We start from the raw sequence: 72,089 nt of genomic DNA, 5'->3' as shown, positions 1-72,089 counted from the left end.
TTAGTGGGTACTGGTAATGACCAAAGTGAAATATTACATTAGCACAGTATCTCAGCCTTTAATACATCCACAGTTCCCAAATTACACATTCTGACCCCAGGATGACTTGCCTGCTGTTGAGTATAAGAAGTGTAAGAAATTAGGAGAAATTCAAGAAAAAGTAACTGAAGCCCAAGAAAGTAAAAGGACAACTTCTAGCTGAGCTAAGAATAAATCCAGAACCAATCTTTCCACCTACACTTTAAATAAATGCTACATATGTTCCTCCAGAGAATGATTAATCAGTACTTAATGCACTGATGGTGTGGCTGATGTATTTAATCACTAAAGCAGAATAACAAAGTGTAATCAATATTGTAATTTTTTTTAGCCCTTTAAGTATGAGCTGCAAGCGAGTTTGGGAAGGGGTTGGGTGTTCTGCTTCAATGCACTGTTTGCTGTGTTTCTGAACAACATAATTTTTTTTTCCTGTATAGTGTATACACCAAAATCAAACTCACAGATCCCCTCAAATTAATTCTTTGAGGAAAAATGTTTTGATCAATAATTAGCTTTTGGTTTATTGGTTGTTCATGGGATAGCGTTGCTTCTCCAATATATCTGTTTTCCCTCATAACTGCATTTCTTTAAGGTCTCTGGATAGATTGAGATCAGGAATTCAGTTTTTAAGAGAGGATACAGCACCCTTTAAATCACTGATTTTTATTACTAGGAAAATTAAATGCAATCTCTTCTTTCTTTAAAAAAAAAAACGAAGTATTGAAGTATTGAAGAACTCCTGATTCTAAATTTCTCTTTTATGTAACACTTTTCAGTGACCTCCCTCAGTAGAAGATTACAGCTGTGTATAGCACTTAGTCAATATGTGTGATTCAAACACCCTTCACCAGAAATTATTATTTCTTTATTTTGTTAGAGATTTATAGATATTTTGTAGTTAGATACTTGTAAAGCTTGCAAACCAGCCCACATCCCTAGGTCAGACCATCATTTGGCCATCCCTCAGTGGAGCCAACAGAAATGAATTCCACATACTACCCAAATACAGATAGAAAAAAAGAGACCATCAAATTACTCTCATGTAGGTAAATATTTGGTAAAGATTTTGTAAAGATAACCGGTATTGTCATAGATTCAATGATACTTCCAGTGCACAAGTTTGGAGGAAAGCAGGGAGAAATTTCATGAGATCTTTATTACTATCTCAAACTAGAATATTAGATACAGTTCATTTTGGTCGGAGAGCAAGATCCCAGCAGCACAGTAGCGACTGAGATGATAAAAAGACTTATCAGTTCAAATAACTAAATATTTTCCCAATCAATAACAGAATGAAAATTGTTGTTATGTCTGTTGTTACATTCATTAAAGAACACTTCAACATAGGAGGGAATAACAACTTTAATAGTCCTAAATAAAACGACGACCTTTAAAAAACATGCTTTAAAGGTCTTTCATTTGAAGGACATAATTCTAGTAAGAAGTTTAAAACAGTTATGAATAGAGGAATTATAAGTTCTGATTCTTTTCAGTTTTCTTGTGTATGGGTTCTCCAGTGTCCATTCAAACAACTGGAGCTCACAGAATACCAAGGGTTATGTGGGTCTCACATCAACTTTGATAATCCATTCTCATTAAGCCTTTTGATATTGTTCATCTTTATGAGCTGTACCTTCCTGTTGAATTTAATTGAAATTGCTGAGTAAAACATTAAAAAATAATTAACATGGGCTGAAAGACAGCATAGCTGCATGTATATTCTTTCCTTTGTGGAAAAATATATTCTTGAAGGCTCAGTTTCCCTAATTGAGTGTAAAGTCACTAAGTGAAGAACAGATTTAAGGAAACAATCCTCTTTTGTATTGAAAACTGTAAGCCATTTGCAGGGTTTTTTTTTTTGTTTGTTTGTTTTTATTGTTTTGTTATGTTTTGTTTTGTTGTTTTTTTCTTTTTGCTAAGCGGGAAAAAGAAAGGCATGGTTGCAAAGAACAAAGACAGAAAGACTGGAAAAGTTTTCAGGAAGAAGTAAAGAACGTCCTGATGGACAAAGTGAGAAGGAATATGAGTTTCAGAATACTTTCTGAGGCATCTCTCTTCTCTCAAAAATGGAACAATACTATTAGATTTTAATAGCAAGGACTGTTGTTGCAACTAGTGAGCCTAATTTCATTCACAGCATAGGCCAAAAAGCAAGATCCTAGTGAATTAGGAACTAAAACATGCCTATCAGTTTGTGTTTGTAGCACTTTGGGAGACCAAGATGGCAATATTCAAAATACAGCACTGATACAAGTTCTGAAAGACTGTGTATTCATTTGTGGGGATTTGGAGGAATGTTATCTGCATGCAGAATTATTCCCATTATTATTATTTTCAAGAATTTGATGTATTTTTCTCAGTAATTAAGAGTGTTTAATTTAAGGAAAACGAAAGACACACACATATTTAAACTTACTATCTCTGTACATTCAAAAGGGATCTTTTCACTGTTTGGTGGGTATCTATATCCCATCCCCATCAATTAGGGACTTCACCAGAACCTGAAGGTCTCTTTATGATGCAAAAAAAAAAAAAAAGCAGTTTTAGGAAGCAATAGAATGGACATAGAATTAAACAATTACCAAAAATTATCATAGATTTCCCTAGTAAAACTACAGTAGAAGACATATGAACTAGTTGATGAGCTCAATTAAGGGACGGCTGAGGTCTCCTTTTGAAACAATAAAAAAGCAAATAAGCTGGCTTTTATTCATTTCCATGTTATTAGCCATATGAAAACAAATAACTCAAACTTGAAGGAAAGAAGAACATTTGTTTCCTCTATTTATGGGCTTTCGTGTTACAAGCACAAATAACCCTGAACTGAAAATATGACTTGTTCCTCTGAACACCTGAATTGGCTAACATGGGGAACAAACAGGGAATCTAACTTCAAAGTCACTTAAATATTGTGACTTATTTCCTTGGACTTGTGACTTATTCCCTTGGGAGGCAGAGCAGAGTTCAATTTTATTTTTTGTCTTAGGAACATTTACATGTGGAGATGTGAACTGGAGTATTTCAGAAATATTTCATCAAAAGCCACAGAGAGAAAGCTCGTTGTCACAAAACTATTTCAATATACAGGAGGAGGAAAAATACGTTATTAGAGGTCAGTGTCTCTGCATTTATGCTAGACCTGTCATATGACCTATTGTACAGAAATTGCCTACTTTGATTCAATCTGCTTTAGAAATATATAGCAATACACAGATAACATGAAAAAATATATAAATGCATTTTACTAGATGCTTAGGGAATGGCAATCTCAGAAAGGCCACACATTATTAATCAGCTTTTGCTGACAGGAAGATGAAAGTAGGCTATAAAAAGGATGAAAATTTGTAGAGAGATAAAGAAAGATACATCTACAAACAAACAGAATAAAGAAAGACTTATAGCAGAGTAATTAATGTAATTCAGAAGGTACAAAACATAGAAAAATGACAAGGGAAACAAAAGTACCCTAATTAAAAGTGTGTGTTAGATATAAGCCATTCCTAGAAACCAAAATAAATATGAGCAATAATAATGGATAGTTTATGAACAAAAAAGACAGAATTGACTGCAAGAATGAATACATACAGGGATATTTGGAAAATAAGTGAATAAAGTATTTATAGCAGGTAAAGATGACAAATGACTCCCCACTCTGTTGAAGCTGAAATGCTCAGTGGCTACTGTAGATGATGACAGATAATAAAAACATTCATTAGGCTGTTTTAAGAAAGGCATCTGAAAAGTTACTGCTTATTTTCAATAAGCCCTAAGGAAACATCCTGACAAACATTTTTATGGAGAATGGTCTTTGAGATCTAAGAGGATGCTTAGTCACTGTGTCCTCATGCATTCATAAAAAGAGTAATACTTACGTGTTGCTGAACAATAGACAAATCAGAAATTCTGACTTGAAAATATTTTGATGCTAGGACAGTATTGGGATAGTTCAAGATCTGGAAATCTCCAAAACACAAATTTTGATCATGGCATATAGATTTTATCCATGCACAATCTGCTGGAAAGGGAACACAGTGGGAAGTAAGCAATCAAGTGGATTTCTAGATGATGCTAGGGGCAACTTTGTTATACAAATGATGGATGCTTTGGAGTTAATCAGAATGCTTCTGGACATGGTTCTGGCCAACCTGCTCTAGGTGGCACATTTTGAGTAGAAGAGTATGACAAGATGTCCCTTCCAAATACAATTATTCTGCAATTTTATGATTCTGTGGGTATGACAATCACTAGTTGTGAATTTACTTCATCTATAGTTTATAAATAAAGAATTGTCAAGGAACCAATAATCCAAGTCAATCTTGACTGTACTGACCATGAGATTGTATAGTTAATGATTGTGAAAACAATGATGAGTAGAGGCAGAAGAGTTAAGACTGCAATTCACTATAGCAAACTTGCTTAGAAAGTTGGTAGGTATGATGCCATTAGTATGCTGCCCTGAAGCATAGCCCAGGAACAATAGTCATCTTCAAGGACAACCTCATTAAAGAACAGGAATATCCTTAAGTGAAAGAAAATGAATAGGAATGATCAGAGACCATCGTGGTTCAACAAGGAAAGACTAGGTTAGGATATTTATCAAAATAGAGTATGCAATTCCAGATGACCTCATAGCTCTCTGCAACTTCCTGAGGAGGGGAAAAGGAGAAGGAGGCACTGGTCTCATCTTTCTGGTAACCAATGACAAGATGTGAGAGAATGGCACAAAGCTGCACCAGGGAAGGTTCAGACTGGACATTAAGAAAAATTTCGTTGCTATGAGGGTGGTCAAAGACTAGAAGAGGCTTCCTAGAGGGATTGCTATTCCAAATGCCTGCCTGTGTTCAAGAGGCATTTGGGTAGTGCTCTCAATAATAAATTTAACTTCTGTTCAGCCCTGAAGTGGTCAGGTAATTGAGCTAGATCTTGGCCGATCCCTTTCAACTGTTCTGTTCTGTTCTGTTCTGTTCTGTTCTGTTCTGTTCTGTTCTATTCTATTGCATTCCATTTCACTCCACTCCAGTGTCATCTAACAATGCCATGATGGAATTAGGAAGGCCAAAACTCTGCACAAGTGATTTTGATAGGCTGTATAGATGGGCTGAAATCTCATACTCATCTGAATGGAGCAGGTTGAAAGAGAAAGGACAATATGCAAAATGTATAGCATGCAGTAATGAATTTTCTTATTGGATATAAGGATAAAAAAGCTGGCATGAAGAGATACAAGAGGTTTCCCTGATGTGCTGTGTATCCTCCATTCTGGGATGGAATACCTTGAGAACCTGATGTTGCTCTGATGTCAAACCTACTTTGTGTAGGGTTCTGGATCAGACATTTTCAGAGGCTCTTTCCAAAGTGAACTACTCCACTACTGTCTGACACATTGTTCTTATTCTTCCCTCCTTGTGTACCTATTTCCAAACTAGAAGATAGATTAGCTTATGGGAGGGAGCACTGACCTGAACCCGTATGGATCTCTTTAGATATAGCAAACATGAATCCATTAGTGTTTGCTCAAAAATTGGTAGTTGCTCAGTGAAGTGAGGAAACATGATAGTACTATTCGATCTGGGGATTTCTTGAATACGTTATTAGACTTTGGAAGAATGTTGCCCTATTCTTTGAAGGAAATGTAATACATCTCAGGAGTTAGATTCATTCTCAGATGTATCTCTCATGCAAGCTGCATCTTCTGTATCTTGGTTCCCCTCAAGTAAAAGGATTTACAATTATTTTTGTAAAACCTATTATTCTGTGAGGATGAAATTACAAAACGAGGAAGGATAATGTTAAGTTTTTACATATACAAAAGAAATCATGATAAACAACTCATGGTCACTGTCAGACACATGAGATGCCATTATCTGTCCCAGACTTTTTCTTATAATTACTTTTATCTGTTCTCCGTTGTGTTTAAAATCTGCACATGACTTGAAATATACAGAGATTTCAGGACTAGGTAGCAATTGTACTTGAAGTGTTCAGTTTAAGAGTAACTTAGAGGACTACGCTTAGTCTGCAATAATTTAAATGAAAAATGCCAGAGAAATAATAAAGATAGCATTTGATTAACATATGAACTTCTGCCCAGACCTGTCAGAGCTTCATATGCTGTCATCATAATGCAGATATAATGGATGTGTTCTAGAATGCCATCCATCTTCCATTTGTTGTGTACTGAATTTAAGCAAAGGTTTCTGTGTGCCATTTATTTATTTATTTATTTATCTCTTCCCTTTTATTCATTTCCCAGGCTTAATTTCCTTTGTGAGGATTTAAATGCAAGTGGAGATGCAGAAGAAAATCCTTTGAGACCGGGAATTACGGCTCATCCCTGTGAAAAATAACAGTGCACTGAAAACGTCAGGTAGAATAGTTGGCTTTGATTAAGCAAGAAAGCTCAGAGGAGGAGAGAAGTTCAGGAAGAGTGAGGTGGTCTTTGAAAGACAGAAGCAGGGAGAATGGTTCTCTGAAGTCTTGATGATAAGAATAAATTATGGACAGAAATTATTCTGTAAACACTGGAGCTAATGAAGGCTGCTTTAATGGGTTAGTGTATAAAGTCTGACTCATTCTGGTTTCCCAGAAAACTTATGTTCTAAGACTAGCCTTTAGCAAACATGAGGATCATGTATGTTTAAGCCCAACTTTATCTTTCTCTGTATTTTATATATTAGATTACTTTAATCTTTAAAATTATTATATAATCTTATATGAGTTTTCAGATATCTTAGGAAATGTGTACTTACATTGCTATTTTCCTCCCTTGAGGGTTCACTCTTCTCATAGCTACCTATTTTTGTGATATTTTAATTACAGATTTTAAATTATTCTGTCTCCCATTATTTATTTGTTTGTTTGTTTGTTTGTTTGTTTTTGAATTGGCTAATACACTGAAAAGTTATTGAGAGAGCTATGCAAACATATGCTCATGATCTTCCAAGTCTTCTTTCCAAAACATGTGAGGGGGAAAAAAAAAAGAAAGAAAGAAAGAAAAAGAAAAAGATATGTCTAATAGTCTCTTCATAACTTCTATATTTCTGCCAGTTTCACTGTCAGCCTTTGTATGTTTCTCATTACCACCCATCCAAATTTAAGCTCTGCTTCTTTAATTGTTGATATGCAGTCACAAGTTCCCATTTAGATTAATATCCATTCCTGTTGGTTTAATATTCAGATTTAATAATTCTCTGATTCTATGGTCCCTTTCACTTTTTTTTTTTAATCTTAAAGATGTGTCTATTTGATTCTTTTTTCCTTTTTTTTCCTCTTTTTTTTTTTTTTTTAAACTGATTGGGCAACATACAACTAAATGTATTTTCTTTAACTGATGTGATGTTCAAGATAAATGCAAAGATAAAGTAAAGGAAGTAAAGGAAGTAAACCTTCTGAATCACATTCTTGTTTGATGAATATGGCAGAACTCTCCTATGAAGAATGGTGCCCTCATGCAAATACATGCTTTACTTCCCAGAGAAAGGAGTTGTGGGAAGAGTGACTAATCATGTAGATAATTTGTGGGAACTCACTGAAAGACAACTCAAGCTTCATGATCTTCCACTCATTGTCTCTGTAGAAGATTCCACTCATTGTATCTTATAATGGAAATGAAAATTCTGGTCAGGACAAGAACTTATCAATCCTTCAGTTCTAATTTACTGACACTCAGGTGGTAGTGATGACTTCTTGCAACTGAGATGCAAAAGTTCCAGAGATATAACAATTTTTGTAAATGTTTCTTTAGTCTTTTAAAGTCACAGAATGAGAGAATGGGTAAGATCTTAAATGATCTCTGGAAGTCATCTGATCTAATCCCTACTCAAACAAGGATACCATGAGCAGGATGCCCAGGATCATGTCCAGGTGGCCCTTTTGAAGATCTTTTGAAGAAGGAGTCTTCACAACCTCACTGAGCAACCTGTGCCAGTGCTCTGTCACCCACACAATAGGGAAGTGTTTCTTCATATATAGACAGAACATCCTGTGTTCCATTTGTGCCAATTGACTCTTGGCCTTGCACTTGGCACCACTGAAACAAACCTAACTCCATTGCCTTTGCACCCTCTCATCAGGTATTTATGAACTTCGACAAGATCCTTCCAAGCCTCTTCTTCAGGTTGAACGGTCCCAGCTCTCTGCCTTTCTTCATAGGATTAGTGCTCCATTCCCTTCATCATTTGGTAACTCTGCATTGGGAACTTTTCAGTACGTGCATGTAATGGTGAGTCCAGAACTGGATCCAGTACTCCAGATGCAGTCTCCCCAGTACTGAGTAGATGGCTTCCAAAATCAACCACAGGAGTGTGCAGGAAGGCAAACATTTTATTATGCTTTGGCACACACTGAAGAATGCATTTGATGAGTTTTCATGTGTAGCTGATGGGCATTATCTGTTAATTTTATAAATAATTCAGCCTTATGCAGCTGCCTGGCCATGCTCATATCATATTTGTTTGCCACAGACATACACAGTGAGCATGGCAACGTAATGTCTTTTTGCTGGACATTTTCACGTTTTATTCCTAGATCAAGTTTTACCTCTTTAAATTCCTACTAAGATACTGCCTCTCAGGCATCTGTATTTTCCACAGGAATGGAGAAGATGTCATTTGTCATCGTTCATGACAGGCATGGTACTGATATCACTAAGCCTGAGGGGAATAAAAGAATAAACACTTGATAAAAGCATGATTTAAGATTAATAGTTGCCTGGTGAAGATCCATGATAAAACATCCCATAAAGACATTATTTGCCCACAGAGTAGCATTTCTTCAGCAGTAACAGATGGCTGAAACAGAGCTGAAAGAAGAAGTCTTATTTTAAAGAATGCTTATCTTGCAGCCCTAACTCTACTCCATGCTTCTGGTGGAAAATTAGAGTCTATCATGGTGCATTCTTCAGTTAAGATGAAGACAGGTCTTTTGTGAGCAGTGCTACATCTTCTCAAGGTGCTAACCATCCAAGCAGTGTAGAAATATCAACATTCTGAGCTTACATTCATAAACAGAAGCATCAAAATATTAAAAATATCTATCTTTATCTGCTGTCAGTTATAATTCTCAATGGCAGCTGCAGCAGATATTTCTGCTGGAAAAAAAAAAAATAAAATCTTAGCATTCTGGGCAAAAGAAAATGTCTTTAGTAACCATAGAGTGATTGCATTCACATGACTGTTTCTTGCTAGTAAATGACTGTGATTAACACTATACCAATATATATCACAATTTTGGAAATGCAAACCTCTTCTGGTTCATCTGTGTCTATGCAGCATTATTCTCAGCAGCAACTTAGTTTATTCAAAACTCAGGAAAGGAATCAAATGTAATTGCTTTCTGTAAGTATTAACACTCATTCACTCCCACATGGAACTGAGCTGCTGCCAGAAAGTCAAAGCAGAATACAATTTTGCAGATATTAGTCACAGCCTACTTTTGTTCCTCTCCAACTTCTGGTCCTTGGAGAAACTGAGGAGCTGTTGACTACAACATCTGATGCCCTTCAAAACCTTTGGTCATGATCCAATGTCTGAGATATATTGTCTTGAATAATATTCTGTAACACCAGAGATAGGAGGAAGAGAGTGAGGCAGTACAGCTGACATATTTTCATTTCAACCTGAAAAATGCCAATATAGGAATACTGTCATTTCTGTTTCTAAAAAAGGGTCCAGTTGAATTTCAACAAGCGGATCCGGAGCACCATCAAGAATTCTGAAACCATTTATCTCTTTCCTCCGATGACTCTTTGAAGATAACTTTGCAGATCAGTTTTGGACTAAGCAAGATGCAAAATGCTTCACTGTCTGTAGGACTACTCAATTCTTCCTAAAATTCAGTAAAAGATGCTCTTTGAGCTGGCATGTCAAGTTTTTATCCTACTCATTTCCCTGCACTGCATGCATCTGATCTCCTTGGGGCAGCCTCTTATCCCATGTAAAATCATAGAATTATAGAACGATTGGAGTTGGAGGGAACCTTTAAAGGTCATCTAGTTCAACCCCCTGCATTGGACAGGGAGACCTACAGCTAGATCAGTTTGCTCAGAGCCTCATCCAGCATAACTGTGAATTTCTCCAGGAATGGGATATTTACCACCTCTCTGGGCAATCTCCACAAAAGGATGTGACCACATTTTAGTGAGCACCAAGCCTCTTCACTACATTTGAAATTAAGCAAGAGTGCAAGAGTGATAATAGTTTGGCTATCACACAGATCCACTGACATTTCTAGGGTTTAAGAAGTGCTTAAGCACGATTTCATAGAATTATACAGATTGGAAAAGACCACTACATCATCTGGTCTAACCATCAACTCATCATTACCATGCCCTCTAAGCCATGCCCGTCATTTCCACCTTCTTGATAACTCCAGGGATGGTGACCTCACCACTTCTCTGGGCATCCTGTTTCAATGGGAAGTGGTGAAATCACCATTCCTGGAGGTTTTCAGAAAGGAGAAGGTGAGGCACTGGGACATGATTTCAGTCTAGAGACGGCATGAACTAAATATTTCTTGTTCTCTAAAAAAAAACTTCCACTAACTTCTACCTATACTGAGTTTTGAAGATTTATTTCTGACATGCCATAAGATGATCTGCTTCTGATTTTGTTTCTGTTCTGAGAAATATAAGTGCTGGATAAAGTAATCATTTCCATAAGCATCAACTTGGAAAAAAAGGCGATGGTGCTATCACCTTCTCTGAATTGGCTATTATCACAGAGAATTATGTGCAAATGATACATTTATATGCAGTTCACAAATGGCTCTGCTAATTCTAGCCACTCAATGTGTCCTACATATGTCCCGTATGGTGTCTGTGGGAGAAGAAGATAAACAGTTGAGCTTCTGCAAATATAGCACTAGGATCAGCATTTTGCTAAAAAATTGCTTTTTCAAGGGGTAGGAGTTCGCCTGACTATTTCAGCAAAAGCACAGAAACAGAAGAGCTGAAGATTTCACTTTATTTGGAAGGAATCATAAATACTGGTTTACACCTAATTTAAATGCTACTGGCAAGCACGTGGTTTTTGAGTAAAATCATTTTTTATGAAACATCAAAACGCTTCTTAGATGGTTAGATGCTAGTCAAAGAAATGATCTTTTAAAACTCTTCTTATGAAACGATGTTTAAAACAGTAAAAAAATGCTACTGAGATTTAAATCATACTCTTACTAGCACTTGAAAATAATTTCATTAGTCTCTATGTTAAACAAGTTTTAAAAAAATGAATTCTTGAAAGAGGAGGTTTTATTTATTTTTATTTATCTTTTGACCACTGGAGAAGTAAATGAAAATTTAAAAAATCTAAATCCAGTCTCATCTTATGCTTTTTATATACATGACTCATGCTCTCTTAAACTCTGCTTTATTACCAGTTGATTGGGAGTGGTATTATTTATTTTATCCAACTCTTGTTTTCCACAGCTTACACAGGATGTATTGCAGAGAGGCTCCATTTAATGGAATTTTCGTTCAGGTAAAGAGAAGGAAAAGACTGTGAAAAATAACTCAGTGAATGAATGAATAAATAAATCACTTGCCTATTTGGATTTGGATGTTGTAAATAGTTTTTGCAAAATGTTTTCACTTCTAGTAATACTTCCCATCAGAAGATATTTTGGTAATCAAAACAGAAAATCCATTTGGAAGACTCCTTCAGTGATCCTCTAGTCTATAACTGGAATTACTTCTTAGCATCACCCACCTTATGTATTTCAAAAGGCAATAAAACCAAATCAAAATCCATGAGAAATGCCCAGCAGATATTCTGATTGATACTGGAATGAAATCAAATTGAGAAAAAGCACTAATTTTCAAAAGAAGTTTGGTTTTTTTTTCCCAAAAATATAGAGGTTAAAAAAAAAAAAAAAAAAAATATCTTTCTTCAGCTTTGAAATACTTGTAAGTCAATACTTGTCTTCTCCATTAACTCATTTTTAGCCATAAATTTCATTTGGGACTCAGAGAACTGGAATTATTTTCCCTGTATTACTATAAAACTGCTTTGAGATATTTCTTCAAGAATGCCATGAGGCATTAAGTAGTAGCAGCACATCCCAATTTTTGATTTTTCTATTTAAGACTATGTTCACTTCAGAGAAAAACAGAATTTTTCTACATTTATGACACGTGTTCTTCACACTGTGAATTGTTTCACTTCAAATGAGTCAACAAGAAATTTGACTTAATAGTTCTTATTCTTCAGAAGCACAGCATATTCAACCTTGATTTTGAAATTGTCAAAATTCAATTACTCTCCCATGTAATTCGTAAGTAATGGACAAGAAATCTGAATAAAATTTATAAACAGAAACATTTAGATATATTTTATTCAGAAGAGTATTATGAAGATATCATATTTCTATGATAAAGAATCTTCTTGTATACATTACAAATTTGTTATTTTCTATCAATGCATGTAACAACTTGTTTGTAATTCAGTTATGAGAGTATGCTAAAACTACATAGCAAAACTATGACATCTTTTCTGTAAAAGCAGTGATTTCACAATCTGACTTAATTTTGATTTCCAAGAACAACCGCTTTCAAGTTCCTAACAGACATATTTCTGTAACTTGGAGTCTTTTGACCAAACTTGCCAATCAGGAAAGCAATAAGCAATACTACAGCATTGTTCAGTGGGCAGTGTTCAGTCCATAATAAAACATCTACTTTAGGAATTCTATCCTGCTTAGTGCTCAGGTCTATTGTAAGTCATGTGTTATTGGATGTGACCCTGTGCAGGAGTTTCTGATACAGTAATGCATCTCAGACAACATAAGTTTCTCTTATGTGGGCAATTGTATTAAATCCACTTTGTTACGAGATTAATGTAACCTAGCATTGTAGGCTTTGTGCGTATTTGTTAGCAACCATGTTGACCTCAAAATATTTAATATAAGGACACATTAAGTGTGCATGTTCTTGGATTTTTGCAGTTAAGCTTGCAAATTACAAGACCAACTAAGCTAAGAATTTCAGGAATTAACACAAAAATTGTGGCTGTACTTTGGAATGAAGGATATTGTGGCCTTTTCCTGCCTGTATTATTTTCTGATCCCATATACTGTGCTTCTTGGTCTTCCTAACGAACCCTCCCAAGAATAAGTCTTGTATTTCTTTATAGAGTCAGATTTTATTAGCAGTAACAGGCGGAAAATCAGGATGCTGGGATAATAGATTTTCTATGTGGGGATCTTTTTGCATATTAGGAAATCTCTAAAGACATTGAGGAGAGGCAAAGGTTAAGAGATAGGAAACATTTCACATACTCTACATCTACAGACATTTTATGTTCCTTCTGGGCAGCTAAAGAATTCAGGCTGCAATATTTGCAAGATATACAATAAATGTTTGGATATTCATTTAAATTTATCTTAAGTACCCAGTAGGACAGATGCTGTTGAATTGAAAATACACAAGTATTCATTTATATTTATTTAAAATGTATGTATTTTAAGTTTTTCTTTATAATTTCAGACATTTATTTTATTTCTCTGCTAAGCAGCACACAAGCAAACATGAGAGCACAGTCATATACCCCTGACAGCTGGCTTTTAAGATGTATTTTGAAGCCATTGAGTTGATGCTCACAGCTTGGTCCTTGAGGATCACTTTCTCATCCATATTCACCAGATGTAATTCAAAGAAACATATAAGGTTAAAGAGGAAAAACTATCTTTGCTGTTACAGAGAGAGGAAAATGCCTCTCACTCATTTCACTGACTAAAAGGCATTTGTTCCCTAATGCTATTTTCGTGTCTGGTAAAACACATATTTGTCAGAGTTTAAACCAATGTAAGTACAAGAAATCAGCAGGAATCCCATTTAACCTCATTTACTGGCACTCTCAATAGAGGTATTAGACATATCAAGTGCTAATGAATTATTTAAGATTGCACTAGATATTAAATGCTTTGAATTGTAGGCAAACAGCCAAATAAATGTATTTAAGAATTTTTATCTTCTAATAGGAGCCCCAGGACATTTTAGCTAACAAATGAGTGTGTCCCCACAGATCAACTGTTTATATAGCAGAATCCCTCTCTGAAGCTAAAATTGGGCTTCCCAGGAAAGAAATGGCATCCTGGAGAAAGAAGCAGTGCTATAAGATATCTGGAAACACAGATGCTTTCAGATATGTCTGAACCTGCTGTGTACTTTTGTCAGAGATTTAACCTCTCTGCTCCTGGAGACGATAAAAGAGCAGTGACAGAATGGCAGTTTGCATGAGCTGGAAGATAACAAGGTCTTAACAAACCATCAGGGACAGAAGAAACACATGTTAGAGCTGTCAGCTGGAATCCACGACTGCATCTTTTTGAAGCTCTCAATAACTAGCTCCAGGTCAAAGAGATGACCACTCAGCAGAAGTTTATATTCTGGATCTGACTGTACTGAAGCCATGCCATAGGCATGAAACTGCTCTGTAGGCACTGGCAGATTTGCAGGTGTTATAGTTGGTGATGAAATGTTGCTGTGTAACCTCAGAAATAGTATGGCTGGAACTCTATTTGGATCCAGTAAGTAGAGATGTTAACCACATTCATTTGTATAGTTTTGCAAGAAAAAATCTCTTCAATTCACATTTCTATCCTCAGTAATAAAACAATACACAGTCCTGAAGAAAACAGATCTGAAATAGATTCAAATGTCAGGAAAAGAAACGAAGAGATCGATACAGGCAAAAAAAAAACAAATTCTACAAACAAAAAACAACAAATTCTAGCAGAAGAAAATCCAAGAAGGGAAGATATGGAAGAATAGAAAATACTTTGAAGAGTTTGGTCAGAGTGAACCATCACTGATTTATTCAGTCTACAATTTAGGAGGATCCTGATTCATTAAGATGTCTTTTCTAATTAAAAGTGATTTAGCAATACATCTGTGACTTTTCAAATTCCTTTCTTGTGTCTGAATGCTTACTGGCACAGTATCACAAAGCAGAAAAGAGTCTTTAAATGGGAGGTAAATCAAAGGAAGAGTCCTTCTGATCATAGGTGTCGGATTTGTTTTCCTAACAGTTCGGTGTACTAACGATTTCAGAGTCTGAGGATTATGATATGAGTCTTCGAGAATATAACTAACAATCTAGAAAATAAGTCAGTGAGATAGAAAGGAAGTAAAATCGTAAGTAACCATTTTTTTTCTGAGCATTAGATACGTTGTAATATAAATAATGAGAAAAGACAAGTACGTCCCAATGCTGAGGTCCATTAGGAAAGGGATTACATTTCCTTGGGCTGGGCAGGAAGGTTCAGAAGTCATCGAGTCTATTAACCCCAGTATAGGTTACATTTCTGAGAGCGCACAGTAAAATACTTCTCTTATCAGAGTTTGGATCCTAGGATTCAGTCCTACCCCTGAAAAACCTACTGGCTCAGTTTTCCTTGATTTGAGAAGACCGTGGTTGATCAAACAGATGTTTTTAGGTTTGTTTGTGATTCAACTATTCTACATTTGGTGTTGCTAGACGTTTTGATTGTTTTTCAGGCAATTAAAAGCACACTGTAGGAACAAATGTCTGTGCACGTGCTTATTCTCCCAATTGTGCTGGCACTAAAGTCTCATAGAAGCAATAGCTTTGAGACAGGCACTTACATTAAGCACCATGTTGACATTAAAAAAAGTGGGAAAAGTGCCCTATAGACTATTCCCTTTCCGATACTTCTCCCAACAGAAGGTAACATTTACTCCTCAGCTCAAGAGAAATTACCATATTAATTATTCAAAATACTTAATGCCATCACATAGGAATGAATTTACCAGATGCAATCAAGAGCCAGACACAAGAAATCAATGGAGTTTAAAAGTCCTCAGATCTTCATGAATAATTAACTGTGCACTCTTCTGAAGTGCAGGTAGTGGAGAGTGTATGAATTGCCTGAGGGGGGAAGAGATGAGGTCAGTACGAATTGCTGTTCTAACCAAGAGTGAATTCTCTCTTCTTCAAAAATCTGTTTCTAAGAAAATGTCAATACTCAAGGGAGCATTCCATGGAGTTAATATGATAGACTGCCAAAGAACTCTGAGAATGGATGCAGCTATGCAAATCAACTGTGCTTTGGACCAGAGGATTAAATATACCGTGTTCTGGTAAGTGCACAGTGATCCACAGGGGAGTTGGAACTAGACATTCTTTAAGGTCCTTTCCAACCTAAGCCATTCTATGATTCTATGCCACTGACACCAACATAATCAAGCCTTTTTCCCCCCTCCCTCCCTTCTTTGAGTTCCTTTACAATAAGTGTAGTGAAGCACTGGCATAGATTGTCCAGAGAGGTGGTGGATGCCCCATTCCTGGAGAAATTTAAGATCAGGCTGGAGGGGTTCTGAGCAATCTGATCTAATTGTTGGTACCCCTCTTCACTGCAGGGGAGTTGGGCTAGATGACCTTTAAGGGACCCTTACAATTTGAAGGATTCTATAATTCTATGGTATTCAGACTAGGAAATGTTTTTCTTTCAGTAGATTGAGGATAGGTAGTTCTGCAGCTGAATGGTTAATGAATTGCATTAACAAAAACCTGCCTTTGACCTCAGCTTGCCTTGGCAGTGTTGATCATCCCAATGAATACTATAAATAATTCAGATGTGGGGTGAGAAATTCAAGTTCTGACCTTTCCTAACTCTGTGCTCTATTAGAAAAATATCAGCCAAAAAATGCTGTGGCTGCATTGATGGACCTCTTGTTCCATCTAGTCCAGCTCCTCCTTCCTAAGGACATTCACAGTGGGCTGCTTAGGATCACATCCAGGCAGGTTGTGAAGATTCCCAAGGAGGAGACTCCACATCATCTCTGAGCACTGAGCCTGAACAAGGCTTACATATAGATTTAAAAATATATATATTATATTTTAATCCAGTGTTCTGCTCTCGCTTGTCTACTCATTGCTGAAAATGACAGTAAACCATTTTTGCCTCAAGCCAAGGAGAAAGCAAAAAATTAAACAGGAGACACAAGAGTGTGTGAGACTAAAGTTGATTGGAGTGCCATGCTCTCAGGCTGACTTACTGTAAGGTGTTATATCATTTCAAACTGCATCAGGAATATAGTGCTTTAAGATCAGCTGGTGGAGCAGAGTGCCTTCAAAACATTTTAAAAACAGAAAATGTCCACAGATCAGAAATGGAGGAAAACTTCAGACAAAAAAAACAGTCCTTCTTTTCAATAAACATGTGAATATGAAATGAAAAGGGCCTAAGCCAGAAAGGCCGACATGATAGGATGAGCTGGAGTAGTGTGAGTTAAAGATAACTCAGTGATGAGATTTTCTACATTCACAATTGCTAGTGGGTTCCAAGAAAGCTTTACTTGGGTTCTTAAATCTGAGAATGAGTAGAATACTGTATTAAAATAAAAGGAATTCTTTTGCTGTGCTCATTGTACATAATGTTTACACTGTACCTGTACTGATATATTGTATTTGGGGATATTTCATTCCTTCTAATCTTCCACTGTGTTCTGCGGAATGTACATGAAGGTCTGAGTTCTCCAAGCCCTATGTAGCAACAGCAGAAAAAGTGAAAATCTTTTCCCTTTCCAGGTAAGCCATGGCATTTGTGACAGAGCTGAAAATAGTCAACATTTTTTTGCATGAACAACAATTGACTTTTCATTTTTCTAAGGAAGAGAATCAATTTTATGTGAAAATGCATCAGATTTTTCCTCAGACAAAATACAGCCTCTAAGAACAATTTTGAATCAATCTGAAATGTCCTCTTTTGTCAAGTGATTACAGGCAGGAAAAAGAATGATGGCTTTCTTGGGATTGTTTTTTGCAAGAGTCTCTGATGAAGTGAAAGGGATGTGGGTCAAGATTTGTTAGCACAATAGCATCACAAAATCTGAATTGGGTGTTTTTGAGCTGAGTGACATAGAAAAATGCTAAAGGATCAGTTGGGTATCTACATTTTCTCTTTCTGAATGCTGTTCTCTATAGTGTGATAGACTTAATCCCAGTCTTGCTAAGAAAGTAAAGAAAATGGAAATGATTATATGGATATTATTTTTCATAATACATAGTTATTTGCAGTTTAACAGAACCTTTTCTACTAGGTCAGGATGAATGAATGTTTATTATTAATAACAGAACAGTAAAGCAGAACAATAATAATATCTCCAATTATTGTAATAATAATAATTCAGCAAGCGGTAATAAACACTGAGATGTGACCCATGGCTCAGGGAGTCCATGAGCTGCAAATCACTGGAGTTTGAGAGAGTTTTATGAAGAAATACTGCTGCATACTTGCCATCCACTGGGCATCTATGTTAGATGAACATTTGGGTTGATCTGATTATGCTATGTTTTATGTACATGTTTAAATCTCAACACTAGCTTTATCTTATCAATCCTAGCTTACAGGTTGCCTGACAGATCTGGCTTTGCTGTGTTTATTTTACGTATTTTTATGACACCTCAGATATTTGGACATGGCCTAGAATTTTATATTGCACAAGTTATGAATGCTATAAAGTACTGTGTCCAAAGTATTGTACTATTCCGGGATGACCTTTGTGAAATACAAGCTCTCAGGTAAAAGTTTACCTTTTGGATACGTGAAGACACAGGTAGAAGCAAGAAGTAACTGGACAGTCATATCATGATTCAAGATTGGGGTGTTGAGCATCAGGTCTCTCAGATAATAAAATTATCAATATTCTTCCGCTGATGCTTGATGATGAATTCACTGCTTGGAGAAATTCATTCTTCTGGGAAATGATTAGAGAAATCACATCTCATTGTTTTATCTGCTCAGCCCTGCAGAGACTTCCATTTCCCACCAGCCATTCAGTGAATTCAATTAATTCTAGTGTAAATACAGTAAGACTAAAGGAATACTTGTGTACTCCCGCCTGTTGATGGGTTCATACCTCTTATCTGGCCCATGAGAATGGTAGCATCGTTGAGTAAATTTAATAGCCTTGAAATGTATTGTTCTTTCCAAAGAGCTGTAATTGTTTTTCAGGTAAAGTATCACAGCTAAAAATATTTTATTGCCCTGTGTATAAGAATAGAGACTGTCAGTGAAACAAGATTTCCATAGCAAATTCTTCTGTTCCATTCCCGTATGAATAACCTAATAATTACAAGTAATATGATGCCACAAAGGGAGGCCCACCAAGGGTTTATGGCTTTGTTATTGACATGCAGAAAGAGGAAAGCCAGAATCTGTTTCTGTGAGATGATTCAAGAAACACAACTATTAGAGAGGGGAAAAAAAAAAAAAAAAAAAGCTGCAAGACCAATCTGACAATCAAACTACATATAACCTGAGAATAAAGTCAGTAAAATGTGAAAAACTTAGAGATAAAATGCGATCATTTAGCAAGAAACACCATGGGAAAAAGGAAGCTTCTGTGAGTGTGCCATTAAGTAAGCACAACAGAAGTATTCAGAATGCTAAAATCACTCTGTGGCATGGAGAATCTGTCAGCAGATATCGTGAGGAAAGCAAGAGTCTTGTCTTTTATGTGTTACCAGTCTTCACAAAAAAAAGCCAACTGAGCAGTAATTAGTCCAAGAAATGCCAACATGAAAAATTCTACACTCAGATTTTGATAGGAAAAGAACCATGGATACAAGCCAAATAATTTAATTAAAATCAATTGGGCATGTTCAATTTCATCATACATATTTAAGCAATTTGTTGATGTCATCTCAAATCTTCAAGATGTTCTGTAAGAAAAGGAACATGGAAAGAAAACATCACCAAGCATGTTTTTGTAAAGGTGAACAGGAAAAAAAGAGACAAGAACTAAAACAAAACAAAACAAATCAAAAAACATGGAGATGAAGCTTCAGTTTCTATAAAAATTCCAATAAAAATAAAACTGAACAGACAATGTCTAAGAACACAGGATGACAAAGAAATGGATTTGTCAAGAACAAACAAATGTAGTTTCCTTGCATGGCAAGATAAGAGCATTGTGGAGCACTGTGAAGGGGGAAAAAGCCTCCAGTACTTGTCTTCAGTGGAGCTTTATAACACTATGACATGACATTCCCATCATTGATCTAGAGAAACATGGCCTAAACAAAATTACTCTAAGGGAAGGCAAACCAGGCTAAAACCTGTGTCCAGAGAGCAGGGCAAAGTCACACTGAGAAATAGATTGTTTTATCAGATAGAGTTCTTGAGAGGTTTGTGCTGGATACAGCTCAGTGCTGCCATAAATATATTGAATAGTGAAATCAAGTGTAGGGTTATTAATTACTGACGTGGGAAGGACTTAATATGTTGTAAGACAGAGTGGTTAGTTAAAATGATCTAGACAAATGTGAGAAAAAATATGTGAAAAGAGTGGCTGCATATTTTCCTAGATCAGCACATACCCTCAATTTTGATAAAACTAATTACCAAAATGCAACCTACAGGATACCTGGCAAGGTAGCAGTTTTGCTGAAAAGGACCTGGGAATTATGGTAGATCCATGGCATGGCCAAATGCAAAAGAAAAACTTAATGCTCTGGCAAAATTGGAAAGTAAATTACAAGGATATGTGAGAAGAAACTTGCAAAAAAGTGACTTTCTGTTTTGTTGAACATCATTAAAACACTGGCTCCAGTTGCAAGTTTTTCCTCTACGATAGATATCAACAGTTTGATTAAGTAGCAATGCACTGAATAGTGGGAAACAGGTCACTAGTGTAGATTACATAATTTTTACACGGAGAAATCTGGAAGGTCACTTGTGAGGGTTGCCAAATCCTGTAGCTCAATAGAGATGACTCCAGGACCAGCCAGTAGCAAAGCTGAGCATGTATTCCCAGCAGGCAATGCACAGGGAAGTTGCAATTCATAAATCCATATATGCATGGCTAGCCACACAGATCCTAACATTAAGGCAGCTCTTGACTCTCATTAACACAGGCAGGACCAACAGCATTATGCTGTTCCCATCTCTTGGCACCTCAGCCTGTGAGGTGACCCTCTCCATTGACCAACTGGATTGGTGTTATTCCTGTCCATGGAGGTTGAGGTTCTTCTGGGATTCTCTGGAGAACTATGGATCCACAAGCATGGATTTATATCCAGCAGGATCTCTTGGGCTCCCCACTGTGCTTGTTCCTCTGGGCTCACTTGTACATGGAGAAATGGACTCCTCTTATGGGAGAGCAGGCAGGGCAACATGGTCATCCATGCTCAATTGGTCTGCCATGGTGCCTAGTGGGTGTTATAGTCTTATGACCTGAAAGTACTGACTAAATGTGTATTTGAGCTTATGCGTCTGAATGGAGCTGAAAATAAGTACTTACACAGAAAAAAGAATATAAGCTTTTCCACTTAATTTTGGAAACACTGAGTTAAAAAAAGGGCTTGAATCGCCACCTGCTATTGAATGCGCAGATGTTGAAAACAGCTGGCAAGCCACTATCCTTATGTTTGTACTGGAGTCTCAAACAACTGTAATTTCACATCTTGCACAACTTAAGCTTGTGTTAAGATACAGATGAAGATCATTGTCTGTGCTTGACACGTTCCGTCTGTCCTTTCGTATACAAGCTCCTGCTGGTATTGATAGGACATGTGATGTCAGCAACTTGTATCACTGAGGGATTTCTCCACCCTTTCTCAAGAGGCCAGTTTGTTGTCTGGTTGCATGCAATGTCAGAGCGCAGTGTGAGCTATCTTCTGATTTGCTTCTCAAGGACAGGAAGGCTTGCCTAACAAAACAGTCCTCCCTGAGCTAATCCAGCAGCTGTTTAATGTGCTTAAATATATACGAATTTGCAAGGAGCTGACAAAGCAACACATCAGGCTCAAGCCTGGCAAAGAGACTCAGCGTCCTTATCAACAAAGGAGCCAAGTCAGGAGAAATTCCTGGGCCAGACTGTCCCACTGAGCATCATCTCAAACTGCTTTGACTTCAAGAACAGATAATTGCTCAGCGTAGTAAAGGCAGCTTGTCACTGTGCCTCTATTAAGAAATATGTACTGGAGTGTAGAGAGAACTGAAAAGTGAAACGATTCCTTCAGTGTGCTTGAAAAGAAGCACCTAAAGCTCTCAGCAGAACAGAGAGAGAAGCCAGGCTCCTGGAAGCAAACTTCAGCAAGAGGAAGTGTGCTGGGAAGGCAGTCAAATCCATCTAAGTTATACTTGGCATTTTCTTGGCTCTGCACTCTGGCACTCAGGTCTATTGGTTTTAATTTACCATCAGTGACATTGACCCTTAGGTTGTGTTTTCTTCCGATGTCTCTTGCTTCCATAGGAATAAAGTTCAAACTTCACAATTCAAGTGTCATGAATTGGAAGAGAATCTCATTAATTACTGTCACTGCAACTGTCAATTCTTCATTCTTATCTTCATGGTCTCTACAATCCCTTGACCTTTCTTGTGCAGCAAGTTTCTGACACACAAAACTATCTCAAGGTACTCAAATCCATATCAGCCAGTCAGTGAAGTTCCTCAATACCGCTTCTGCTGTAACCATATTCATGTCTAATTATTTTAATTCCAGCTAATTCTTATAAGGCAATCTGGCTTCGCTAGGAAATCATCATCCTGGGAAATTCATCTGCTTTTGCTATCAGTGTGTTATATGGGCAAATAATTTTCCCTAGAGTGTTTGTTATGAAGTAGCTCTTGGACATATTTGGGAATTAATCAAGAGTGGGGGAAGAAAATACACAGTAAGAGAAAGAATACAGTGGATTTGAATGGAAGGACTCAGAGAGTGCCTCTCAACTTCACATGACATTCTGCAGAATTGTTGGTTTGAAAATTCTGCTCTCTCCAGAGCACCGTGGATGGGATTGCAATATGGTATATTCATTTGTGAAAGAAAAGATCACCTAACAGAGTAATAAATAAAGTAAAATGTGCATGCAATAAAAGAAAAACTATCCATCATTACACTTGACTGAAATGTTGAGCTCTTTGGATACACAAAGGTCAGCCTTGGTTTGTTTCATGAAGATTTATTTATATAGAGATTCTGTTGTGTTCAAAACAAAACAAAAATTGTGAGGATGTAGCTGAATAGCAGCTGGGGATTAACAACTCTCTTTGGCTGAGTGAGAGAGAGGAATCAACTACGAATATTTAGTTAATTTAATTGTTTATATCAGGTTTTCTAAGAAAAATTGTTGTACAAAATGTATGCCTGCATCCAGTTATTGAAGAGGATGGAAAGAACAGTGTAGGAGTGCTGCAAATACTCAGAGAACCATGTGAGGTTGTTGTGACCTCTGCAAACAGTGGTATTTGAATTGCCTTCAAACAGGGGGCACAGAACTAGTCAGAAGACAGTGCTCTCACTTTGCTGTATCATCTATTGATGCTAAATCTCTTGATGTTTTCTTTCACTGAAAAACAAAACCACAGTTGCATCTGAGAGAAAAATCCTCTGCTCTAATCTGCTCTCTGCAAGATAAGATACCCTCCTTGCTGCTGCAGCACATGCTCAGGTTACTGTTCTTTCTCTTGAAGAGGAAAACATGTAATTGCAGAAAGCGATTTCAGTTTTTGGACATCCTCTAGTATCATAGAATCACAGAATGGCTTAGATTGGAAGGGATCTCAAAGATCAAGTTACAAGCTGCTTCTTTGGGCAGAGTTGATGACCAGTAACTCATCTAACCTGGTCCTGAATGCCTCCTGAGATGAGACACAGTCTCTCTGGGCAACCTGTGCCAGCAGCTCACCACCCTCTGAGTGAAAAATTTTTCCTAACATCTAATCTAAATTTTGCTTATGTCTAAAGCCATTCCCTCTTGTCTTATCACTATTAAAACATATAAAAAATCAGTCCCCTTTCTATTTCTAAGCTCTCTTCAAGAACTTGGAAGGCTGCAATGGGGTCTAATAGGAACCTTCTCCAGCCTGAGCAAATCCAACTCTTTCAACCTGTCTTCATAGGGGAGGTGCTCCAGCCCTCTGGTCATCTTCATGGCACCCTTCTGGACCTGCTCCAACAGCTCTGCATTCTTCCTGTACTGGGGCCTTCAGACCTGGATGCAGTATTCCACATGGGGCCTCACAAGGGCAGAGCAGAAGGAGAAAACTGCCTTCCTCTCCCTGCTGCCATCCTTCTGATGCTCAGGGTACAGTTGGACGTTTTGGCTACAAGCGCACACTACTGGCTCATCTCCAGCTTTTCATCCATAAGGATCCCCAAGTCCTTCTCTGCAGGGTTGCTCCCAGTGAGCTTTTTTTCCCAGTCTGTATACATATCTGGGATTGCCCCAGTTCAAGAGCAACATCTTACACTTGGACTTGTTGAACCTCTTTAGATTCTTGTGCGCTTACTTTTTGAGCCTGTCCAGGTCCTTCTGGATGATGTCCCATCCTCCTACTGTGCAAACTGCACCACTTAGCACCACTTGTAGACCTAACCTCACACAGCCTTCACTACACATAGGAACCCCAAACATCTCCCTCATCCATAGGTGCATTTTTAGCTGTAATCATTATCTTTTGGAAGATTGCTTTGAAAAAATATGTAGCCTCAGTTACAAATAATGATGGCAAGACCCTACAGCAGATCTAGGAAATTAAGCAACCACTAACAGCCCTGGAGAAGGAAAGTTCTACTTGCTTTACAGTCCTTCCAGCACAATTTCCTGCAGTACACAGCACAACCTGCTTCCTGAGTTCACAAAGGAGCTGGCATCATAAAGATGAAGCACCCTGTAGCTCCCATGCTAATTGCAGACTCAATCAGTTTGAACTAGCAAGAGGCACTCTTTGGCCTTCAGAGAGCTCTGAATGACAAGGATTATGTAGAAGCACAGGATGAGATGACTCGTGATTTGCTAACAAGGGGAAAAGAAATTATCAAACAGCAAGAGCCATCTTGAACTACAAAACAGATATTAAACCTGCTTAAATGTACGAGGAAAGACACTGGGATTTGACACTGCAGTCACATCAAGTTCTCCTATCACAGATGGCACTTTATGTTCTTTCTACGCAGACAAGCCCCATCAGGAGAGATACCTGAGCCAAAAAATCCTGCCAATAAATCCCATGTACTCACTTGCTCCTTTAAAATTTGTGGAAGCTGATGGAGTGAGCAGGAATAAATGCAATTCACTCTACTGCCTGTAGGAATGGCTTGAAAGGCAGCTAAAATATCAGCTAATGGAATTTATCTGTTGGAGTATAACATGAATAAAACATGTTTTGCTGTCTGCATGCATTTTTCCTAGCTGCCCTTCTGAGAAAGATCCCTGTTTCACATCACTATTTGGACAGCAAAAAATAGGACCTGGATGACCTTGTTCTGCTGGGGGTGGTAGCAGACAATCCTTCCTCAAGATGAGACAGGACTATTTCTGACCTCTGGGACACAGTTCAAAGGCAGAAATTTTCAAACACATTTAAGCTGACAATTCCTATATGAAAATGCAGGTCATTAAAATTAATGGACATTAATAACAATTATAACAGTTACAAAATACCACTATGGAATGGCATTACCTCATTTTAGGGGAATGCTAAAAGTATTGGAAATTTGAAGAAGTTGAAACCTTATATTTCATTATTGTTAGAGCAAAAAAATTTCAACTTTCATTCTTGAGCAAGGGTTTCTTTTCCCAAAATTCACCTAACTGTAATAATAAGAAGAAACAGAAAGAGAGAAAAAGATGCCTTTATAAATAAATGAAAGATTTAATTTGATTGAAAATACTCTCTTTTGAAGGAAAAAGGGTTATGTTATTGGGGAGAATAATTTGTTGCAGGTTGGCCTTGATACAAAGAAAAATTTTATCAGTAAGCTGAAGTATTGATTACTGATACAGCTCTACCACAAACAGATAACAGATAATGGAATAAAGCAGAGGGATTAAAAAAAAGGATTACAACTCATGGGCAAACTCAGCTCAAACATTCCACTGCAATGTCTCCCTCGTTGCACAGTCAGGTGTATAAACCTAGACAAAGCATAACCACATCCTTTGGAAGACCAAAAGGACAAGCAGAGCAAATGAGATCTCATCTTTAAATTGGGTTGTTTCCTTGAGGGCTTTTAGATTTTTTCCACCTGTACTGATTTTATCAGGAAATGCTCTAAGCACTTAGAGCTTTCTTCAAACATCTTAGAACAGAAGAGAAGATAGGGAACATTCACTGAAAGAATGAAAATTTCCATAGACATTTATTTTATTCTTCTTTCCCAAGTTTGCACTCAGCTACTTAGGGACTGGTGCAAAACATCCGGAGTAAAATAGCACCGGAATTCCTTCTGTCTCATTCTAAGGGCCAGAAAGTGATAGATGGTTCCCAGTACAACTCTGCAGGAATCTGTAGCATCCTAAGATCTGGTTCATCTACATCAGACTGAGTTGGCATTCCATGTCTATATTTGATGAGTTACCAAAGGAAAGGCTAAAGCCCCCTAAAAATTCAACAGGCGATCAGTGCTGGATGACAGCCTCCTATGAGGTTTTACCATTCACTTGCCTGAGCCTTGACTACTCATTTCTCAGGAAATATATCCAGGAAATTCAAAAGGTGGAGGTGGTGGTGTCACCATCCCTGGAGGTGCTCAAGAAGCATGGAGATGTGGTACTTAGGGACACTGTTTAATGTGCAATATTGGTGGTAGGTAGACAGTAGGACTAGGTGATCTTAGTCTTTTCCAGCCTTAATGATTCTATGACTCTGTGATTCTGTGTGAGGAGAGTTTCTACATATCAGGTATTTTAAACAGAAGATTGCTATCTCTCTCATTGTCTCACATGGTTATAAATGACTGCTGTACTCAGAGAAAGGAGCTACTCTTGCCTTCTATCCTGCCAACTACAAAGCGGCAGCTTCTTGATCCTTCCTGCCCTTTGTTCTCTTGAATTCTTCAGCTTTTGTGTTTGCATATGTGTTTGGATGTTTCTTTTCAAGGAAAACAGTATCTTTTTAAAAACAAACAAAGAAACAAACAAGAAGCGTTACAATTTCTCATTGAGAATAAACACATCTTTATCTATTCTTATGCTTATTTTGGCTCTGACCCTCTCTTAGGCAAGCCTATAAATTATGCACTAGAAAAATGGAAAGTTTGATTGTTTGTTTACGTATTTATTCATGGTTTAGAGCTTTTTACACTCTTTTGGGCTAAAAGGGTCATCAAAATCTACAGCAGAAGGATAGAGAAAGAAAATAAGCATACATCATCAGATTCTCAAAAGACAAAAAAAAATACTGCCCTGGTAGACCTTCCCTGTCTCCCACTGTTTTCTCTGTTGGTGGCTTTTATACTCTGCCTGTGCTACGAGAAACTATTCAATATTTAATGTCATCCAGGAGCATCTGTTGATGTGGGGACAACAAACCAGTTAATTCGATAACTCAGAGTGTTCAAGTGAAGAACAGTGCTTTACAGTGTTTTTAATGCATTTAGAGACTGCAAGTCTGAGCCAGCTGAATCCTCTCCTATCTATCAGTGTGTTTATGATCATTATACAACTCAAACACGCAGCCTGATTTTGCTCTCCTGAAGCAATGGCAGTTTTCTTCTGTTGTTTTTGCTTTGGAGGTTTTACATTGGAGAGGTTTCATTTGGGTCTTCTTAGATATGAGATAAATAACTTGTGTATTGAAAAGATTTTCTTTAACAGTTTTCATCAGGGCCTGTCAGAGTTCCAAAGATGCCATGAAGCGCTGAAAAAATATCTGGAGGAGTACAAACCCATGGTTTGAAGCAGGTGTTCATTATGGAGTCCCATTAGATAATATTTTGCCTGAAAAAATAAATCAAGAGAGTTTATTGGAAAAGTCAAAATATTTTGTCATGAAAGGATGCTTCTGCTCTGGAATGAACTCAGAATTACTTTTGAAAAATATATAATACCTAACCAATGGCATGCTTTATTTCTTCATAAGTGTGGTTATTTTTCATTGTGTTGTTTTGTTTTACAGTGAAATATGTGAACTGGATATTAACAATTGGACCCAAAATGTTTTTATTTTGTTGAGTGTGGAGTATGAAGCCTATTTTTTTTCCGTTTTTTTTTCTACCAAACCGGAAACCTCATTAGCTTCACAGTTCTTATCTTGGAGTCACACGGTGACCGGGGACATATCAACTCCCCTTCTGTGCTTCTGCTTCTTTCCTAATCTCCTTAGATTGTAAACTCTTGAAATCAGGGTTTATTTGTTAATTTTTACCATCCCCAGAAAAAGAAGTGGCTCTGGTCTGCAATAAAACTACCTCTGTGGGAAAAATTGTAAATGTGAAGTGTTACAATAACAACCGCAGTGCCTTGGAACTAAACTTGAGTAGGAGACAACACTGAGTGCCACATTCCAGTTGGCCTTCATCTTTATTTTTATTTTTATTTTTTCTTGTTAATCAAGATGAGATACATCCAAATATGGAGACTGTGCTGGAAAGGTACCAATCAAAACTACATTTTCAATGTTCTAACATTTCAATGGGGAGCTTGCTATATGTATAGCTAAATAATTCAGATTTACAGCTATAAATCTGCAGTTTAACACCTGTAGGTAGCTCAGCAGTCTGCTCTCTCACTCCCCCTCCTCAGAAGGACAGAGAAGAAAGTATGATAAAAAAAATTATAAGTTCAGATAAGGACACAGAAATCACCCACCATTTACTACCACAGGCAAAACAGATTCAACATAGGGTGGTGAGGCATTGGAACAGGATGCTTAGAGAGCTAGTGGAGTCGTTGTCCCTGGAGGTGTGTAAGAAATGAATGTAGCACTGAGGGCCATGGTTCAGTGGTCTCTGTGGGGATGGATTGATGGTTGAACTAGATGATCTTAGAGGTCTTTCCAATGTTAATGATTCTACGACCCTATGATAGAGAGATTTATCTATTTTATCGCCAACTACCAGCAGACTAGAACACTGAGAAACAGAAAGTGAATTAAAGTCACCCTCTCCACCAGCTGCACACTTCTACTTCTTCCCTCTGAAGATCACGAGGGATTGGAAAATGGGAGCTGTGCGCCAGTGCACCATACTTCATCTCTTCTGCTCTTCATGGTCACTCTCTGCCCCTGCTCCAAGTGAGAGGTCCCTCCCACAGGATGCCATTCTTCCTGAACTGATCCTGCATGGGCTTCTCACAGGCTGCAGCTTTTCAAGCTCCAAGGTTCATACCATGAGTCCCACCCTTCAGGAGCTGCTCCTAACGTTGTGGATGCTGCGTCCCTGGAGGCGTTCAAATCCAGTTTGGATGGGGAACTGGGCAGCCTAATCTGGTGGGTGGCAGCCCAGCCCATGGCAGGGGAGTTGGAAATGATTCCTCTTTGAGATCTCTTCCAACCCAAGCCATTCTATGATTCTAAATGATATTATTGCAGGAAAAACAAAAAGCAAACAAACAAAAAAAAGCCATGGGGTGAAATGAACAGCTGAGCATTTATTGTATGTCACTGTATTTAAACACTCTTCAAGTGGACAACATTTTCTGATAAGAAAACTTTATCCATTTTAACTGGGATTAGAAGACTTTTTAATGCTTTCTTCTTAAGTCCTATGGATTTTGAAACTGATACAGAGAGTAAGGTCTTCTTAACTGGCAAATATGCCCTAAATAATGGGACCCATAAATTTTCATAGTTTTAAAGCATGTCTTCTCAGCTCCTGTCTTGTAATAAGTAAAGACTGTAATAAGATAAAGACTGAAATTGGCTTGGACTTCAGTCATTGGAACAACTTCTGCATTCCTATTCAGTGGGGGAAGATGTAGACTATTTTTGGGAGAGTGCAGCAAAGGGGTTACATCCCCAATAAATGGTGGAGCTAAAAGCAGAGCCATTATCATTTAATAGTGTGGAGGCTACTGAGATATACTGTACTCCAGTCTGTCCCAGCATAAATCAAGATTTTCCTCATTCAAATGAAAATTCACGACAATTCAGCTTGTCAAATGTCCCAACTTTACTGAATGGAAAAGCTTTTTGACATTTGCACATTTCTTGCTACATGATCTCTATTGATCTTTTCTTTCTGAGCAGCAAGTTAAAGAGCATCTTGCTGTTTACTCCACAGTACTGGGAACTATATTGTTTCACAGAGACTATCTCTAACCTTGATGATGGAAGCTCCAGGGCAGAGACGTAAAACTCTATTGAATGAAAGACGCAAGCAGTGTATTAACAAGCATATGATTACGGTACAAATTGGCCTGAATAATTCAAAAAGAGTCATAGCCAAAGTTTGATAGCAATCACAGCCTGGGAGGATATTATTAAAAATGAAACCTGCTGTCTGGAGTAAGACTTCCTTTTCTTCTTTTCTTTTTTCTATTTTTTTTTCTCAATTTCCCAATTCACTTCTCCTCTCCTCTCCTCTCCTCTCCTCTCCTCTCCTCTCCTCTCCTCTCCTCTCCTCTCCTCTCCTCTCCACTCCTCTCCTCTCCATCCCTTTTTTTTTTTTCTTTGATTCAGCCAGGAAGGAATCAGAAATCAGAGAAGTCTCCACTCAGTACACTGTGAGATTCCTTTGGATCTTGTTTGCTGAACACAAAATAACTGAAACAAATCCTGGCAGCCTCTGAAGCAATCATATCTCTAATAAGTGGAATGTTGATTTCTGCCTGCAGATGTATACAGGAGGCTGCTAAAGCAAACTTCATCCAAATACCAGATCTAATGCAGAAATGCAGCAAGACTCCCAGGTATTTGCTAAGTGTCTTTCCTCTTCTACTCCTTTTTATTTTAAAGTGATTTAGAGCTAAAAAGATCACTAGACTGTCATCCCCAGAGAAAAGAGTCTTTCTTTATGCACAAGATACACACAGCACAGCAGCAGCAGCTGTGCTGCGATGCCAAGGGACCTCTGCTGGCATTGGTGGAAAAGCAGCACAGTTGCCACTCAGACTTTCACACAAATAAATGGCAGTTAGTGCTAACTCACTGCAAAATGGGCACTGGTCTGTTACTAGTACTGGTGTGTGGTGGGATGGATAGAGGTGCAGGCAAAGCCTTGCCTGGGGACATTCCCTTTGCAAATCACAGCCCTCTTTTCAGCTGTGCTGTGGATCTAAGCTGGGGGGGGGGGGGAAGTGTGTGTGTGTGGGGGGGGTCACAGGGGGGGGTCACAGTGTCTCTGTTGTCTTGGCCACCATCTGTGCTTTCTTATTTGAATGCTCTTTGTGGATGGAACTGTCTTTTTGCTGTTTTTTTCCTTTTTGTACTTATCAGTGGAGAGCCCAGAGATTCGAGATGGATTCTGGGAGAACTTCTGTGTTGTAAGAATAATCATATTCCTTGTAAAAGGCAAGCAAGCCACAAAAAATCCTATCAGATAACCTGCACAGACCTGACACTGAATCTTTTCAGCCCTCTAGGGCAGAATCAATATTATTTTAAGAAAGCCTTTTTTCAAGGCTCCCATACTTACGCATACAAGTGTCTGCCACCTCCTTCATAGGAAGACTGTTCAACATGGCTCAGAAAGTCTTTGCAGAGCTCAGGCAATGCTTGAATTGTTCCTGGTGAAATTTTGCTGTTACTGCTGAGGTTTGTCAAATAACTTTTTGTCCTCTCTATTTAGTACCTTGCTACAAGTAGAAGGACTTCTGTTTAAGCAGAGTAATGACTGACAGCTCCAGTAGTGGATTTCTGAGTTCCTGACATAAATGTGGAAGGGGAAGGGATGAAAAGAGGGAAACAGAAAGCAGCTGAATGGGAGTGTTTGCAAAGAAAGTGCCATAGCATGAAGGAGAGTTTTGACAACCTGAACTGATAGACAGGCGTTTCTGTATTCGTGCAGATTGATAATTTCTATAAGACAAGCAAACCTAAGCAGACTTCATTTAAAGGTTAGAGAAACAATAGATGCTTTCTGCTCTAGAACTACATGTACACTTATCACCTGAGCTGTTAGTACACAAATCACAATATTAATTGTTTTCCTCATATTCAAGTGCATTATTTCTGCATTGCATTTTGGAGTGCACAGCAAAGCACAATATGCTTGTTTTTTTGTTTCACTGTATGTTCCTCAAACCTTGACAGTACTGACTTGTCAAGACTGAGGAGAGTATCTAAATAACCTGTGTTCTTTGATCTGCACTGAGTAAAAACACACCAATTGATCTAACATGCTGAATTTTCCAATTAAAATTTAATTTTACACAAATTACTTTTCTAACTACTAGTGCATGTCAGAGCTGAGTTTCTTAATCCACTGATAAACTTATTCCAATACCAACCCAAGTACATAAATCATAGAATAGAATCAAATTGTGGAACTGTTTGAGTTGGAAGGGGACCCTTAAATGCCATCTAGTCCAACTCCTCTGCAATGAACAGAAACACCTGCATCAGGTTGCTCAGAACCCCATCCAAACTGACCTTGAATATTTCCAGGGATGAGCCACCCACCACCTCTTTAGGCAACCTGTCTCAGGTCTTCATTATGTTTATTGTAAAAACTTTTCTCTTACACCCATCCTAAGTCTAAATAATTATTCTAATGTATGCTACTGTTAAATTGGGAGTCATGGATTATCCACTCACCTAGATTTGAAGACTGAAATGTTTTCTTATTTTCTTGACCTACACTAATATTATTAAATAAATGCCTTCTCTTTGCCCCGATCAGAGAATCGTAGAATCATAGAATCATAAAATTATAGAATGGTTTGAGTTGGGAGGGACCTTTAAGATCATCCAGTTCCAACCCCCTGCTATAGCAAGGGACACCTCCCACTAGACAACGTTGCTCAAAGCCCCATCCAGCCTGGCCTTGAATGTTTCCAGGGAGGGAGTATTTACAACCTCTCTGGGCTACCTGTTCCAGTGTCTCACCACTCTCATTTCTTCTTTTGTCTCATTATAAAATTTATCAAGCAGCATTGGATCTTGTGTGTGATTGTCATGACCAGAAAAGGTCATTTTTTAGAGTTCGTAAGTTTTTCCTTCTCTTAACCACTTCCAATCACACTGTATGCTATTAGAGAGGTGAATGAAGGTGTATCTGCCTTAAATTAACGGTCTGTGGACCTATATGTATGACAAAGGTCTTTCTGGGAATCAAAAGAGAGAGGATCACAGCCAGTTGCCGTCATAGTTAACTAAAGAAAGGCATAGTGCTGAGAAGGAATTATTCTCTGCCTGTAAGTCACAGCAAAGAGAGTGAGATTGAATTGTGCACCCAGAATTGTTCTAAATAGTGGATCATAGTTATTTACATAAACCTTGCTGAAGAACAGAAGGGCAGGACTTACTTTGAACAAAGGAGACATGCTCACTCAGATTTTCTATTTCCTTTAATAATCATTTTATGCAAATTAAATACATTACGCATGTGTGTCTAATTTTGCTGCTGATTATGATGACAATTGCAATTAAGTTCCCTGTTCTCTCGACAGCAATAAGACAGAACAAAAATAAATATATAAGAATAACTAATGTTTTGTGTAACCTTTTTTAAGAACTTGTAGGTGAAATTGAAAATTGATCTTTTAAAAATCTGATTTTAGTAGCATTTTAATAAACAGATACATTTGTTAAAGCTTTTATATGTTTCCTTGGGGAAAAGAGAGGGGTTAAACATTCTAGAAACCTTTTCACAAAGGGTAGCTGTGAAAATAAAACGTCTTCCATTACTTCAGTGATAATGACACCAAAAGGTTGAGTCTTCCATGGTCAATGAAAGCAAATTTCTGCATTTAGATTAGTGATACACAAAGAGAAATTTTCTCTCACTGCTGCTTAATGAAAGTCATCCTTCAATGCAGTTGTCCAAACGAAAGGGAGTAAAACATTCTCAAATTTGTATGGTTGGTGACAAAGAGTGGTTACAATCATGTAAGCTAAGAGGCCTATATAAAAGTGTGTGCAAAAAAGGAGAGCGTGGGGAAGGGAAGGGAAGGGAAGGGAAGGGAAGGGAAGGGAAGGGAAGGGAAGGGAAGGGAAGGGAAGGGAAGGGAAGGGAAGGGAAGGGAAGGGAAGGGAAGGGAAGGGAAGGGAAGGGAAGGGAAGGGAAGGGAAGGGAAGGGGAAAGGGGAAGGGGGAAGGGGGAAGGGGGAAGGGGGAAGGGGGAAGGGGGAAAGGGGAGGGGAAGGGAAGGGAAAGGGGAGGGGAAGGGAGGGAAAAGGGGAAGGGGAAAGGGGGAAAGGGGAAATGGGAAAGGGGAAAGGGGAAAGAGGAAAGGGGAAGGAAGGAGAAATGGTAGAAGTTCTCCTTTAGGCCATGACCAAGCTAGGCTGAACAGGGTAGAGGATGAGAGCGTCCCTGTTCCTTTAGTAAATCAAAGAATATCCCTTGTTGTAAAAGATCCACAAGTATCACTGAGTCCATCTCCTGCCTCCACACAGGACCACCTGAAATTCAGACCATCTTTCTGAGAGCTTGTCCAAGTCCTTCTTGAACTCCAATAGCTTGGGACCATGCCCTCCACCCTCCGATGAAGAAGCCCAGATAAACCACATATTTCTCTATCCTGTGGCAATTCCTGATCCATATGCACAGGACTGTTCTTCAGATCTGTCACACCTTTCCTCATTTTGTCCAAACTCATGATGATGATGATTACTGTAGTTTTACGTTACAGTTTTCCAGGAAAAGGGATTAATTAATATATATACTGAGTGAGGCTTTTCTAGATCCAGCTTGGATAGAAATCCTGAGGAATGAAAATAAACATATTCCAATTTATTCTGTCTATGCTGTATCCATTACAGGCAGTTAGATGTGTCTGGGAGCAATGCATCATGGGTTAAATCCCTTCTTTAATATAAATGGAAATACAGATGTTTGCACTCAGGACTCTTTTCTTTTGGTTCCAGCTGTTTTATACTATGTTTAACATAGGAGATAGACACAAGTATCTAAAACAAACAAACAAACAAACTTTTGTGGGTTTTTTTGTTTGTTTTTGTTTTTGTTTTTTTTTTGCATTAGGCAAGCTGAGTTACACCCTTTAATGGAAACAAATCTGTCGAAATGAGAGGAACGAGACTACCTCATTGATTCCTCATCTACCTGCTGACATGGAAAATTACCCGTTTCCAGCAGATCTTTCATCTGCTAATTATCCTCATTGATTTTGGATGGGGAAATGTAGTGACTAAATTCAGCTCTGTTCTGCAGCATGTTCTTCCAGCCAAGCCCTGTTTACACTCTAACATCCAGAAAAAAAGAGAAAAAATCAGCAATTCAGTTTTCCTTTTCCTTCCTGCCCTCTCTCTAGGATATCTGGGGAATCTTTTCATTTGACTCATAGCAAGCAATAGATGCTTCTGATTTGTTTTTATTGCATCGCATGAGATGTGTATGTCACTGACACACAGAGGTAAAGAAATCAAATGGTCAGTGTGCAATAGAATGAGAGACAACTGAAGAGGGGAAAAAATAGCAGAATGAAATGGAAGCAAGGAGGATACTTTCAGAACTCTTGAATAGTTTGACCAGGCTGTTCCAGATATGACTGCAAAGGGAAAATTACAAACCATTAAACCTGCCATGATGTTAGTTTATTTCATACTGCAATTTTTTTACAGAAGTAGCTTGAAATAAGCACATCACTCATGCTGATGCAGAAAATAGCACTATAAAAACATAGTGAAAGAAACCTAAAATGTGCATTGTTAGTTAAGAATAAGTTTATTGGTAAATGAATTTAATTATAATATACACATATTCAGAACTATATATATATAGAACAGTTCCAAAGAGTGAATCTAGTGTTGTAAAATGTCAACCTATTATATTGTCTCCTGAGCTTTGTGGCTGAAGCAATTGAGAATTGGTACCTTTAATGAGTTCAAGCTGTTTATTTTAGGAGTTATATTTGTGTGCCTTTTGTAATTCTGGTAACTTTCTGTTTTCTGTTCCTGCAGAGTTACTGTAGCAAAGAGCAACACCTTAGAACCATGTGTTGAGTGGGAAGAATTTAACTGCTTAAAGAATCTGAAGAAAAAACACAAATTATTATTTTTACTTCACTTTGCTGCCTTTTTTTCAGACTAAGATGAAAATAAATTCATTTCTGCCTCCTTTAAGCCACTAGTTTCTTTTTCCTACATTCAGTCCTTTTTTTTTTTTTTTTTTTTTTTGGCAACATTCTATTTTTTCCATCACTAGTATTATGCAAGTGGTTTTGCACTCCTCATTCCTTCTGCTTCAGCCCATCACTACTGTCTTTATACAGCATTCATTTTCAGCTTGATTGTGTCATCTCTTAAGTTTCATCTCAAAGAGGTTGCACTACCGGTTTACATTAGATCATGACACAGGAGTACATTCCTTCTGCTTATCAGTGTCCTATATGACTTCTTATTTTCCAAATTGGGATTAAGTGCTTTAGATTGCCATTAGTGATCTCCATCTAAGAGAGATCTAGTCAGCAGAATCCTATACCACTTTTGCTGACCAAATATAAGTTCCTACTTTGGGAAGTGATGAATTGTAGAGCCTGTTGAGTCTTCATCCTTGAAGATCTTTAAAGTCTGACTGGATGTGGTCCTAGGCAACATGCTCTGTGTGACCCTGCTTTGAGCAGAGGAGTTGGACAGGATTGCTTTTGTAATAATAATGACTTAGATTTTTCTAAAAGTCCTTTTGGTGTGTAACCTTGCCAAAAGCCTTTTGGAAAGCTAAATTTGTGATATTTTTAGCAATTCTTTAGATATTTTCCTGTTATCTTTGAAAAATTTTAAAGGCTCTGATACATGTTGAGGAAGCAACTCATTACTTGCCAGTCCTTCTATGGTGTTTGTTTGTCTGTGAGTTCTTGATCTATGGCAAATGTGAAACATTCCTTGAAAAAGAGCTTAAACAGATTGAATTAGCTACCTTTTGGAATGAGATACACGTATCCAGGTCCAGGTATTATGCATCAGCTGACATGTCCCTGATAGTATATGTGAAGTTTGAAAGACTAATGAGACACCATTGCCCTTAGAGAACGAAAATGATAACAACATTATGCTACATGTTTTCACGTATTTGATTTTCTCTATTCAATGACTACTTCAACCAGTACCTTACGTAGAGCCTTGAGGTTTGTTAGCTATTTAGTTCACAGAATCTCTCTTCAATGTAGAAGACAAGAAATATTAATATGTTCAAGAGTGTAGTAGAGATTGGTGTTCATGTTGGAATATTTTCAGTGGCAATATAGAAAAAAACATCTAATGGAAAACAAAAACAAAAAACAAAAAACAAACACCCAGAAGATGTGGGTCTTATTTTCAGTTTGCTGCTGACTTGTCTGACTTTGAGATTCAGATAATCACAGTTAATATTCTCTTACAGTTCTATCTACATCACTTAAGACTATACATTTTAATCCAGTCATCTAAAGTATGAATTCTCTCACTTTCTGAAGCATCAAGCATTACTGGACAGGATGTTGTGTTGGATGAATATCTTATGTGATCCAAATATCTTTAATCAGAAACAAATCACCATTCTGACTTTAAGTCTCTCCCATGAAGCTTGTTCATATAAATACTCTCAGTTTGACAAAGCAATGTGTAATATTTCTTTTGCAACTCTGCCTGAGGAAGTCAGTAAGTTCCCTGGATACATCAGGAAAAGAAATTATGTTGTGGAGGAATAGTAATATTTTTAAGTTGATTTATGAGCTGCTTCTTGCTAGTGAATGCGTTGCCTTGAAGTCCACTTGAAAATGTTTTTCTCGTTGTTGTTGATAAATGATTTGCTATCATAATAATGTCCACAGAACGTGAGTGAACATCTGAAATCCTGGGCACCTATTGAACAGAGGTAACACTCCATCATCCACTTCAGTAATGATATATGACTTAGCAACATGCTGATGTATCTGAACTCCATGTTTCTAACAGTTTTAATATTGTCACACACTTGTGTAGAGATGCTGTTAGTTATTGTTTTTTAATTAAGGATACGTGGTGCTTTTGTGTCTGATCATATAACTCAGGGGGGAAAGTGGTAGAGAATACATTTAATTTGAATTTTTAAGACTTTGTGCTTTTCTTTCACTTCATGTTAAGGGGATCACCAAGTATGGGTATGTGAAAAATGAATGCAAAGGCAGGAGTCTTTTGTATGGCATTTATGTATCACACCTATCATGAAGGTGATATGTGTGAAGAGTCTCTAAACGAACTCATCCCAAATGAGAAACACGAGTTTAATCTTTGCATGAAAAAATAGCTGTTGTGTATGCATGCCTAAGTGACAGCCTGGAAATCTGGAACAGATGGCCACACCACCTCCTTGGTGTTGAAACAGACACAGTGGTTTAGGCCACTTGGACCCTGATGAAACATTGACCTTGATTTTGAAGGAAGACTCATTTCCACAGTATTCCACCCTCCAATTTTGGATTTGTTTAATGCAACATATAAATATCCTTTTTTTAAAAAAATAATAATATATATATATATGTTAATTTTTTAATAATCATTATTTTTCTTCTCATTACATAGAAGATTTTTTTCACATTTTTTTAATCTGTTCTCAGATAGACTTAATATTATGGTGGCAATTGAGATGTGGATGATGATGAAACAAATAATTCTTCACGGTTTGGATTTCTAGATACTTACAAAATAGTAAGAATACAAAGCAGAATTAATGAGTTCTTTTAGTCATTTTTATTGATTTTAAAAATACTCTTTCATAGAAACATTTTAATACTACAATATTTTGTTTTCTTTAATTTTTTTTAAAGTGTTTTAAAACAGAAAGTATTGGAGTATTTTTTCCACTCTAACCCCAAGGCTATTTTCACAAACAAAACATTTGTTTTTTTCTGGAATGTTTATAGAAAATACTCTTTTATAACAAATGCATTTGACAAAAGGCATATGCAGTCAAGTCGTAGAAATATGCCTGCAGATGTAAATTCATCTAAGATTAATTTCAGGTTTTGATCAAAAATGTATCAGAGAACTTTGTGCTATCATTTGCTGGAGATCTGCAGCAGAAAAAATGACATTTGGGATTAAAGATGTTACTCAAAAGATATGTTACTTGGTGGCAGGAATACTGCTGTGAGTTTGATGCTTGCCTGGCAGGAAGGGACCCTGACTCTGAACAGGTCTTCTGCTTAGTTTTGTGCTATAGCAATAAGAAATTGTCATGCTGGTGAAATTAAGCCTCAGATGGTTCGTGGTGTTCTAAATAGCATGAGAATATTTCAAATTATTGACTGATGGGTACTGCATGTTTATATTTCCAAACTATATAGGATCATTGCAAAGCAGGTTGTTCTTCCCTATAAAATAATCCATAACGCTTCATTTCTATTCCTGAGTGTGTTCATAACCGCATTTCTCTAAGATCTTGTCTTAATGTAAAGGTGAGTGAGTTATTGCATCTCTGCATGCAGTTAATTACTTCTCCTGTTGAATATTTGTTCTTTATTTATAATCCAAATTTGCCTTACTTATGTTGTCCTGTACTTGTTTTCTCGCATTTGACTACTACTCCACTGGATCTTTCTTTCTGCAGCATACCAAGCCATCAGCTATTAGCAACCATTTCTCCTATCAGTGAAGGAAATCTGAACACATACTTACAAACCTTAATCAGGTTACTTGCTAATCTCTCCTTTTGCATCTTCAATGATTTTCACACTCTGGGGAAATTGAATTACTGTTTTCTAAGACCTTTTCCATAACTTAATGTATTTTTCAGAGGGTGAATGTAGAAGTGTTTTTACTGATGCCACACATTATTTTTGTATTACTAATAGCTGTTTGCTGTCTAACATCTTCTGTGATTATATTTATCACCATACTGCAATCCAACTTGAGAAATTACAGTAAATAGCCTATTGAAGACCAGGGCAAAGCAGATGTGCTCCACACTGCTGTTTAATTCCCCGTTCTGCTATTAGCACATGCTTCATGATGTATTAAATACGTCCTCACACACTTCAGCCTACTAATCTTCATGATAGTGCAGTGAAACAGGGCTATACTATTATGCATTTTTAGTTAATCAAAACAGAGATGAACGAAAACCATAAATACATAAAAGAGCAGGATGCAAATATTTGAAAGTGTAAAAGAATCATATTGAAAAACTGAACACGTGACTCAGGTAAATCTATAGTAGAGCACTGGCACACAGCCTTAACAACTCAATCCATGGTGCAGAATGGACTGGAAGGGAACCTGGATTGTTTCCCACCTCCCTTCTCTTATCATGAGTTTTCTGCATTGCAAGTTGTTTTATCTCCTATGGGTGGTTCCAGTATCTGACCTGCCTTCACCACTCAAAATTTTAATGCTTTTGCTCACTAGGCTCTCCCACCATGATTCCAGACTCTCCTCTGAAAGAATAGTCTGGAAACATCCACCTGATGGCAGACGTTTTCCCTCTATGCTGCACTGGTGAGGCCTCGCCTGGAATGCTATGTTCAGTTTTGAGCCCCTCACTACAAGAAAGACCCTGAGGCCCTGGAGTGTGTCCTGAGAAGGGCAATGAACTTGTGAAGGGTCTCAAATGCAAGTCTTATATGGAGCAGCTGAGGGAACTGGATTGCTTAGTCTGGAGAAAGAAGGCTAAGGGGACACTTTATCACTCTCCACAACTGCCTGAAAGGAGGTTGGGGTGAGGTTGGCGTCAGTCTCTGCTTCCAGGTAATAGTGATAGAATGAGAAGGAATGACCTTAAGTTGTGACAGGGGTGGTTCAGGTTGGATACTAGGAAAAAAAAATTCTCAGAAAGAGTAGTAATGCATTGGAATAAGTTGTCCAGGAAGGAGGTGATGTTAACTTACCTGGAGATATTCAAAAAAAGGGTAGACTTGACACTGATGAACATGGCTTAGTGGACACGGTTGATGGTTGGACTAGATGATCTTAGAGGTCTTTTCCAATCTTAATGATTCTGTGATCTCTAAAAACCCAATTCCTACACAGATTTTGGAGGCATTATCCTGATTCTTTTTGTTTTCTGTGGATCCCATTCTCTTCAATACATTTGTTCCATTCAGTTTTCATGTTTAAGGTAGCAGAATCAAATATTTGTAGTAATGAGATCAAGATAGCCAAATGTATTTTTAATTTCGAAAGACATTTGAGCCAATATGGATTATGTAGCTAAAATTCTCAGTCACTGCAATTCAGGTTTCACGATTTGAGGATTTAGTTCAATTAGTTATTCTCCATCCAGGTAGAAGTTATTTAAAATGGGTACTATAACACCACAGGTGCTTTGGTCATTTGGATTCTATTGCTTAGTTCAGAAATTCAGTGGAATTTTTTTTTTAAAGTGAAAATTCTCAAAAAAAAAAAGGTTAATTTGAGTATGAAGTTAAAATTCAGGCTTGAAAAACATCATGCAGATTACATATTTAATTTAGTCTTTTCATTCAACAGTTGTTTATGCTGCTGTTGGAACAATCATAAAACGATGATAAGCTTGTCAGAGAATTGTTTAGACTTGTTCAAGGTCACAAAACAAAGTGTCAGGTACAAGAGTCACAGTGTGGGAACTCAGAATGAATGTCAGGCTGAATATCACATTAGGCAAATTATGCTGACAAATTGCATCCATGAAGAAAAAATTGGAAATTTTAACACTGATGTCAGTTATAAGAGACAGATTCTGGAGTGAGTTTTATGATTATAAAGGAATGAGCATGATGCATTATTTGTTCGTTGGTTCCCTTACCTTCTAAACAAGAGATAAGTCACATATAAACATATAGACACAATCACACACACATCTGTGATTCAACAAGAGTTTTACCCTCCTCAGTGAGTTATATTATTTTATTTGGAGCTGTCAAAGCAAGTATTCAATGTTTTTTTCTAGTTTCTGTTTCATAAAGAATATCAGAGTAACACCTAGAATGTATATGCTTGAAATGCCATGTAAATCTGACTCTACAGTGAGGAAAAGACTGAAAAATACTCATGTCCCTAAGTGAAAAGGCAGTGAGGAGCTGCTCATCTCAAATGTGACTGTAAGATTACATTTACAGTCCTTCAGGATGGGTCTCGCTACACTAAAAACATTACTTCCAGGTTCCAGGAAGCAATTGAATTAATTACTACCTTTCTGTAAAGCAACAAATTCCTGAAAATTATACCTTAGCATGAAAGAAGTGAGTAAACTGTTTGTGTTTAGTGTTCTAAAGTGGTGGAGTTGGAATTATATTATTTTTGCATTGTTCGAATTTGCAGTAGTTAAGAGAAATACATGCAGTTTGTTACAGAGGTCAGACATAAGACCTTCTGACAACTGAAGCACTTGGAAACCTGCGAACAAATTTGCAGATAATGAACTTCCCCTTCTTAGGAGTCTGAAAGCTGTTACTAAGGGGTTTCTGTTGAAGACAACCTGAAAAGTACATTTGAAATTGAGCATGTTCCTGAACAATATTTCTGAACAGCAAATTTCTATAATTTCTCATCTATCTTTGACCAGTCTACTTCTCCAATTAAATCTGTAATTGCCAGATGACTTTATTATTTTCCACGTGCTTCTAAAAATTTCAACCAAAGCATGTGAGTTCTGCTAATATCAATACTTGCATAAAAGTTGGGATATGCATTTACGTATGTTTTATTCTTACATTATATGCTTTTGATTTTGTTTTTTTCCTTAAGTTGTCCCAGAGATGTGAGAATTTCTGTATATGATCTAGGAAGTAAAAGGGTCATTTTCTTCTGAACTGTGAACTTAATGAACATGCTTCTGATGCTGTGCAACAGTACAACTTCTGGAGGAAATCATTCATTTTCTGCAAATAATTTCATTTATCGTAATAACTGGAATTGTAATAATTAATACACAGATATATTCAAAAGTATAGCATCAAACTTATTCTGATTTTTAAACAACGAATCTAAATTTTGGTTATAATAAGATATTACAGGGATCTTATCAATCAAAGTGATCTTATCTTCAAAAAAAAAAAAAAAAAAAAGACAGTAAATAGACTGTTAAATGATTTACAAGCAGCAAGAAATCTACAAGGCTGGGCTGGTAAAATGAGAAGAAAGGGATGATGAAAGCTTTAGGGTTCAATTCTCCATGGTCTCTGAGATATGATGCTAATTCAATATAGTACAAATTACTATTCAAATTCATTAGCATCAAACCAAGTAATATGCAATCACAGCCAAGTTAACAATTAGCATTAATGATATTCTCAAAGTGGGGAGAAAAAACTGAGGATTGAGTTTTACACTAAAGACAAGATAATACAAAGAAAATAATGCCAGGGATTAGTGTCTAAGATGGGAATTTGTTTCGGGCGTGTTTACAAGTCCCAGAGCATGAGGAGACTGAAATTAACACAGAGATGACATGTTTATATTCCCACGTATTCCCATTCAGCTTTTACTAGTTTCACCTGGTCCTCAGTAAGTGTGGTGTAAGTGAAACTCAGGATAAAGGCTAGGTTCCTCTGAATTCCCTGGTAACAGTGATAGGCAAAAAGACAATGTCCTAATGTTGTGACAGTGAAGATTCAGGTTGGATGTTAGGAAAAAATATTTCTCAGAAAAAGTGGTAATGCATTGGAACAGTCTACCAAGGGAAGTGGTGGAGTCACTATCCCTGGAGGTGATCAGGAAAGGTGTAGATGTGACACTGAGGGACATGGTCCAGTGGGCATGGTGGTGATAGTTTGGCAGTTGGACTAGATAATCTTAGAGGTCTTTTCCAACCTTAATGGTTTTGTGATTCTATGAACTAGTTTTATCCTTCTGTTGTTGTTTAAGAAACTCATCACTTCTCTGTTAGTGTTAGTTGATTATTGGAAATGAAAATTTCAGCTGCTAGAGGTACATATACATCTACACTAATGATGCACAAAATATGACACCATTTCTTGTAGATCAGATAGTGAAATTTAGATAGCTATACCTGGTGAGTAATATTTCTGTTTCAGGAATCAGCATTCATCAGAAGTTTTTGATATGCAATGGGTTATTGCAATCATTATTGCCTATAAAGGACATGATCTAAGCAAGGTATCTGGAGTTAGTAATGTGAACACCTCGTTGAAGTACTCGTTAATTTCTGAGGATTTTGGATTGTGTAACTTCATTTTCAAGTGAAACTTGCGAAAGGTGGTAGTTTAAGACTTGTGTATAGGTAAAGCTATATTGAAAATTACTTCCTTTTTTCTTTTCCTTGTTTTCCTCCAAAGTATTACACAGGAGATCAATCTAATACAATTATAAACTTTGACCACAAGAATTTGTGTTTTAGTGAGGTTACTTGCTTAGAATCACTGCTATTCAGTCTGCCAACACCTATGCATACCTAACGTACTTAGCTAAACCCATATATTAGTTAATCCATCTTTTCTGACCATTTCTAGCTAACCAGGTGGAAAAGCATATTATTACAAAGAAAACACAGACCAAAGCATTTGCTGATGACATGTTGATCAAACTAGGTACGTGTGATCAGAGTCGTGCAGGGCTTAAGATAACAATACTTTTTCTTTCAGAGAGGATGTTTTATTTCGGGCATGATAACACATGATGCATATGTAGAATTTGGATAGACACTATACATTTACAAATACTTCTGCAAGTGTTCTACAGTTTGTCATAAGTTGCAATTAATTTTGCATCACTCTTCAGCTACATCCTACATTAAGATTTCGTAGAATCGCAATCAGAGAATTGTTTGAGTTGTAAAGAACTCTTAAAGGTCATCTAGTCCAACTCCCTTGCAATGAACAGGAACACTACAGCTATGTCAGGTTGCTCAGAGCCCCATCTGTCCTGACCTTGAATGTCTCCAGGGACGGGACATCCACCACCTCTCTGGGCAACTTGTTCCAGAGCTTCACTACCCTTATTCACTACCCTTATAAAAAACTTTTTTCACTACGTCCAATCTAAGTCTCCCCTCCTTTAGTTTGAAACAATTTCCCCATATCCTCTCAGAACAGGGGAACCTGAAGAGTCTGGCCCCTTCCTTCTTACAGCCCCCCTGTAGATACTGGAAGGCCACTGTTAGGTCTCCCTGAAGCTTTCTCCAGGCTGAACAGCCCCAGCTCTTTCAGCCTGGAGTTCTTTGCACATTATATAATTATAAACAGTGTGACATTCTATTAATGCTTTACAGTGTCTTGACAAAATCAAACCTGTGCTGATGTGTAAAGGATTTCTTTGACTAAGTCTTTTGGAAAACACTGCTGAGCTCAAGGAAAGTGTTCTCTTTGCTGATTGAAATGACTAGTGAAAGACAGACACCCTCAACTGCTTTGCAAGAAATTGCAAAACCTAGCCTGCACCGAGATATTATGTGATTCTTTTTATGCGATGCTGTTTGTTGGGAAGGACAATCTTTTGAGAATATTATCCTTTTTAGACTAATATAAAGTTTACAATCCAACTGCTGAAGAGAGTAGAAATCATTACAGAAACAGTAATAACATTTGGTGCAATTCCCTTCCTACACATTTCCTAATTTGACGTATAACCTCTTTGTATGGTTTCAAAATGTGACTTTCAATTTCCATGACATGGAACTAGATGTGTTCGTATTACACTCTGCTTACTCCTTTTCTTATGTTTTTGTTGCTATGCTCCAATGATTTAACAAATTTAAAAAAAAAAAAAAAAAAGGAAGAGATTGTGAGTAAACAGCTGCCTTAAGTATATTATAATTATGGACATCTACAGTCAAATGCCTGGTAAATGTTAAGACTTGTCTGATACAGCATATCACTTTCTGAGATGTTCATATGTAATTTTGATAAACCTTCTATTCGCTAATGTTGAGAATGCTAAAAAGTGCTTTTGTTTGTTTGTTTGTTTGTTTTTCTTTTTTTTTTTTTCTTTGTAGTTCTCCCACATTCCCTGATTTCTCAGAATTCAAACTTTTGGGCAAATTTTCTTAGTTACCATTTGGCTTTGTTATCTCCAGAATGTCAATGAATGCAAAACGAATAACTTGTCTCAGTGATCCAGTCCATCTTCACAGCTTCTTCCTAAGAAGATGAAATGAGAAATCAATTTTCTGGAGCATCCTTCTCAGATCTATTCACCCTCTCCCCACTTCCTCTAGTAAAATGTTCACCTCTCTTCAGGATGGACTGAAACACATTCCAAGGATGTCAATTTTTCTCTTACTATATCTTGTACTTAAACAGCAGTTTAATATTCATAGAAAATCGTAGAAATCCAATAGCAGAAATTTAGATTCATAAATGCAGCTCTCTGGAGGAGAACTTAAAGGACTATCTCTGCCATATTTCTGACCTAAGGCAGGGTCAAAATTTATCTAAATCACTCTTGACATATGATCGACTAGCCCATTCTTAAAACCTGCAGTGAGGGCAGAAGGAAATTTCATGCTCACAAAAGCATAGTGCAGGGGTAACTACCCTTGTTGGTTGAATTTTTTTTCCTGATGTCTAACCTAACAAGCATTCATTGAACCAGATAATTGTCTGCTGAAATGGTAACTAGAATTCCAGGTACAATGACAACCTTAGTTATTCAGATAGAACAGAAACTTGACTGAACCTCCTGTGTCCTGAGGTGTACTGCAGATTTTCGGATTTACAATGTAAATCCACTAAAGGACATTTTATGATGGAAGGGGGAGCAGGAAAAAAATGGCTTTAAACTTTTGTCTGGCTGACGTGATTACACGTTTATTTTTCTTAGATATTAGGACACACAGCTATTTATCTAATGATCATACAGAAAGGTGACAATATTAAGCCATATTCCCAGAATGTCTTCCTGATTTTCTGCATTGAATTGGTGTTGCTAACACCAATTTGTGAAAAGCAAAAAAAATTCCTTATTTCTACATAAATTCCTAGCTGCGGATCTTTGGAGGTCACTAGTCTAATCTCCCACATGATATGAAAATATTGGCAGCACTAGGTAAAAGCTGAAGTGATGTTTAGCCAAAATTTGACAGCCACTTAAGAAGGATCTTTTATGGTCTCATGGGATGACCTGCTGCTTCACCATGCTTGTTCCTGGGAATGGTGTTTCTTGTATCTCATTCAAACATACCAAGTTACAATTTGTGGTTATCGTCCCTTCTTTTACTTTCTGCCTCTAAAAAGAGAATTTGGCTCCATTGTCTCTTGAATTAACCCTCCAGTATCTGATGGCTGTAATTAGATTCCCCCTATTAAAATCATTCCTTCCACTTGTCATCACATTTAAGTTCTAGGCCCTTGATCATCCTAGTAATCCTTTAAGCCCTCTTCAGTTTTATGACATCCTTTTTGAGCAGGAGAATTAAAATCAGAGATTTGTGCAGTCAGTTACATACCAAGTGCCAAACACAGGAATCTGGTGGTGTCACAACTCTTACTGCAGCAAAATAAATAATTGTGTTACTTAGAAGTAACTGGTTGGCCACTTTGACATTTGTACTAATAACTTCTGATCAACACTATCTGGAAATTTCCTGGCCTGTTCTCAGAATGACACTTTGCTTTTCCGTCAGATGGCTGCATTGTTGAAAAAGCCCTCAATGAAGGCAAAGAACATCATGCCTTTTTTCTGAAACAAAACTATTCCAATTCAGACAGCTATCAGTGTTTCTACAGAAAGCCTTTGTGCTTATTGTATTCTGATTTCTGCCCATATCACGTGTCTCATCAAATATGAGAAGAACAAAATCACTATGTTATCAGTAGAATTATTCTTTCTGACTCTTATTCCCTTTCTTATACATCTCTTAAAACACAAAATATGATATTGTATCATTACTCTTTCCTCTTAGGAATAGAGATAGTAGGTCAATCGATATGAGGAGATCTATTCACAAATGAGTTCTTTAATTTTACATCCTTTGTCTTTCCCTATATTTTTTAATGACTATGAATTTGCTTTTCTTAAATCTGATGTCCTTGTTCCTCAATATTTTATTTATTTATTTACTTATTTTTTAACGCCTGCTGTCCAGACATAAAATACAAATAAGGCATAAAAATAAGGAAAGACAACAAAATGATGAAAGTCACTAGGAACTTCACAAGGATCCTCCACCACATCCCTGGGAAGCCTATTGCTACAGCTGTAAAAGGCTCCAAATCTCATAACTACTGTTTAAAGTCCACAGGATCTCATGTCTCCCTGATGTAGGACAACAGTCTGAAGAACAGTCAACAGTAAAATTGTTCCACCAATTTCCTGAGGATCTGTCTACCAAGAAAAATCTTGTCTTTGTACGTCTGAGGTCAACAGTCATGAAATCATGCTTCTCTGATTTTCCTTATGAAAGATAAGTAGGAATAAATACACATTCATTATCAAATAAATTATTTTTATGAAAAAAATCATGATATGCTCTAATTACTACCCTTTTATCTGTCCTTACTTGCACTTTTGCTTGAGGCTCTTGGCAGATGAAATCAAGTGAATGGAGAAGTATATTTTAGCTAACAAGCTTCCCAGTCTAAGAATTCTTCCTGAGTGCATGATTCAAGCAAATTAGAGAACAGACAGAGAGTAGAAGAAAAAGCAAATGGAAGATGATTGCCTTGCTAATTTAATATTTTTGGTACACAATTAGTACAGATCAGACTAGTCAATAGGAGGCTGCCCTGCAGGTCAAGATTTTGCAGAGCAGTGTACTTCAAAAGGCTCATTGAACTGTGTTTAGGATCCACTAACATGCCAAGGAAGCACTCCACACAGTTTGCACCTGACAGCTTGCCAGTGATTAGCTGTCAGGAAAGTGCCGCTCAGGATTTCCTCTCTTTGGTAAATAGCAGCCAAAAAGTGTTCTTCTATAATTCATTTTCACCCTCAAAATGATGTTCCAGGTTAGTATAGATTCACAGTCTGGTTGCTGAGCAAAGTTCATTCATCCTCTCTCTTTTGGGTGGGTATGAATGAAAAACTTGCCCAGCTCCAGCATTTTGTGCATCCTTGCAGCAGAGTAGAAAATTTGCCGAATGGCTGCTGGAAGAAGATCCTCACATCTTTCAGGCTAGAGACAGGAGGCAGAACAGCAAAATCCCATGTGGAATACAAAACACCTGGTTGATGTGGGTTGCTGCTATGCTCAAAGTTCAACTGCTACTTAGATTTGGGGTCAGAGGAAAATGCGAGTGTTCCCTCCAGGCTAAATTGGCAGGCAGGATTGTTTGCTTTTATGTTTTCCTCTGCAGGCAGCAAATTGTCAGCTTTCAGTAATCACTTTTTTTTTTTTTTTTTTTCTCTTGAATTGTCTGATTGATTTACAGAATTAAGTTGTCACAGCAATTTATCTTTAGCTTAAATTTTGCTGCTTCTTCTTCAAGCTTAACAAAAGGTAATGTTCAGAAAGTCTTGATTTTTATCTATGTATTGTACTAACACAATATTTTCCCTGTCCTTAAACATTCAACTTTGAGTAATATGGAAATGCAGACCTCTAGTACATACACAGAAATATGGATGTCCTCACTGCAAGATGGATTACACTGGTAAGATTATTTCTGCTGTGCACAATTTTATATCAGAACTGGTCAAAGGCCATTCCTTTTATGGAGCCAATGGAAAGGAACAGACACGGCACATCTGATCTGTTTCAGATGTCTGTCTACTTCAGTCAGATGTATCACATCCCAGAAATGCCTGTTTCTTTTCCTTTAAGTAAATAAATAAATAAAACTCATTATGTACCTCAGAAGTACAAAATTGCATTTAAACAGAGATAGTTCTATTCCTAATGACTTTATATGTAGTTCAAACTTATTGAAAACGTATTTACTCTGTTTATTTTCTAAACATGTCAATAGTAGCTTTAGACTCTCAGCAGCTGCTGAGTTCAAATGCTATACAGAACAGAGAATTCTGGAAATAAAATTAGAAGACACATGTTTTTTCTTACCAGACTTCTGAACCATGTTAAATCCCTGATTTCCCCAAAAGACGCTGATGGTACATCAAATACATTGTCAACTTGAAAGTGTCAAAGGTGATCAAAAGAGTTCTGATAATTTCTTTCTAAAATCATTAAGATGCCTGAATTTTGGATAGTAAAAATGAGATCAGTGGTCAGGAATCTTGAAAGTAATGCTTCTGATGTCTGAAGTCAGGGTTTGGAGTTTGAAGTATTGAAGTACTAAAGTAAGTGATTGCAGTGAGGTCTTTCATAATTGCTCTTAATACATAACAATAATAAAAAGGCCACTACTGCAACAGCAAATATGCGAACTGCAGAAATAATAATAGGCTAACACCTGTCTTTTAAGTTACTGAAAATAATATGAAGCCAAGTACATTGAGGATTCAATTATCCAAAAATACTAATAGATACATTGTTTCTTAAATCACTTCAGTAAAAAAAAAATTCTTCAAAATGTAAAACATGAATAATCTCAATATGAACATCAAATTATTTAAGCACGACTTGGGTATATTGCAAAACAAGCATCACAGCAAGCTGCCTAATTTTGACACTTAGAACTAAAAGAATTTATCCTTACTTCCCTTTTGTCTTTGTCTGATAGGTAACACGCATTATTTCACTGAATAGTGCTAATGATTTCTAGAAACACATGTGAGCTAACTGTAAATGCCAGATAGTAATGAGTTTCTGTTAAAATAAATGATTAAATAAATGCCTGCTCCACTGCTCTACCTCCAAACCAGCAAACAAACAAACAAAAAAAACTAGTAGTCAATTTGCTGTTTACTATCATCAGAATCATTTTTTCCAGGTTAAAGACATGCTATTCATTTTCCCATCTCCATCTGAAAGCAGAGAATAAAGTAAAGGATGTAAAATAACTTTATAAAATTAAAGAAGCCCAAATGGTTTCCATTTCAGAAAAGATTTTGAGTGAAGATCCCAACTGATTTTTTCCCCGATTATGTGGATAACTGTTGAACCTGCCAAGCCACTTTTCCTATTAAAACAAGTTATGCTTGAGAAAACAAACCTATGACATATAGTAAAAGAGTCATCAGTGTTGGAAGAGGGTGACATCTCCAATACACCACATTTCTTTTCTCACAGCCTCTCAAGATTTCAGTTGGACTTGTGTTGATTGGCAAAGCTGATTCATGATATTATGTACTTCAATTGCACAACTGATGGTTGACACCTAATGATGCTTAATTTGTTTCTGTTGAAGATCATCTTAGTAGGAGACACTTGGAAAAGAGAATTCAAAGAAGAATTTAGGAAGATCTTCAACATGACAGAGATCCATCTGGCTCTGCAGCTTTGTCTCTGAGGCCAGCCAACACAAGATGTCTGGGAAGCCCAATGAAAGTCCAGTGAAAGACCCCAAAGCAAACAGTGAAAATCATCATCTCATTAATTCTGATGTGGTGACTTTTTATCCAGAAAGGTGGATACGTACCACGTAGTTCTTGGTATCTAATAGATTTTGATTCCAGACATTAATTTTGTACTTGGTTTAGTAGACTTGATCTTCATCCTATATTCTGGAAAAAGTCAGTGTGAGAACTCTGTTAGATCACTTGACTTCCTTCCATAACATGACAACAAAAATATAACAGTATTTTTTAACAGCAAAAAGTAACAACAATACCAACAACAAAAAAAAAACCACAAAACATTCCCAAATGTCAGAGTCTGGAAGAAGCTATTTTTCTATGTGATAATGTAGATGTGAAGAACTCATTCTTGAATAGATTATTTCCTGGTCTTAAATTGTAATCCCAAAGGAATTTTCTTGAATGTAAAATTATTTTCCATGGGAAATTCATGGGAAATGGGTTATGGAAATTCTGGGGAAAAAATCTTAAATAGAAAGAGAAGTACTTTAGAATGACTGAATGCTGAAGTTCTTTGGTCATTGATTAACATAAGAAACTCTTCTAGCATCTTTTTTTTATGCTAATCCCATCAAAGACACCAGCAAGATACTTATTTCTGGCATATAATTTGTAGAGTTATGGTTTAGAAAGATGGATAGATTTAAAAGTCTTTCTGAAAATCAGACTTCTCTGGACTGCTTTAAATTTGGCATGAAAAATCAGAAATGCAGCAAATCATCAGTCAGATGAGAATCCTGGGCATGACCTTCACATACCAAGTTGGAACAATGATATTTTTGGCAAGGATTCATGCTGTCATTTCAGACAATTTTATTTCAGCACCTATAAAATAACCCATTGTATTTTTTGGATGTCATAATAACTCAGAAGATATACTGGATAGTGCAGCTGAAATTTAAGTTTTGAAACTTGTCCATTTCCAAAGTGAGATTTGAGACAGAGATTCAGATTAGTACAGCGCTGATTTGGAAAACAAAAGAAAACAAAACAATTAAAAACAGTGTAAGAAATCCATTAAAACAAACAAACAAAGAAGTATGTTTAGGTGTATTAATATGGAATTTCATCCTACGATATGCTCTCAGTCCTTCTTAAATGTACAATGCCTCCATATGTACAATACAATATCTCCATAAAGTTAATGATAGTGGACCCCATGAGAGCTATTCCTCTCTAGAGCAGAGGCTGGAGATGAGATGAGACACCTCAGAATGTCGACTTGCTGATCCACCAGCACTGTCACAAGTCCATGGGGCCAGATGGGATCCACCAGAGGATGCTGAGGGAGCTGGTGGAGAAGGTTGCTCAAGCCAATTTCCACCATCTATCAGCAGTTGTGATCCATTGGAAAGAGATCCCAGATGACTGGAGACTTGCTAATATGATGTCTACCATGGAATCATAGAATTTCTAAGGTTGGAAAAGACCTTAAAAATCATTCAGTCCAACCACAAAGCAACCATACTACCGTAACTCTAACAACCCTCTGCTAAATCATTTCCCTGAGCCACATCCAAACGGTTTTTAAACACATCCAGAGTTGGTGACTCAACCACCTCCCTGGGGAGTTATTCCAGTGCTTAACAACCCTTTCTGTAAATAAGTTTTTCCTGATATCCAATCAAAACTTACCCTGGCACTACTTGAGGCCATTTCCCCTTGTCCTGTCACCACTCCCCTTTTGCTGTAAGCACCTTTCAGGTATTGGAAGAGAGCAATAAGGTCTCCCCTTAGCCTCCTCTTCCTCAGACTAAACAGCCCCAGTATCTATAACAAGGGTCATAAGGAGGATCAAGGGAACTACAGCCCTGTCAGCAAATTACTAATGGTAATAGCAATAAAAATATAGTATAATATGTTATTGTTATTATTGAAGTATTATATAACAATGGAACAAATGAGTAATTGAAAAAGAAGGAAGAAAATGAATTTTCCAGATGTTGATTGGTAAGAAAAGATATAGAAAGAAGGTGAGAAAGGGTCTTCAATTCTACTAATTTTCACTACTGCTTAAGGAAATGTGAAGGACTCAAAATAGGGATCTCTGTGTCATGATAATTTCCAAGCCTGGAGAGTCTCTGAAAAGAGGATGCTTTGAGGATCTCTTCCTGCAACAAAACTTTAACCTTAGAGGATCTTTCTGATCTTTAGACTGCGAGGAAATTCTTCTAACTAATTTATGGTGACATTAGGGGATAACAACATGCACAGTAATGAATTCTCTTTAGCCTTTGGGCTCTAGATATTTTTTACTGTCTCCAGGAAAGTAAAAGTGAATGCATAGAAATATTCAGCATTTGTATTTTAATTGCCCCTAAGGATGCTAGCTGTTTTATATAGAATGTGGCATCCAATGATATGAAAAAAAAAGCAAATAGAGTGATGTTTCTGTGTTATGTCCTTATGAGAATAAGAAGCTAATCCAAAAGCGGGATTGAAGTCACTATAAGCAGAAGACAAATGAAAGGAAAAAAATTAATTACCATTTAGAGTGAGTATTCAGGAGACTTCTCATGAGTGGGATGTGTTGGTGAGCCCTAGAAGGGAAAAACAGGCATGAAAGGTAGGATGTAAAGGGTGTGATGTAGCCTCTTTTTGTATGAAAGAATCTTGTGACTTGTAGCAATTTTACAGGAATTTCTTAGCTAAATTAAATACCTCTACACAAATAAAAGGGCTTGGAAGGAAATCAGATGTGATAATATTCCTTTGGAGAGGTGCTCTGTATTGTTCATACCTCCTGTAATTCAAGTTACAGGTTATAGAAGAGGAATAATCTTGCACAATCTTCAGTATTATTTGCTAATTGGATTTAATGGTTTGCTTCTGACCTTTGTTCAAGGCACCAAGGCATCCTGAGGGATGACTCTGTGTTAAAGGACAGCTGTTTGGTTAAACAGAGCTTTTATGATTAAAGCATTACTGATACCATGGCCCATATTCTTCCCTGGCATCAAGGATATGCTGTTAAAATATTTTCATACATTAATAAACACTGGGAGAAAGGAAAAAGGAGTGCGAGAGGGAAGAGTTCCTTTCTTCAGCTTGCTTCCCTTAGCCTTAATATCAAGCTTGTCTAAGCACGTGGCTTGAAACAGTGATAAGAATCCTCCTGCTAAACCAGTTTCCATTTCTTTTAGTAGAGATGGAATGGATTAGTGAAGATGGAATGGATTTTCCATTTCCTTTAATAGAACAGAACAGATTATTCTAGTCTGGAGACCAGACCAGGCTCCAAATCACAACAAAGTAGAGATTGACATTTTCCTAATTCTTCCTGCCATTTAGGAAAAGCTAGAAGTGCAATTGAGGTCTTGGCCAGTCTAGCTGCCTTGCTGATATGTTAGCAGTTCAAAAGGAGTGAGCTTAGGGTCTGAGGTAATCTCAATGATCCATACAAAGTGGTCCATGGCATTTCACGAAGTCCTGTCTAATCTGCCAGTTTCACTAGGATATGTCCCCTTCTAAATTAGTTACAGTTGTGAGAAATGCTTTTACAGCCACAATATATCTCCTGTTGTTTCTAAGCCACAGCCAAGTGGTCTTTGGTGTTGGATGCATATCAAAAATCACTGTATGCTGAGAAGAGAGATCCTGTGAACAGATCTTGCTATTTTAACATACCATTTCCTTCTTTCTTTCTGAGTCACAAAGCTCCAAACTCCCAAAGCCAGATTTTTATCTGAATGGCATTAAACCTTCAGTTTCCAATACATTGACCAAAAGACTGGATTTTACAACATTTTATTTCTACTGTAAAGAGTAAAAACCATTATGAGTTAATATAATCATGCAAATATGGAACCTCTATAGAATTATAGGGGAGGGAAAGAAAAAAATAAGGGTTATAAGGCCTGAAAAAAGTCCTGCCTAAATAATTGGGCCCCAAATCATAATAACCCAAAGATAGTTTTGTAAGTGTTTCTGTAGTAAAATGTGAATAGTCATGTGGAATAATTGGAAGAGTGTATTACTATAATTGCATGAAAATATTGGTGCATATGTGTATGGCTTTGCACTACGCATGTATTCAATCTAAGCTGAGCTCTCTGTGAAGTTCCACTTCCATGCAGGCTTGAAAAAAAGAAAAAAAAGAAACACAAGAAAACAACTTGTGTGCTAAAATATAACATTTTGATCAAATCTGTGATCTTTTGAAGAGATATTTCTGATATTGCTGGGAAGAAATATGAGCTGACCTGTTAGACCATAATGACTTGCCTTATATATGGCTTAAAGGCATTACTTTGCAAGGCTGAAGAGATGCCACTGGTTGCCACAGTGACCTAAGCATGGCACAGAGGGAAAGTTCCTTGTATGGAATAACAGCGATGGAAAACTTTTTTTCCGTATTGCAGAACCTGCTGACATTTAGTTATTACTTAGCAGACAAGGAAGGGAATGGAGGACAACACAGAGGGCAAGTAAAGGAAAAAATAAAGTACAGGAAAAATATGAAAGAAATGTCATGTTCTCTTTGCTTGGTTATGTGATTAAAGGGTAATCTCTCTGAACACAAAGACCTAGGGAGGCCAACAAGCCCTCATAGCCTTAATCATTGAATCTGCTCCCAGTGAATGACTCAGACAAGGAAACTCCTTCTCAAGAATGCCTTGCAAATTGGAGAGGTTATTGCCATAAGATATGAAAGATTATTGTGGGATGTAGGAGGGAAAGTATTTGCATATTTTTTGAAATTTATTGTGCAGAGGCTTTAAGGAAACCATGGAAACGTGCAAAACTGGTGGACCAAAAGAGAGAGAAGGAAGAAAAACTAAGTTTATCTGAAAGGAAAAAAGGTGAGGTAAAAGAGGGGAAAGTGTTATCGGTCAAGAGGTTGCTGGTCAGTATGCTCACCTGACTGGGAGCTGCATTGCTATAATCTGTTGTATCTTCTTGTGTCTTCTGCTGGCATTCTGAGCCTGTGTGTGTATGAAATGAGCTGTGGACAAGGTAAGAGATTTGTGGACAGATGCTAGCCTGGGGCCGCCAGCATCAGGGACTTGAGGGTCCAGGCACTGTCCACTGTGGGCTCTGGGAGGTTGAAACCCCTTCTAGATAGGCTCTCTGAGCCAAACTTCTAGATCTGCCTATACTGTTTATATTGAGTCCTGTACCCACTTCAGTCCTGAATGACTGAGCAAGAAGAAGTGGATGAGACTCTTTGTGCTGTTTGAGTTATTGTGAGTGCACAGTAAAGGTGCTATTCTGTGTTTGTGGGTGGTCATTCAGGGGACATTCAGTTTGGAACAGGTTCTTGATCAAAGGGTGGTGGGCATGGAACAGGCTCCCTGCGGTAGTGGTCATGGCCCTGACCTGCCAGATTTCAAGGAGCTTTTGGATGATGCTCTCAGAGATAGGGTATGGTATTGTGTGGTCCTATGTTGAACCAGGACTTGGACTCGATCCTTATGGGTCTCTTCCAACTCGGGATATTCTATGATTCTATGAATCTATTACTCTATGTGTGTATTTTCTGTGTGTACGTAATTATTGGAGACACATTTTTAACACTTACTGCTATGAATATAATCCACTAACTGCAGTAAATTAGCACTTCAGTCATGATTGCAATAGAGAAATACCAATTTATTCCATATTCCCAAGTAGGAAAGCACCCTACATTTCTCAGACCAGTGTAGATTCTGTACATTTAGGTGGTGTGTACCATCCTTTGTCTATTATCCACCTTTTTCTTTACTATCCTCGTCTGCTTTATAATTATAACTTTGATGTTGAATGAAATCAATTTTATTGGGTTCTAAAAGGCAGTTAAAAGGTGAAAGATAATTGATTTCCTCCCTCTACAAAGGCAAGAAACCGGACAATACACTTCCTTCATAATGATCATTACATCCTTGGAGTGTAAATGTCATTCTTTTGTCTACATTTAATAATGTTATCTAATTGGTTTCATTTACATTTGGTAATAAAAGCCAGTCTAAATATTTTTAATCAAATGCCTATTCTGCTTCTGACCTTTCTGCTGACTTTCAGAAGGTTTTGCCTCAGGATAAACTGGATAAACCTGGCACAAATGGACATGGGTTGTTTTGCCCTTGACACTGTTTTTTATTTGGCCACAGAAAAGAGCTCCTACATATTCCATCACTTCCTCTTCCTTTCCCTGTAAAAGGCTATACTTTGTAGGATTGTTTTTGTTTGCTGCAAGAAAACTTCCATAATAAAGTCCTTTTTTTTGCTAAAGTTGCATGTTTTGATTTTAACATGCTTAATTGTGGTTGTCAGCAGTTTTGCAGACGCATTTTGAGGCTCAATTTGCTTTCACCTAGCTTCGCTATCTAAAGACTGAATGCTTAATCTAAGCCAGTTGTCTGAGCTTCCTGTATATTTACTAGAGATATCTCACCCTGTTTCAGAACAGGACGGAGCAACTTATGGTGCTGAATCTGTCAGTCCATCAGCTACAGAGGGAACCTGGATCAATACCTTAAGCTTGGCACATTACTCTTAGACAGTTACAATAAATAAAAACATTCCTTTACTGACACATAGCCATGGCAGTAACAGCTGCAGCTTATCCAAGTTCATTCAAAGCAATTTCAGTGCCCTGCATGGAAGGAGGAGAGTGTAGTCATTTTGGATTTGAGAACCTATAATGTGCAAAGAGGCATCAGAACACAGAAAAGACAGGGTCTATGTGATGCAGTGCCTACAGGAAGAGGAAGACCGGGCTCAGATTGGCCCTTCCAATTCTACAGCCTCAAGTAACAATTAAGTTGTGTAAGCATCTGATGGTGCATAAAAATGGGGTTCATGGCCTCAATTCAGATCAGAGTGCCAACTGAAAGCCAGCATCCTAAGCTGGGAGCCGACAGACTCTGTGAAAGCTGACTTGCTATCTCCTTTCTGAAATTTAAATACATTTTCAGAGGAATAATTACAGAAATACGGCTTTATTCTATCTTTTATGCAGATAAAGACTGAGCGAGAATCTAATGCACAACCACATCACTATTCCCATTAAAAATCTCTTTGTAATCTCTCTGTTTTTAAGCAATAGCACTTTTAAAGTTCTTGTAACGATGAGCAATTCATCTTAGTGGCTGCTCAGTGTCTGTTTAGAATGGATTGTGGCAGCAAGATGTGCACCAGGTTACATAAAAGCAGTTTTCCAGTTCTCCAAGTTGTTATTGTTTCAGGCAGGACATGAGGTTCTTGATGGCAGCCACACAAACAAGTTAAGTGCTGTATCCAACTTTTTAAAGCAAAGCCTGGACACCTACTGGTAGCTTCATGTGAGTGTATGTCATTGAGACAAAGCTATTTTTCCTGCTGATAGGAACTTATTTATTCTACTTTGGAGGGCAGTGCACACACAATAGGTATGCCAGGTGTAGTTTTCTTTCTCCTGTGGCAGAGCACCCAAAATGTCATCCAGCTCCTAATGAAAAGGACCTTTTTTTTCTTCAAGACATTAGAAAAACAAAATGTGAGGCTTCCCTTGCACTATTCCTGTCTGGAGGGGATATGTAGGTCATATAGCTGCCTGCAATTTTTGAAGCCACATAAATTTCAGCAGTAAGGGGGCACTGCACTTTGTAGACTCTAAATATAACCTTCTACCTTGGCACCCTTTGAGGACAACAGATAACAAAAAGCATGTGAGAGTGTGATCCCACTGACCCATTTAGACATCTTCATGAAAATAAAAAGGATCTGCTCTCAAAGCACCTAATTTTTTCCACTGATTATAAAAGAAACCTGACAAAGTTTGGATTCTTTATATTACTCCAGGTAATGACTAGAGAACTGCATTTCCCAATCAAACTAAAAGAGGATAGATTTAGATTGGATATAAGGAAGAATATTTTTAGTGTAATGGTAGCGAGGCACTGGAACAGATTGCCTAGAGTAGTGATGGATATCCCATCCCTGAAGATGTTCAAGGTCAAGCTGGACGGAGCTCTGAGCAACCTGATGTAACTGTAGGTGACCCTGCTCATTGCAGGGGAGTTGAACTAGATGACCTCTAAAGGTCTTTTCTAACTCAAATGATTCTATGATTCTATGATCATGTTTTCACTTACACAAATTTCTACTATTCTCAGTGAATACAGAATTAGAGACAAGCTGAGCCACAAGCCTTGGATGCAAACTTCCACAGATATAGGGCACATTACGAATGTAAGGACTAGATTTATCCCTTCTTACTTCAGATTACTGTGAAAGTAACAGCTGTGTTTCAAGCTTTAAATAGGCACTGACATACTATGGGGCAGTAGATACAGAAGGTGAAGGCCTGTATGATTGCTTATTCTCACAGTGTATTGGCCTTAACCAAATGCCAAGCAGATTTCCTTTATTAGTTTGAAATCTTGCATCTTTATCTGGAGTAGGATGCTCTCTAGTAATGTGCAATGTGCACTCTGGGGCCCGGCACTTCAGTGTTGTTGCTGTTTGCTGAAAACCTGCATTTATACTCATATCTCTTAATTGAAATTCAAGCTGCACATAATGCAATTTGACATTAATTTTGGTTATTTTTGTTTGAAGTTTGCCCTATCCAACAAGAGCCGACAGTAAAGAAGAGCACTGGAAATGGAAATACACAGTGCCATTAGATGCAAGGCTTGATTTGTAAATCACTTAGATAGTAATAAAACTGGGGATGGAAATAAAAGTGACAAAGCTCAGCTTTCTAAATGCTAAATAATTCAAAGGGGAAAGGTTGAGGAGAAAAAAAGAGTAGAGAGCAAGTGCTTCATTTATGAAAACAATGGCATCTGAGCAAATCAGAAATTTCAAGCTCTGAATAAATGTAATTTTGGTTCGATTAAAGCATAACATCAAGATTGTGGGTTGCTAAATTCTAGAATGAAGCATGTCGTTGCTGTATGCAGTTAGAAAAAATTTACAGCAAAACCTGAATCTAGGAAGATATTCTCTGAAATGATGCTGCAAGGCTCTGAGCAGACAGCAGTGTTATGAAGGTTGGTTGCAAGGAGTCAAAAGCATCAAAATTCTAGATTAGTTTTTATTATTATCAATGTTATTATTATTATTGTGGTGTTTGGGAAGTTACTAGTGAAAATAAACTCAAGGAACAGATTCATAATGAATTATAACTGATTCAATATTCATTCATAATGACTATTTTTGTCACCTGAATTCAAAATATTTGATACTAAGAAGTTTGGTCATGTCAAAGTATTTTTGTTCTAAATATAAATTATAGTCCAATTACAGACTCCTGATTAATTAACAAGACCTGCTGAGCAGAATTTTGTGGAAGTAGTCTATCAGGATGTTACTTCAAAATGGGGCTGGGTGGAGAGGAGGGACAAACAAAACATAGACCAGATGCAACAAACAGCAGATGTTGCCATCTGCTCCACTGTCCTTTCTCCAGGAGAACCAAAACAAGTGTTTAAATGGAAAACGTTGCTCCAGTGTCAAAACTTCTCCTCCAGTGTTCATGGATAGTTTGATACAAAGCTGAGGAGTATCATAAGATCTTCATGAAATAAAGGCTAGGGGATGGATTCAGGTGATACACAAGTTACCTCCAAATGATCCCATTCCTGACATTGTTACCCATCCCAGAGGGCTCTGAATGCTAGTCTGATTTTTAACCACACTGGTGGTCATAATAGTTCCTTTTTAATTGCAAATGCAATAGTCTTTACTGTGTGAGCCCACCTAACCTCTCCATGACAGTGTTACACTATGATATACAAGAGACAAGTGGTGCATTTGTTGTGGATAAAAACTGTTATGAGCAAGAGGGAAAAAAGGAAGAGCATTTGCATGACATCTTCATAACTCTTTCAGATACCTCACAGTTCTCGTTCCCAAGAGAATATGGGTAAACCATCAGGATGGTTATTAGGAAAAATTTATTCATAGAAAGAGTGGTTTTGGAACAGGCTGCCCTGAGAAGTCATTGTCCCTGGAAGCTTTCAAGAAAAGATGTGGCATTTAGGGACATGGGTTAGTGGGCATCGTGGTGATGGGTTGACGGTTGGACTGGATGATTTTAGTGGTCTTTTCCAATCTTCGTGATTCTATGATTCTGTGATTCTATGATTCTATGATTCTATGAGCCATTAAACTCTGCTGACATTATTTATGAAAGGAGCTGCAAAGACCTCTAGTCCCACAGATAGAGCTGAACATAACAGGGTTTGCTTTGAATGGAATCTGTCTTGTACCTATAATTAGAAAGCCTTCTGGACATGTTTTTTTTCTGTAAGTAGACAATGAAAGAATATTTATCATTTATTCTATCACAACAAATAAAATATGCAGAGGAAACAAAAAAACTTATTGTTCCCCCAACTTCTGAAAGAGAAGTGTGAACATCTGTCATCGTATAACCACAACAAGCATCTCAGCCACACAGCTGCTCACTTGCTCCCCAGTCCCAATGGGATAGAGGAGAGAATCAGAAGGACAAAAGTGGGAAATTTCTTGGGTTGAGATAAAGACAGTTTGATTAGTAAAAGAGGGGTGAAACAAAATAAATGAAGAAAATGATGTAAAAAGCAATTGCTCACTACTAGCCAGCAAATGTCCAGCCAGTCTATGAGCAATGGAAGAGCTGGCCAACTTTTCCTAGTTTTTATTGCAGAGTTTGATGTTACATGGTACGGAATATCCCTTCGGGCAGTTTGCATCAGCTGTCCTGGCTGCACTGCCTATTAGCCTCTTGTTCATCTCCAATCTACTTTATAGAAGGGGCAGTGTGAGAAGGATCATCTAAAACACTGATGTGTTACCAACTCCATCTTGGTTACAAATCCAAAATGTAGGACCGTATGGGCTGTCTAAATAAAAATCATTATATCCCAGTGAAAACCATTGCAGAGCTATTCATACAACACTGACTTCTAGAGTTCTCTAGGGTGATCACTCAAATTCTGTACGCATAACTGGGAAATCTTCTAAGTAGCCTAGCGTGATAGTCATCTTTATTTTTTCCATCTAGACACCTATGTCTGATGTAATTCTCTGAACTCTCTCCATAATAAGTGTAGAAAAATATGAGTGACTCATCTCATCCCAGAACAGACATATAAGTGAGAAGTCTTGTACCCCAGAAGTCCTGTTCTTTTTGTATTGGTTATGATGATGATTCAACTGTGATGGAAACATCACTTCACTAAAAATACAAAGTGAAGAAAGATGTGTTTTCAGAATTGTATTAAGTAGAGAAAGCTAAATATAGGACAAAGAGAAAGATCCAAACAGTGAAACATCATGCCATTTGCCCCAAGTATCAAAAGACAAATATATCTTCACCCAAAAGTTTTTGCAGTTGAAAAACTATGGAGTACCATGCCCATCTCCAGACATGCTGTACAATTATACAGGAAAGCCTCGGAGAAATGAAAGACCAAGTGAAAATCAGAACAGTTGTTTTCAAGCTGAATTTTAGCTTGAAGGCTGCTTCTGTCTGAGATCTGAAGAAAAGGACCTAAAAGCATCTGTTTTATTCGGGGATATCATAAAAGGTATTTCCTATTTCTCTCGACCTTGCCTCACCTCCATTCACAGCTACAAAAAGACCAGTATTACACCCGAGGTAGGAAGTGTCAGAACTGTTGCGTTGCCTTGCAATATCTTTGCCACCTTTCCTTTTCAGAAACAATGATAGCTGAAGGTGAATAGACTGATTTAAAAAAATGCGAGGAAGGTGGCAGTTCTGCTGCGACCAATGCTACCTAACATCTTTCACATTTGCTTAAAACCATTCTGAATAAGCTCATTGCAATTAAGGGTGCAGCCAAACCTGAAATTATGCTTGCATTGGAAAAGTAAGTGCTGTAAGTGCTTCTGCTTATTTGTTTGCTTTATGGGTCACATCTCAGAGCTCCAAACATTGCTCTGGGGAAAACCTTGAAGAAACAAGAAGAAATGCAAGGTTCTTCTATGCATTTCCCAATTGTTTTCTTTGTCCATTTCATAGTCTGTAAACAGCTTGGGAGCTTATAATTCCCGGACAACTCTAGGGAAATTAGCCTCATAAGCACTTCTTCATTCAGAAAGGTTAATTTAGTCACATTCCTGTTCCAGCCAAAAACTTCTTTTCCAAAATCATTACAGATCTGCTTATTCAGTACATGGTCAAGCACTCATCTGACCCCTAAGCAAGTAGCATATTTTGTAGAAACACAGACATGTTCAAGATCTGTGGATGGCTGTCCTATGCTTTCCTCAAACTAGGAAATCTCCCATAATGGTAAATAACATTGCTTCTACTTCTAATTTATTTACTTAGGCAACTACCTTCATGTATTTCCATTTCTGTTTATGTTCAACTTCTAAAAGTTACTCTATTTGTACATATTGATGTCAGATAGTGCTTACTGGCTGACTCTTGTTGGAATCTTCCCGGAGTTGGCTGCATCACCTAGCATGATGTGGGGCACATAGCTTCTCTCTGGATGGTAATGAAGCTCGCCAACTAGGTGCCATTGCCAGAGATCCAGCTATTGATAGAGGAATTAGTCGATGTTCGGATGAAGCTGCCTCCCTCTGGGAACGAGTGTTAACAGCCGTGAAGGAAAAGCATCCCTTCAAAAACGGTTTGAAGATTGCGACGAAAAAATGGGATACAGTTGAAAAGGGTATCCAGTATTTGAGGGAAATAGGCGTGGTGGAAACGTTGTATGACCCTAACTTTGTTCCTAACCATCCACGCCAAGACCGTGACCCTGAAAAAGTGAGGACAACGCCTGAGATATGGCAGAAACTCGTGACAACAGCACCAGACAAATATGCCTCTACACTGATGTCAGCGTGTGACAGATTCAACGAACAACAGAGAACGCCTTTAGTTTATGAATTAATTCTTACGCTCCAAAACTATCAACAGTTGCTATCCCCCATTCATGCTGCTGTAGCCGCTATCTCAAAAGTGACGGACCAACTGAATGAAACGCGGCAGCAAATGTCTCAACTGATTAACCATGACAGTGGTTTATCACTGGAGGGATGTTTTCCCATATAAAATTGTTGACAGTTATTTTTCTGAACTTTTTTTTTTTTTCTTTCTAGTTTCATTTAATAATTGAAAAAATAAAAGAAAAAAAACTTGTAGAATCATAGATAGAATCATTTGAGTGGGATGAGATCTTCAAAGGTCATTTAGTCCAACTCCTCTGCAATTAACTGTTTATGGATTCATATATTTCTTTAAAAAAAATTAAGACATTTTCTGTGAGAATATTCATCTACTTGTAGACTGAGTAAACAGTATTTTCTGGGTAGAAAGCAGGGCTTTCAAAGCATTGAAAAAAAAATTAAATCTTTTTTAATAAAAAAAGGGTTGAATATGCATTTCCAATTTATCCTGGGAAAATGCATCTGCAGAATAGCACAGCCAGGATATAATATCTTCAATTGTTTCACTATAAAATGTAGTAGCCTACAGAGCAGGGAAGGATATATCTCATTGACTGATAGAATCAGAATGCCTGAAGTCGTTTATTGTCTGAAACACACACACATCTTCTGAGCCAGTTAAAATATGTAAACTTCAGTGAAGAAAACAGCAACACTAAATAAAACTTCTCAGCTCTGCCAAGGTCAGTAGCAACACAAAAAGGCCCCTGGAGCACAGGAAACAGAGCAGACAGAGCTGTATTATATCATATTCTCCTATCCTGACAACTACCTTACACTGTGAATGATAGACATAAATTGGAGCTATTTGTTGAGCAAGTCTGTTTCTCAGTCTGAATACAGGAAGGGACAAGTGGATTTCTAGATGTAGTTGTTTTGCTCTGTCTGTTTTTAAGGAAACAACTGAAACAAATTGAAATCATTTCTTGCATTAGGTGAGATAACCTTCACATGACCTTGGAAAGAATGAGGAAAATAAATGACTCCATGGAAGAAGTGGACAACTAAATAACCAAGAAATATAGAAAAATGAAAAACACAATTGTCCCTGAATTTATCTTGAGAGACTGTGAATAACATAAATTCTAGAGCATCCAGCAGATTGTTTCAGGCAATGTTTATGAATGAGGAAGGACATTTTCATGCTTTGTTTTTGACCTTCCAATGTCCACCCTCATTAAAATACAGAAGAAATGCCTTCCTGGGCTGCCATGAACAGCCAGACTTCCCTAGATTACCTTGACCCAATTTTGCAATTATGAGTTTCCGTCAACACTATTTGTCCAATAATACAAAGGTCACCAGACTCATCACTTTGTTTTGGCTATCACTGCACTGATTTTAATTCACTAATGAGCATTTAAACTGGACTAAGTTCCAAAAACACTGGATGAAGCATTCAACCAGAAATGAAATGAATGCTCTCTCCTTTCTTGGAGAAAAAAGTAATTTGAAGTGTTCGAAGTTTTTGGAAGAGGTAAGATAACAGAGTTAATGAACTTGTTTGTTAACTGAAAGAAAAATAAATGATAGACAGTATTAAATATCTGGAACTGCTAGAATAGAATTAATCAAACACTATCACCAGAACTGATTAGACATAATTTATACATTTCTCTGTCTAGTTTATGGGCATTGAGTGCATTAAGTTTCTCCTTTACAATGTTAATCTGATGTCTTAATGAGGGAGAAAATTTACTTAAAAAGTGTAAAAACTACCAGCAGACTGATGGTTATGACTTGAAAACATTAATATAATGGGAAAGAAGCACAGGTGTTCCACAACTAAATGGGAGACTTGTCCATCATCTGCTGCTATAGTCTGCAGACTTGATGGAATAACAAACAGCTAACACAAAGATAAAAGAGACGAAATAAATTACAATGGTGCTAGCATGTTAAAGAGCTCATGAAAGATCTTACAACTTCTTTCCTTTCTCAGTTAAAAATCTTTTAATCTGTTTTCTTTTACAGTGCTTCACAATCAACGAGATGCAATATGAATGTTTTTCTATCCTTCTTTTTCCCTTAAATCTCCCCTGAAATTTCTCTCTTTACCCCCTGTAAGACATATCACATAGAAGGCAGGAGACATGGCAAGGTAACCTGAGTCAATATCGTATCTCCACTGGACAATCCTGGTGTGCATAAAATAATAAAGAGAGCTGGGACAAAGAATAGATTGGCATCGTGATGCAGGTTGGAATAAAGTCATTCACTAATCAGCAGAGAATAACCAGAGGACATGTGGTTTTTAAAACAAACTGATAGCCAGGGGGAGAAGAGAAATGCCACATTTTAGATGCCTTTAATAATTTTCTAGGGCATCATATAAATATTTTTGATAAGGAGGTAGTTTACTGGTTATCTAAAGTATGCCAGGCATGATTCCATTTATGTGGTGTTGTATCATCTTGTAATTTGTAAGGTAATTATCTTCACAGCATCTTACTGGTGCTGGAGAGTACTATCATTTTTATTCTATTAATGAATATATACACTCAGAAAGACTAATAACTAGGAAAGGACCTGGAAATTACCTGGTGCCAAATTTCCATTTTAGATCCTTGAAAACAGAATTAAGAATCTCATAACTTACAAATTTCCACTGAGTAACCGTGAAAACGTTTAGAACTTTCAAAATCACAATGACCAGGACTCACTTTTTCTCCGCTAAGTGTTCTGTAGAGAAATATGCATCTCAGCTGGTGGACCAAATTTTTTTTCTCAACAAGGGAGAGAAGAGCATTTAGACTGTGACTGATCTGATTTGCTTCAAACCTTTTCTATTTAAGAAAATGTTTTTCAGAAGAACTTTACGGACATTCTGGAAAGAAATGGATGAACAATGAACATAGAGATGGTAATGTTTCTCTGCTTCTATTTAATATTCCAGAAATTGTTCTCACACCTCAGGAGAGACCTGGGCTACAGCGTGTCTGTCAAGCAGGTGAACAGCTTCATGGGTTTCACTTCAGCTCTGCTGAGAATAGATCTAGTGCTTTAATAAGTTATCTGGGCTAGTGATTAAGGGAATTTTTGCCTAGAAAATGGACAAATAGCACTTGAATGTTGGTTTAGAAGACAATCACTGGAAATGCATGCTTATGGATTTTGAAAACAGAAATTGATCCTGGTGATTTATTTCCAAAGAGAAGAATCTTTCTAGCTTTCTCTCATTTCCATATTGGCTATTTCTTGGGGGTCACAGTAACTTTTCTGTTTTAGTTATTTTAATATAAATCATGTAATGAACGATTTCAGGAGCCACTAAATAGAAAAAATATGTAGAAGATAGAAGCAGAAGGATAGGATGATGAGTAATATCCCAAATCATCTGAATTCAGTCTTCTGCTGTGGAAGAAACCATGTTTTAACACTCTTCTCAGTACTGGTTTTCAAACGACAGTTTATAATTGCATTTTTATGATTCAGAAACAGAGCATGTACAATCATAGAATCATTGAGATTGGAAAAGCCTTCTGAGACATTTAGTCCAATCATAGATCCATCTCCATCATGCTTACTAAATCATGTCCCTCAGAAGAACTTGCCAGCCACAGTAACAATAAAGAGATCCATAATTTTGACGAATTTAACATTTTTATGGTTTAAATAAATAAATAATGATAATAATATTCAGGAAAAGTGGGTATGAGAATCTGGAAAAATAATTACCATATAAGTTTCACCTTTTAGAAAACATGAAGTTGCAAAGGAAGTTTCTTAACCACTAAGTCCATTCATCTATATTTGTAAATGGTTGTTTTCTATGCTAATTTAAGCACAGCTATAGAAGTGTATTGCTCAGTGTGAACATCCCAGTTCTCAAAAGACCACTCAAAAATCCAGACTGTGTGGGAGCAAATTGGAAGATCATGAGCTACTTAAAATCAGAAGGCAGATTAGAGAGCTACTAGGAAGTGCTCATTGTTTCTAACTTTCTTACTTATTCCAGGAAAGACTATTTCCTTTGGAGACTCATTTAACTTCTGGTGAATACTCACTGAGACATGAGAAGCAGAAACTGCATTGTAGGCTCTCTGATTTCACAGCGCTGTAATTACAATATCCCAGATCATCTCCCATGTCAACATCACTGGAGATTTTGCCAACAGCTTATGTGAAACTACACAAAGGCCCTAACACAAGATTAAACCCTGTTTTGGCACTATGTTTAAATATATCTTGAATGTAATTATCAGTTAAGGAAGAATGAGTTTGATTACTGGGAAATAATTACATGCAAAACATGAAACCCAGATGAATAACAGAATATATGTCTTGGACAACCTGTACATAGATAAAAGGAGATCTGAGTTGGCAACTGCTGTGTGTCATCCAAAAACTGTATGCTTTACAGAAGTAAGGGGCTTTGCTAGCTTATTCCTACCTGTTCATATCCTAATGCCTCCTCCTTCTCCATCTAAATTCATTCTCCTCTCATAATGTAGAGCATTTCTTGATGTCTCCCACAGCTGCTTTTAGGACGTCTTGCTTTAAGCTCCAGTCTTCACTATGTGTCTGTTGTTATCTGAGTTTCTTGTGATAAGAAAATGGTTGAAAATGATCAAAATATCCATGCTAAGGAAAAATATTTTTCTACAGAGCTGACTGAAAATCTCAGAGATGTGGGAAGACTGACCTCTAAATTTCTCTCTGAAGTGTACCAAAACAAGGTTACATAAATGCACAGACATACACATCATTTCAATTGTATTAGCAGACACCAAAATGGGAGCTTAGAATTTCACTCTCAGTGAAGTTTTGGTTCTGCCTCTGTCTTATTGTCATTGTGGAAATAATTTCTGCTTCCTTTGACTTGATTGTATCTTTTCTTGCTCTTGACCTTGATCTTTCACGATTCTAGTTTGTTTCACATTCAAAATAAACTTCTAATAATTACTATTTCATTGTCTGTGAACAATTGACTGGAAAGAAGAGTGGAGAATGTTGTCAGTCCAGATGCTGAAGAATTCATCTTGTGTTCTGGTGTTTCAGAGAATGGGAAGACTTCCATTGCAAGTAGAAGAGAAGAGGTAAGGCAGTTATATGCTCACATTTTAAATGAAGATAATCCTGTATGTTCCATTGACAAGTACACAAATGAGAATAATTAATCCTCGATGAATAGAAACATGCCTGATTTGATGGCTTAATGCATACCACTTCTTCTTTTTTCCTGAAGAAATTTATATGATCCTTTGCTTGTTATTTTCACTGCAGCAACATTTTTTAGTTTTCAGCATTATGCTGATCAGGTCCGAGTGATGAGGGAAAACAGAGATGCAGAGCTCAGTTCAACTGCCTAACGATATGCATCCATTGTGATTTGAAATGCCCTAAGGTGCTTGAAACATCTACACACGTGGTTAGCAGATACGACACAGGTCTTGTAAGAGATGCACATATTTTTTTAACTGGAACTGGAAAGAACACAAATTATCCTACAGAGCTTCAACTGGCTCCAGATTCCTGTGCTTAGGTACTTGTATGATAAAATATATTTGAATATTTTATTGTCTCACACAGAATCACAGAATGGCCAGAGTTGGAAGGGACCTCAAGGATCATGAATCTCCAACCCTCCCATGCCACATGCAGGGCCACCAACCTCACCATTTAATGCTAGACCAGGCTGCCCAGGGCCTCATCCAGTCTGGCCTTGAACACCTATAGGGATGGGGCATCCACAACCTCTCTGGGCAGCCTGTTCCAGCACCTCACCACTCTCTCTGTAAAGAACTTTCATAATTGCATCATTCAAAATTGATATACAGATGAAAATGTCATCTTAAATTACATACGTAATATACAGTATTTTTTACTGATTTCAAACTGATTTACTCAGGATTCTTGTTTTAAGGGTCACTCAGTATCATTTGTTCAATAGCAGAAACTCTTCTATAGTGAGATACATAAGTTGGCACTGGGCAGGGAAACACCGCCATTAAGTTGGAAATGTGATGGATTCGCATAAACTTCAGAGTTTTCACCCTTCTTTCACATATTATACTAGCAGGTAGAAAAGTGTTTTACAGTGTCTATGAACATCTCTTGCCATCCACTAATATAAATATACTGATAGCTCCTCTAGAGGATAGTACATATCCTCTTTTCTACAAAGTAAAAAAGATTACTGACAGAACTTAAGGTGAAAAATAACATTTGCTGTTTCTATCTGAAGCAGAATGAAAGCATTTAAACAGCAGCAGAATGTGGTAGATATAGTTTATCTTTCAAATAAAAGAATTGCATAATAATTTATAGTTCACAATGCGCAAGTACTGCTGCAGTCATGAGAGGCCTTGCTCTCTGCATCTAACGGGGCTACAAGAAAGGAGGGGACAGACTCTTTATAAGACTGTTGTAATAGGACAAGGGGAAATTATATCAACTTGAAAGAGAGATTTAGACTGGATATAAGGAAAATGTGTTTTATGGTAAGAGTGCTGAGACACTGGAACTGGTTGCTAAAGGAAGTGGTGAATGTCCTGTCCTTGGAGACATTCAAGGTCAGGCTGGAGAGGACACTGAGAGACCTGATCTATCTGTAGGTGTCTTTGTTCATCGCAGGGGAATTATACTAGATGAGATTTAAAAGTACTTTCCAACTCAAATAATCATTAGACATTATAGAATGGATTCACAGAGGATTTTGCTTTTATGTGGGGGTAAAGAAGACATGACAAAATGAAGTGTTAATACTCTCATTTTAAACTACAGCTGTAAGACATGGACAGTACATAGAGACTTGCCTAAAGTTATATTTTGAAAACCTGACCAGTGAATGCCCAAAGTAGAAACATCTGCTTTTCCAGAGGCTGAAACAATATCCAGAAAATAAAATTACTTTTTCTTTCTTCTCTGTTAATGAATTGACAGCTGGGAACTAGATGCTCGATGTCAAAATATTGACTATTTTGTTGACCAGCCAAATGATTAAAGGAAGACCAAATATATGACACAGTAAGGAAGGGATGACCTCAGGTCACTCTCATTGCTGTCCAGGAGGGAGGTCTTAAGCATGGTGTGATCACCTAGGGAGTGGAGAAGAGATTAAATTCAGTTTTGAGCTTCAGAATCACAGATTAGCTTTTGAAAGTTTCTGGAATTCTTTTCTAATCCAAGTTTTATATGTCAAGCCTTTGGATTGGTGCATTGTGAAGTTCTGTGCAAAAAGATTTGTTTCAGTTCTAACCCCTAGCATAAAAGGCGGACAGCAAGAAATGCCTGGGTCTCTTACTGCCTTAGTTCAGATAAACATTACATGTAACTTAGGTTTCTTCCCCCTGTCGAGCTACCTGCAAAGGAAGATAATGTTTCCCCTCTATCTACTCATGGCAAAGCAGAATTTATTTTGGATGACATTATATTCCAAGGAAATATTATGTATATGTCCTCACCTTACTGGTCAGCGAAATGGAATGCATAGTGAAATACCACTTAAAATTTATATAACCTATTTACTGAGTGAAGAATAGGCACAGATCTATTTTGCATAATCCTCTATGCAAGAAATCTTTGAACTGTAAAACATTTGAATACAAATTATTCTGAGGCCTACCCTTTGCCATTGTTTAGAGCAGTACTTCCACCTGCTTGTAATGAGAAAGAGCATTAATATCCACAAATCCGTGGCTGATAATTTTTCTTTCTCAGTCTTTTTTTTTTTTTTTTTTTTTTTTTTCATTTGGATATTTCACATTCCTATTCAGTCCTTGCTTTCATAGGAAAGTATAGGATAATTACACTGGTGGCTGCCCTTATTCTTTTGCAACTGTATCTTTCTTTTTCAGCTTATTTTATGGCATTTTGGAAACAGTTTAAAGAGAAATGAAAAATAAACAGCCAATCTGACTTCAGAATAAGAGTATTTACAGAAGTCTGTGGTTTAGAAGTAGATTCTAATATTTTTGTAATAAACTAACGTGTCTAGTTTTCTATACCCAATTTAGGTGTGTTGAATAGGATTCTCACAACCTTAAATATGCAATGCAGACGGATAATTTTCTCTAGAAGGCTCACCTGGAGCAATAGCTAAACACAAGTGTCAGTTCAAG

This window comes from Tympanuchus pallidicinctus, unplaced genomic scaffold (assembly GCF_026119805.1).
Source record: "Tympanuchus pallidicinctus isolate F22 unplaced genomic scaffold, pur_lepc_1.0 scaffold5, whole genome shotgun sequence".
Taxonomy (NCBI): Eukaryota; Metazoa; Chordata; class Aves; order Galliformes; family Phasianidae; genus Tympanuchus; species Tympanuchus pallidicinctus.
This window is presented reverse-complemented; position numbering follows the sequence as displayed.